The sequence below is a fragment of the Lathyrus oleraceus genome, chromosome 1 (genome assembly GCF_024323335.1).
Source record: "Lathyrus oleraceus cultivar Zhongwan6 chromosome 1, CAAS_Psat_ZW6_1.0, whole genome shotgun sequence".
Lineage (NCBI taxonomy): Eukaryota > Viridiplantae > Streptophyta > Magnoliopsida > Fabales > Fabaceae > Lathyrus > Lathyrus oleraceus.
This window is the reverse complement of record NC_066579.1, coordinates 103,639,981-103,712,069: the sequence shown is the minus strand read 5'-3', so window position 1 is coordinate 103,712,069 and position 72,089 is coordinate 103,639,981. Positions and strand designations below refer to the sequence as shown.

Genomic DNA, 72,089 nt, shown 5'->3' with positions numbered 1-72,089 from the left:
GAAACAGAACAACATTGTGGATATAACAAATTTTAATACAATTTAAAAAATTTAAAATTAAAAAATAAAAAGGTTTCAATCTTGCCTCTGAAACTGTTCAGTGTCAATGAACTTCAAACTCAGCTGCAAAAAACAAAACAAAAAAATAATCATAAAATTAAAAAAAATAATAATAAAAAAAATGAAATTGAATCAACATTGTAACATGGTGAAGACTTAATTTCTAGTAATTAAATTCAACACACACGCACAAAAACAAAAAATTGAAAAAAAATTGAAAAAAAAAATGAATTGATGAAAAAATTACAGAATCAATGAAGATGTTGCCGTGGACGTTGTCATGAACGTGTTTGTCTCGAGAGGAAACGACGTCGTAACGCGGTGGAATTGAAACGGCGTCGTTGCAATACGCGCCCATTTCTGTTGCTTCTGAAAATGCTATCAGAGAGAACTGAATGTACACTCAATCCAGATTCTGTTTCTTCTTCTTTGTGTAGTAATAATATTAATTAAAAAAATTCTCTTATTATAAGCTCGGAATTTAAAAATATAATTTTAGCGGTATTTTTTGTTTTTCATTTTTTTTTGGTATATACTATTTCATTTAGAATTTAGAAAATGCTAACAAATATAGCATAAACTAATAATGATAAAATAAACAATAAGTTAAATTATAAGTAGATACTTTTTACATGAATTTTATACAGTATCAATATATTTTTATGTTTATAAAAAAATTAATTATTTGTTTTTCTTGAATTTTTTTATTGAATTAATTTTTAGCTTTTGATTAAGAAAAAGGATCTTGTGAAAGAGAGAAGACCTAAAATTTAAGAAACTTTTTGGAATAACCAAAAGAATAGTTATCTTATTTTAAATTTAGATCTATATCAAAAAAAATTGAAATGATTGACTTTTTTTTAGTAAACCACAAGTATATTAAATAAAAATGAAATAGTTTCGTTAATTAATCTCATTTGATAGTTGTATACGGACATCATATGCAGAACACGAATTCGAATCCGCGATTTCTCATTTGTTTATATTTAAAGGATAAATTCCAATCATTAAGCTATTTGACAAAAAAAAAAGGAAAGAGATTACAAAATATTTATGGGCAAAAACCTGACTTAGTCACACCACATCAAAAAGTAGTAAATAATACAAATAGATTACAACTACAACCTTACTGGTCTAAAAGAAAGAAGTAAAAACACACAACACAAGCATTATGCAACGTGTTGAGAAGCAAGTGTCCGTTATAAGTCTCACATTGTTTAGAAAATTGAAAGTTAAGCATTTTATAAGTGAGAGGACATATACACTTATCACCTTAAGGTTTTTGATGAATATATGGTGTCTCTCTCATTTGTTTGGGTGAATCTTTGACCTTTAGGTGAACTTTTGACCCGATATGAATGTTTCTCCCTCATGATAACTCATCAGTGATATCAAAGTCGTGGTTCAAGTAAGGGATCGAGTCCTTGTGTTGAAAGTCTTTCTAACATGGTGGTCAGGCGGCGTGTCTCGTTGTAGTGCCTATACGAGTAAGGGTGTCTCTCAATGGTGGTATAAGTGTGTGGATGAAAGACCTTTTGCTTGAGAGGGAGCATAGTGAATGGACTCACACTTGAGGGAAAGATTGTTGGGAAACAGGTGTGAGTTGTGTTGAGAAACAAGTGTGAGTTCTAAGTTCCACCTTGCTTGGAAAAATGGAGGCTAAGCACTTTATAAGTAAGAGGACCCATACACATATCACCTTAAGGTTTTTGATGAATATGTAGTGTCTCTCTCACTTGTTTGGGTGAGTCTTTGACCTTTAGGTGAGTGTTTCACTCAATGTGTATGCTTCCTGTAACACCCCAATTAAAATAAGATAATTATTTAATTTAAATTAATATTTTATTTATTAATTTAATTGAATAATTGGAAGTTTGGATTATTATCATTATTTTGGAATAATAATTATTGGGTTATTATTTTATTGGAATAAAATAAGTTGGAATAACAAAAGTCCCATTTGTGGTAAAAAGGGTTTTCACGTGAAAAGGAACAGAGAAGCGGCTGAAAGTGGAAAAAGGCAAAGAGGCAGAGCAAGAGAAGAGGAAAAGCTTGAAGCTAACGGAAGTGCCGGATTAACTCAGGTAAGGGGGGTTTATCATCGAATAACGGGTATTATGGGATGATATGTACTGGGTAGTGAGAAACTATTGTTTTACCTCTGATTTGATTGATGCATGCTGAAATTGGTAGAATATTGGATGAACGGAATTGGGATTAAAATTGATGAAATTCGTAGGAATTAGAGGTAGAAACGTTAGAAAATTTTGGAATCGAAAGTGTATCATTCGTGTTAGATGAGATGAATGAATTATGTGTGAAATTTGGACTATGGAAGGTTGGATTGGGTAGATCTCGTAGCAGAGAAAGCCATTGCAGATCTGAGAGTTCTGGTCTCTGGTCATACGCGTATGGCACTAGGCAATACGCGTATGAGATGGCTGGTACGCGTATGGCACTAGGCAATACGCGTATGGATGAGGAAGATGATGTTTTGAACGTGTTTTGGTCTCTGTTGGTACGCGTATGGGAATGTGATACGCGTAGCATACGCGTATGGGCGTGGGCATTACGCGTATGGATTTGGTCAGGCGTGGGCAATACGCGTATGGGCATAGGCAATACGCGTATGGGCAGAATTGTGTATTTTCTGTGCTGTTGTTGTGCAGTTTTGGTTGTTTAGACTGAGTGTTGTAATTCAGCTGATGTATGACATATTAGGGATCATTTCCCGTGGCTTTGAGTAGTATAGGTATTAGTAGAGTGTACTAATACTGTGGTTGTTGTTTGGCATGATCTGATATGCTTATGTGATAAAATATTGAGGATGTCTGATGATATGCATATTGTTGTGAATGTATATATTATGCATGGCATAGCCTTTGGGGCTGTAGCTAATTCTCATGGTGAGGAATTAGTGAGTGAATCATTGTGGATTTGTTGTTGATGTTTGCATGCTAGATGATTAGTGTGCATAGTCTAGCCTTCGGGGCTGTAGCTAATTCCCATGGTGAGGAATTGGTGAGTGAGTCATTAGATCTCAAATGAGTGGGACTAGTGAGCTTAGTAGCCGTATCTGAAGTTGATCGGTGAGCTTGAACTGTATGTTCAAGGATAGTCGGTACCGCATGTGTGGAGTCTCATTTCATAATGAATGTATGGCATATAATATGAATGGATGTATTCCAGTATTATATGTGTGTTATGTGTTGTGTTGTTGATGTTGAGTATGGTTGAGATTATACATATGCTATATGTTACTGTTGAATATGATGTTGGAACGGATATTGCCGTTGCTGAGTGCGTAGTCTGATTAGGGTGAATTGATGTGTTAATTACTTAGCATTACATGTTGTTCTATAATGCTTATTATATTGATTGAGGAACTCACCCTTACATCTATTTTTTCAGGTAACGAGCAATGAGTTGAGTAGAAGCTAGTGCTATGGAGTCTAGTGTCGTCCTTAGTGGGTCATGCTCTGGTAGATGTAACATCGGGAGGGGATGTTTGAATATGTTTTAATACAGTTGTTGATCAACTTTACATGCAATGTAGTACATGCTTTGAATGTCGATGTTTTGTATCCGCTGCGAATTATGCAAAAGAGTCTTATTTTGATTAAATAAATGAGCATGACAGGATATTTTGATAAATGTTGTGAAATGATTGTGTGACACCCTTCGGGGCATAATTACTCTGATTGATATATTATTATTTTAATTAAATATTTTGGGGTATTTAGAAGGGTGTTACATTAGTGGTATCAGAGCATAGTCGGTCGAGTCGAGTCGTAATTATTCTGTTTTCCCTGTACGGGATAGGTGTTGTGTAACCCTATCAGTACTTATTGTTTTAGTTTGTTTGGGTTTTCAGAATAAAGATGGCTGGAAGAGGTAGAGATGATGCTGCAATTGCTGAGGCTCTGGGTATGCTAGCTGGAGTACTTGGAGGAAATCCGAATGTTGTGGGAATGGGAGCTGCTCGTCAACTGAGTGAGTTCCAGAAGAACAATCCTCCAATGTTTAAGGGAGCATACGATCCAGATGGCGCTCAGAAGTGGTTGAAGGAGATCGAGAGAATCTTCCGAGTAACTGAGTGTGCCGATAACCAGAAGGTCAGGTTCGGTACGCATATGCTGGCAGAAGAAGCTGATGATTGGTGGGTTGCTACCCGCACTGAGTTGGAAGCTGCTGGGAATGCTGAGATCACTTGGGCTGTGTTCAGAGAGAGATTTCTGAGGAAGTACTTTCCAGAGGATGTCAGAGGAAAGAAAGAAATAGAATTCTTGGAATTGAAGCAGGGTAACCGGTCTGTTACTGAGTATGCTGCTAAGTTCACAGAGCTGTCCAAGTATTATACTCCCTATAGTGAGGCTACTGGGGAATTTTCTAAGTGTGTGAAGTTTGAGAACGGGTTGCGTCCCGAGATCAAACAGGCTATTGGATATCAGCGGATCAGGGTGTTTTCTGATTTGGTTGACTGTTGCAGGATTTTCGAACAGGATTCCAAGGCTAGAGCAGAGAGCTATCAGCAAAGGGTTGATAGGAAGGGTAAGAATCAGATTGATCGTGGAAAACCGTATGCAGCTGGCAAAGGTTTCCAGAGACAGAGTGGGATGAAGAGGCCTAGTGGGGGAGACTCTAGTGCCCCTGTTAAGTGTTATAGATGTGGTCGGGCTGGACATCGTGTCCATGAGTGTACCAGTGCTGAGATGAAGTGTTTCAAGTGTGGAAAAGGTGGTCATTTGGCTGCAGAGTGTCGGTTGAAGACTGTGACTTGTTTCAACTGTGGAGAGTTGGGTCATATCAGTCCACAGTGTCCTAAGCCGAAGAAAGAGAATCAGTCAGGAGGCAAGGTCTTTGCTTTATCGGGTTCCGAGACTTCTGCAGATGATCGTTTGATCCGAGGTACGTGTTATATTAATGGCTTTCCTCTTGTAGCTATTATTGACACAGGTGCTACTCATTCTTTTATATCTTTGGATTGTGCGGTGAAACTTAAGTTAGAGATATCTGAGATGTATGGTAGTATGGTGATTGATACTCCTGCAAAGGGTTCAGTGACTACTACTTCAGTTTGTTTGAATTGTCCTTTGAGTATTTTTGGTAGAGATTTTGGGATAGACCTTGTGTGTCTTCCACTAGTGCAGATTGACGTTATCTTGGGTATGAACTGGTTGGTGTTTAACCGAGTTTCTATCAACTGTTTTGATAAGACTGTGATCTTTCCTGAGATTGAGGAAGGAAAGAGTTTGTTTCTATCAGCAAGGCAGGTGAATGAGGCAGTGGCAGATGGGGCAGAGTTGTTTATGCTGTTAGCGACTTTGGAGGCTAAAGATAAACTGGCGATTTGTGATCTAGCCGTGGTGTGTGATTTTCCTGATGTGTTTCCAGAAGAAGTGAATGAATTACCGCCAGAGCGTGAAGTTGAGTTCTCGATTGATTTGGTACCTGGTACTAGACCGATATCGATGGCTCCGTACCGTATGTCTGCTGTTGAGTTAGCTGAATTGAAGAGTCAGCTGGAAGATCTGTTGGATAAGAAGTTTATTCGTCCGAGTGTGTCACCGTGGGGTGCACCAGTGTTATTGGTTAAGAAGAAAGAAGGTACTATAAGGTTGTGTGTGGACTACAGGCAACTGAATAAAGTGACGATCAAGAATCGGTATCCTTTGCCGAGGATTGATGATTTGATGGATCAGTTGGTTGGTGCGAGTGTGTTCAGCAAAATAGATTTGAGGTCGGGATATCATCAGATACGTGTGAAAGCTGAGGATATTCAGAAGACTGCTTTCAGAACGAGGTATGGACATTATGAGTATTCTGTAATGCCTTTTGGTGTGACTAATGCGCCTGGAGTATTTATGGAGTATATGAATAGGATTTTCCATCCGTACCTAGATAAGTTTGTTGTGGTGTTTATTGATGACATTTTGGTGTATTCGAAATCTGAAGAAGAGCATGCTGAGCAATTGAGAGTGGTTTTAGGAGTTCTACGAGAAAAGAAGTTATTTGCTAAACTATCCAAGTGTGAATTTTGGTTAGAAGAGGTTAGTTTTCTTGGTCATGTGATTTCAAGAGGTGGTGTTGCGGTTGATCCTTCTAAGATAGAAGCGGTGTCTAAGTGGGAAGCTCCGAAGTCTGTTGATGAGATTCGAAGTTTTCTTGGTTTGGCTGGTTATTATAGGAAGTTCATTGAGGGATTTTCTAAGTTGGCGTTACCGTTGACGATGTTGACTAGAAAGGGGCAAGCATTTGTTTGGGACTCAAAATGTGAAGAAGGTTTCCAAGAGTTAAAGAGAAGGTTAACTACTGCTCCTATTTTGATATTACCGAGTCCGTCAGAACTATTTGAGGTTTTCTGTGATGCTTCATTGTTGGGTTTGGGTGGTGTGTTGATGCAGAATAAGCAGGTTATAGCTTATGCTTCGAGACAGCTAAGAGTTCATGAGAGGAACTATCCGACACACGATTTAGAGTTGGCAGCTGTGGTATTTGTTCTGAAGTTATGGAGGCATTACTTGTATGGATCAAGATTTGAGGTTTTCAGTGACCATAAGAGTTTAAAGTATTTATTTTATCAGAAAGAGCTGAATATGAGACAGAGGAGATGGTTAGAATTTCTAAAGGATTATGACTTTGGTTTGAATTACCATCCGGGTAAAGCAAATGTAGTGGCTGATGCATTGAGTCGGAAATCATTGCATATGTCTATGTTAATGGTTAAAGAATTGGATTTGATTGAGCAGTTTAGAGACTTGAGTTTGGTGTGTGAGAGTACTCACAATAGTGTTAAATTGGGTATGCTGAAGTTAACAAGTGGTATTCTGGATGAGATCAGAGAGGGTCAGAAATCCGATATGCTTTTGGTTGATAAGTTGACTTTAGTGAATCAAGGTCAAGGTGGTGAATTCAGAGTTGACGAGAATGGCATTTTGAAATTTGGTAATCGGGTGTGTATTCCGGATGTTACCGAACTTAAGAAGAGTATTCTAGAAGAAGGACATCGTAGTGGTTTGAGTATTCATCCTGGAGCTACGAAGATGTATCATGATTTGAAAAAGTTATTTTGGTGGCCGGGAATGAAGAAAGAAATTGCGAGTTTTGTTTATTCCTGTTTGACTTGTCAGAAGTCAAAGATTGAGCATCAGAAGCCGTCTGGGCTAATGCAACCGTTGGCTATTCCAGAGTGGAAGTGGGATAGTATTAGTATGGATTTTGTTTCTGGTTTGCCGAGGACAAATAAGAATTTTGAAGCTATTTGGGTGATAGTTGACAGATTGACGAAGTCGGCTCATTTCATTCCGATCAGAATGGATTATCCGTTAGAGAGATTAGCCGAGTTGTATATTGAGAAGATTGTAAGTTTGCATGGTATTCCGTCCAGTATTGTTTCGGACAGAGATCCTAGATTTACATCGAAATTTTGGGAAGGTTTGCAGAGAGCTTTGGGAACTAAGCTGAGATTGAGTTCTGCATATCATCCGCAGACTGATGGTCAGACTGAGAGGACGATTCAGTCATTAGAAGATCTTTTGAGAGCTTGTGTTTTGGAAAAGGGAGGTGCTTGGGATTGTTATTTGCCTTTGATTGAGTTTACCTACAACAATAGTTTTCATTCGAGCATTGGTATGGCACCGTTTGAAGCTTTGTATGGTAGGAGATGTCGGACACCTTTATGTTGGTATGAGTCCGGTGAGAGTGTTGTGGTTGGACCGGAGATTGTTCAACAAACTACGGAAAGGATTAAGATGATTCAGGAGAAGATGAGAATTGCTCAGAGTCGTCAGAAGAGTTATCATGATAAGAGGAGGAAGTCACTTGAGTTCCAAGAGGGAGATCATGTGTTTCTTCGTGTTACTCCGATAACTGGTGTTGGTCGAGCTTTGAAGTCAAGGAAGTTGACACCTCGATTTATTGGTCCTTATCAGATTTTGGAGAGGATAGGAGAGGTAGCCTATCGTGTCGCTTTACCGCCGTCACTTGCAAATTTGCATGAGGTTTTTCATGTGTCTCAGTTGAGGAGGTACATTCATGATCCGTCGCATGTAGTCCAAATAGATGATGTACAGGTGAGAGATAACCTGACTGTGGAAACATCACCTATGAGGATTGAGGATCGAGAATTGAAGCAGTTGCGGGGTAAAGAGATTGCCTTGGTGAAGGTAGCTTGGGGAGGACCAGCAGGTGGCAATGTGACTTGGGAACTTGAGAGCCAGATGAAGGAGTCTTATCCTGAGTTGTTCGCTTAAGGTATGTTTTCGAGGACGAAAACTCTTTTAGTGGGGGAGAGTTGTAACACCCCAATTAAAATAAGATAATTATTTAATTTAAATTAATATTTTATTTATTAATTTAATTGAATAATTGGAAGTTTGGATTATTATCATTATTTTGGAATAATAATTATTGGGTTATTATTTTATTGGAATAAAATAAGTTGGAATAACAAAAGTCCCATTTGTGGTAAAAAGGGTTTTCACGTGAAAAGGAACAGAGAAGCGGCTGAAAGTGGAAAAAGGCAAAGAGGCAGAGCAAGAGAAGAGGAAAGCTTGAAGCTAACGGAAGTGCCGGATTAACTCAGGTAAGGGGGGTTTATCATCGAATAACGGGTATTATGGGATGATATGTACTGGGTAGTGAGAAACTATTGTTTTACCTCTGATTTGATTGATGCATGCTGAAATTGGTAGAATATTGGATGAACGGAATTGGGATTAAAATTGATGAAATTCGTAGGAATTAGAGGTAGAAACGTTAGAAAATTTTGGAATCGAAAGTGTATCATTCGTGTTAGATGAGATGAATGAATTATGTGTGAAATTTGGACTATGGAAGGTTGGATTGGGTAGATCTCGTAGCAGAGAAAGCCATTGCAGATCTGAGAGTTCTGGTCTCTGGTCATACGCGTATGGCACTAGGCAATACGCGTATGAGATGGCTGGTACGCGTATGGCACTAGGCAATACGCGTATGGATGAGGAAGATGATGTTTTGAACGTGTTTTGGTCTCTGTTGGTACGCGTATGGGAATGTGATACGCGTAGCATACGCGTATGGGCGTGGGCATTACGCGTATGGATTTGGTCAGGCGTGGGCAATACGCGTATGGGCATAGGCAATACGCGTATGGGCAGAATTGTGTATTTTCTGTGCTGTTGTTGTGCAGTTTTGGTTGTTTAGACTGAGTGTTGTAATTCAGCTGATGTATGACATATTAGGGATCATTTCCCGTGGCTTTGAGTAGTATAGGTATTAGTAGAGTGTACTAATACTGTGGTTGTTGTTTGGCATGATCTGATATGCTTATGTGATAAAATATTGAGGATGTCTGATGATATGCATATTGTTGTGAATGTATATATTATGCATGGCATAGCCTTTGGGGCTGTAGCTAATTCTCATGGTGAGGAATTAGTGAGTGAATCATTGTGGATTTGTTGTTGATGTTTGCATGCTAGATGATTAGTGTGCATAGTCTAGCCTTCGGGGCTGTAGCTAATTCCCATGGTGAGGAATTGGTGAGTGAGTCATTAGATCTCAAATGAGTGGGACTAGTGAGCTTAGTAGCCGTATCTGAAGTTGATCGGTGAGCTTGAACTGTATGTTCAAGGATAGTCGGTACCGCATGTGTGGAGTCTCATTTCATAATGAATGTATGGCATATAATATGAATGGATGTATTCCAGTATTATATGTGTGTTATGTGTTGTGTTGTTGATGTTGAGTATGGTTGAGATTATACATATGCTATATGTTACTGTTGAATATGATGTTGGAACGGATATTGCCGTTGCTGAGTGCGTAGTCTGATTAGGGTGAATTGATGTGTTAATTACTTAGCATTACATGTTGTTCTATAATGCTTATTATATTGATTGAGGAACTCACCCTTACATCTATTTTTTCAGGTAACGAGCAATGAGTTGAGTAGAAGCTAGTGCTATGGAGTCTAGTGTCGTCCTTAGTGGGTCATGCTCTGGTAGATGTAACATCGGGAGGGGATGTTTGAATATGTTTTAATACAGTTGTTGATCAACTTTACATGCAATGTAGTACATGCTTTGAATGTCGATGTTTTGTATCCGCTGCGAATTATGCAAAAGAGTCTTATTTTGATTAAATAAATGAGCATGACAGGATATTTTGATAAATGTTGTGAAATGATTGTGTGACACCCTTCGGGGCATAATTACTCTGATTGATATATTATTATTTTAATTAAATATTTTGGGGTATTTAGAAGGGTGTTACACTTCCCCCTCATGCTGACCCATCAATGGTATCAGAGTCGTGATTCAAGTAAGGGACGGGCTTCTGGTGTCGAAAGTCTTCCTGACATGATGGTCAAGAAGCGTGTTCCGTTGAAGTGCCCATATAAGGGTGTCTCTCAACTGTGGTACAAGCATGTGAATGAAAGAGCTTCCTCTTAAGGGGAGTATAGTGGATGGACTCACACTTGAGAGGAAGATTATTGAGAAACAAGTGTGAGTTCTAAGTCCCACATTGCTTAGAAAAATGGAGGTTTAACACTTTATAAGTGAGAAAACTCATACACCTATCACCTTAAGGTTTTGAGTGAATATGTGGTGTCTCTTTCAGTTGTTTGGGTGAGTCTTTGACCTTTAGGTGAGTGTTTGATCCAATGTGAATGCTTCCTCCTCATGATGACCTATCACAGCGAACCTGTGTACACTAACCAAACCAGATAGAAAAAAATGTGTTATCTTGTTCTTCACAACTTTAATCAATGGCGAATGAACGATCTCCAAAACGAATTGATTCACCTACCAACAACTCCCTGCGAAAAATCACAACAAGCATAAAAACTCTTTCAAGCCACACAAATCTAGGTCGTAGTGAGACACTCGCGCATCACGTGCACAATCCAGCAACCCCATGAATGGGTGTGAAACCAAATTGCAAAAAAGAGTGATACATAAAATAACTAGCACCAAACTCGAATTTTAAAGACGGAAAATAAACCCAAGTGCCAACACGATAACAAATTTATTAACCAACAACTTGCTGACAAATTTCAGCAAGCACTAACGACCATTTTTTGTCAAATGGGCCGAGACACCGAAACCGAAAATGAAGAAGAAAATATCAACCCATCTTAGTTAGGTGTATGGACAACTAGGAAAAGACAACGCGAATCGAAAGAACGAATCAGTGAATAAAATAACAGTTGATTCATACACTACAAAACTAGATATGAAACAAAGGAAATATTATACCATATCCAACCCATAAACACTAGCTTCCTCCATGTATGTTCAAAAATTATTGTTGGCGTTAGATGAAAAACGACAACCAAACCCAAAAGTCACTTAAACCAATCGCCAACGAAAAGTAGCAGAAAAAACAGAGGCGGAACCCCAATGTTGGATTGGACCTTGCCAAAGAGAATATTGACACAAAACACTGATACGAAAACATCAAATAACCAAATGCCGACAGTCGGTGACAGAACCACACAGAAATCATGAAGATCCCGACGAGGTGAGCAGGTGGTGCAGAGAGTCTTAACGATCTTGTCACTCCACCACTATGAAAATCACATCTTGAAGGCTGTTTTTTTGGGTTAGAGGGGAGAGGGGACGAAGCTGTATTTTTTAGATAAAGGGCAGAGATTTTAGTTATGAAACTAAACGAAACTAAGATGATTAAAACAAACATACATTTTTATTTTATTTGCACTTTTTAAAAGCTATTTTAAATATTCTCATTTCTCTTAACTAACTAAATATGTAGTTGTATATAATTTATTTCTGACTCTTAGCTAATAAATGTTACTTTTTAGTTTCTTAAAAATAATTTGATCCTTCGTATTAAATTTTGAGGGAAAAAACATTAAATTTTGTATATGTGACCATCTATGTGTGATCATACATGTCTTTTGTTTTTTGTTTTAAATTATTATTATTTAAAAAATAGTAAAACAATTCAGAATATAAGAACAAAGATTTTTAAAAAATAGTTTATTATTTTCTTTCTCCTCTTTGGTTTATTTATTTATCATAAATTTCAACTCAAATTCAAAATACCTCTTTTAGTTTATATTAATTCACAATTGTTCATTCACTTTCTCTTATTTCTCAATTATTTCTCTTCAATCCAGTAATCCATATCGTTTCAACTATTTGTGAGATTTTTTCTTTTTTGTGAAATAAAAGTCAAACCTCACCACTAACACCTAGCGAATTTTTTAGTGTCCTACCCTAGTATTGGACAAGAAATACCAAATAACCATTCATTTCAAAATAAATACCAAACTATCACACTTTAAAAAAAATTGTTATTGGATTACAGCAATCGCACATTGAAAGGGCAGCAGTGTGCAAAAAATCTGGGAGCCGCACATTGAATGGGCGGCCGTGTACAAGTAAAAAAAAGGTTCACGTCCATTGAATGGGCAACAGTGTTTTAACATGTTTTCTTTAATTAAATTATAATTAAAGTAAATTTTAATTATAAATAATATTGAATTAATATTTTTTATTAATGTTAATTGATTATAATTATTTATATTTAATAAAGTGTTAAAATGATTAAAATAAAAATAATTGTTATAATTAAAATATATTTAATTAATAAATAAAATAACAATAAAAACAAATAAATAATAATGGAAAGAAATATTTATTTATTTATGTAATTAAAAAGAAGTACATTAAACACATATCTAGCCTTGATTTTGACCCGATAGATGAAAGTGTTGGTGGATTCCACATGCAGAAGCATGTCCAATTCGGGTTGACCTTCTACAATTTTCATCAACATTTTTTGGATGAGTATAAGGTCTTGCGTCATTCCTAGGATTCATAAATTCAACGACCATATCATCAGTAAACTCGTCATTCGTCGCCGCATTGTCATAACTTAATCTTGTCCTTGTTATTCCAATTCGGTAGGTTGGTATGTGGCATTGTATTATTCATGTATAAGGTGTAAGTTTATTGGTCTTGGGATGAATTAAGGGTGAAGGTTTGTAAGTGGTAAAAATGCATTTGTGGTTGGGGTGGTTGGTGTAACACCCTTCTAAAATACCCCAAATATATAATTAAAATAACACATATCAATCAGAGTAAATATGCAATCAAGGGTGTCACGCCACATTTCACACCATAATAACTGTCATGCTCTTTCATTAACTCAAAACATAAAACATTTGCACAATACGCAGCGGATAGAGATCAAATCGATCATTCAAAACATGCAACATACTACATGTAAACTGGTTCAACAATCATCAACAACAATATTAAAAATGTTCCCTCCCGATGTTACATCTATCAGAGCATGACCCACTTAGGAGACTACACTAGACTCCAAGCATTAGCTTCCATTCAACTCATTTGTTCGTTACCTGAAAAATAGTTGTAAGGGTGAGTTCCTCAATCGATATAATAAGCATTATAAATCATCATGTAATGCTACGTAAATTCACACATTTCATCACCCTAATCGTAACCTACATCCAGTAACGGCACATCAACTCACACATCATACTTAATATCAACACAATTCCACTCCTCAATTAAATTAAATATCCATACAACAAGCCAACAAAATGCAACTCTAATGAGACTCGACTCGTCATGCATGTGGTACCATTCGGAGTAAAACTCCCAACTTAAAATCATTGCCATTTTATTGGGCATCAAGGCATAAGCCTTCAACTTTCAACTTAAAATTTGCCAATCCAGGCCAACGTGGTGTGAGCAAAGCTCCGACTTAATGCATATGAATGTACATGGCATACACGACTTTAAACTGTCGACAACATAATAATAATAGCAATACAACAATGTTTTCAACAACATCAACTTATAATCACTTTGGCTCACCAAGCCTACAACTCAGTATTTTCAACAACTTTCCGTACACGGAACAACTCAGCAACATACTTGTATCAACACTTCATAACATAAATCCAACAAAATTACTCATCACAATTAACTATAGTAGGCCAATCACCAATTAGGTTCACAACATTAAAATATCAATTTTTCAAATTTCCAACAGTGTTAACCGGTTAACGCCCTGGGTTAACCGGTTAACGCAGGACAAAACACACTTTCTGGCAAAACGCAACAGTGTTAACCGGTTAACGCCCTGGGTTAACCGGTTAACGCAGGCAAAACAGCACATTTCCACAAAATATAACAGTGTTAACCGGTTAACGCCCTGGGTTAACCGGTTAACGCAGACAAAACAGCAGTTCCTGCGCTAACACAAGGCAGAATGCAGAGTTCTTCGCATTTTCCGCCGTTGGAGGACTTCCGGACCTCCGATTCAATTTCCGTAAAAGCTATACGTTCGGGGGAACACGACTCACACAATTACGGACTCAATTACAGCTTTAATACAACTTATTCATCACAATATTTCAGCATTCAACATCCCAATTAGGGTCACTTCAACGGTTTATCACTACCCATGACATGTTAATCTATAATACCCATTAAACGACGATAAACCCCCCTTACCTGAGATAATCCGGCAATCTCTAAGCTTCAAGTTTTTCCGTTCTTCAACCTTTGCTCTCTAGCTCTTCCTCTTTGCCCTTTCTCCACTTTCCACTTTTCAGCCGCTTCTCTGTTTCACGTGAAAACTCTTTACCAAAAAATGAAAACCCTTTTCTCTTATTCCAACTTATATATTTTCCACTAATTATTATTCCAAATAATAATAATAATAATAATCCAATAATTCAATTTATTTAATTAAATTAATAAATATATTATTAACTTAATTTAAATAATTCTCTTATTTTATTCGGGGTGTTACAACTCTCCCCCACTAAAAGAGTTTTCGTCCTCGAAAACATACCTCAAGCAAATAACTCTGGATAAGACTCTTTCATCTGACTCTCCAGTTCCCAAGTCACATTGCCACCTGCTGGTCCTCCCCAAGCTACTTTCACTAAGGCAATCTCTTTACCCCGCAATTGCTTCAACTCTCGATCCTCAATCCTCATAGGCGATATTTCAACAGTCAGGTTATCTCTCACCTGTACATCATCTACTTGGATCACATGCGACGGATCATGAATGTACCTCCTCAACTGAGACACATGAAAAACCTCATGCAAATTCGCAAGTGACGGCGGTAAAGCGATACGATAGGCTACCTCTCCTATCCTCTCCAAAATCTGATAAGGACCAATAAATCGAGGTGTCAACTTCTTTGACTTCAAAGCTCGACCAACCCCAGTTATCGGAGTAACACGAAGAAACATGTGATCTCCCTCTCGGAACTCAAGTGATTTCCTCCTCTTGTCATGATAACTCTTCTGACGACTCTGAGCAATTCTCATCTTCTCCTGAATCATCTTAATCTTTTCCGTAGTTTGTTGAACAATTTCCGGTCCAACCACAACACTCTCACCGGACTCATACCAACATAAAGGTGTCCGACATCTCCTACCATACAAAGCTTCAAACGGTGCCATACCAATACTCGAATGAAAACTATTGTTGTAGGTAAACTCAATCAAAGGTAAATAACAATCCCAAGCACCTCCCTTTTCCAAAACACAAGCCCTCAACAGATCCTCTAGTGACTGAATCGTCCTTTCAGTCTGACCATCAGTCTGCGGGTGATATGCAGAGCTCAATCTCAGTTTAGTTCCCAAAGCCTTCTGCAAACCTTCCCAGAATTTCGATGTAAATCTAGGATCTCTGTCCGAAACAATACTCGACGGAATACCATGCAAACTTACAATCTTCTCAATATACAACTCGGCTAATCTCTCTAACGGATAATCCATTCTGATCGGAATGAAATGAGCCGATTTTGTCAATCTGTCAACAATCACCCAAATAGCTTCAAAATTCTTACTTGTCCTCGGTAAACCAGAAACAAAATCCATACTGATACTATCCCACTTCCACTCTAGAATAGCCAACGGTTGCATTAGCCCAGACGGCTTCTGATGCTCAATCTTTGACTTCTGACAAGTCAAACAAGAATAAACAAAACTCGCAATTTCTCTTTTCATTCCCGGCCACCAAAATAACTTTTTCAAATCATGATACATCTTCGTAGCTCCCGGATGAATACTCATCCCACTACGATGCCCTTCTTCAAGAATACTCTTCTTAAGTTCGGTAACATTCGGAATGCACACCCGACTACCAAATCTCACAACACCATTCTCATCAACTCTGAATTCGTCACCTTGACCTTGATTCACTAGAGTCAACTTATCAACCAAAAGCACATCGGATTTCTGACCCTCTCTGATCTCATCCAGAATACCACTTGTTAACTTCAACATTCCCAATTTAACACTATTGTGAGTACTCTCACACACCAAACTCAAGTCTCTAAACTGCTCAATTAAATCCAATTCCTTAACCATTAGCATAGACATATGTAATGATTTCCGACTCAATGCATCAGCCACTACGTTTGCTTTACCCGGATGGTAATTCAAACCAAAGTCATAATCCTTCAGAAACTCTAACCATCTTCTCTGTCTCATATTCAGCTCTTTCTGATCAAACAAATACTTTAAACTTTTATGGTCACTGAAAACCTCAAATCTTGACCCGTACAAGTAATGCCTCCACAACTTCAGAACAAACACCACAGCCGCCAACTCTAAATCGTGCGTCGGGTAGTTCCTCTCATGAACCCTCAGCTGTCTTGAAGCATAAGCTATAACCTGCTTATTCTGCATCAACACGCCACCCAAACCCAACAATGAAGCATCACAGTAAACTTCAAATGATTCCGACGAACTTGGTAATATCATAATAGGAGCAGTAGTTAACCTTCTCTTTAACTCTTGGAAACCTCCTTCACATTTTGAGTCCCAAACAAACGCTTGCCCCTTCCTAGTCAACATCGTCAATGGTAACGCCAACTTAGAAAATCCCTCAATGAACTTCCTATAATAACCAGCCAAACCAAGGAAACTTCGAATCTCAGCAACAGACTTCGGAGCTTCCCACTTAGATACCGCTTCTATCTTAGAAGGATCAACAGCAACACCACCTCTTGAAATCACATGACCCAGAAAACTTACCTCTCCTAACCAAAATTCACACTTGGACAATTTAGCAAATAACTTCTTTTCTCGTAGAACTCCCAAAACCACTCTCAAATGTTCAGCATGCTCTTCTTCAGATTTCGAATACACCAAAATATCATCAATAAACACCACAACAAACTTGTCTAGGTACGGATGGAAAATCCTATTCATGTACTCCATAAATACTCCAGGCGCATTAGTCACACCAAACGGCATTACAGAATACTCATAATGTCCATACCTTGTTCTGAAAGCAGTCTTCTGAATATCCTCGGTTTTCACACGGATCTGATGATACCCAGATCTCAAATCTATTTTGCTGAACACACTTGCACCAACCAACTGATCCATCAAATCATCAATCCTCGGCAAAGGATACCGATTCTTGATCGTCACTTTATTCAGTTGCCTGTAGTCCACACACAACCTCATAGTACCTTCTTTCTTCTTAACCAATAGCACTGGTGCACCCCACGGTGACACACTCGGACGAATAAATTTCTTATCCAACAGATCTTCCAACTGACTCTTCAATTCAATTAACTCAACAGCAGACATACGGTACGGAGCCATCGATATCGGCCTAGTACCAGGTACCAAATCAATCGAGAACTCCACTTCGCGCTCTGGCGGTAATTCATTCACCTCTTCCGGAAACACATCAGGAAAATCACACACCACGGCTAGATCGCCAATCACCAGTTTATCTTTAGCCTCCAAAGTCGCTAACAGCATAAACAACTCTGCCCCATCAGCTACTTCCTCATTCACTTGCCTTGCTGATAGAAACAAACTCTTTCCCTCCTCAATCTCAGGAAAGACCACCGTCTTATCAAAACAGTTGATAGAAACTCGGTTAAACACCAACCAGTTCATACCCAGAATAACATCAATCTGCACTAGTGGAAGACACACGAGGTCCATCCCAAAGTCTCTACCAAAAATACTCAAAGGACAATTTAAACAAACCGAAGTAGTAGTCACTGAACCCTTCGCAGGAGTATCAATTACCATACTACCAAACATCTCAGATATCTCTAACTTAAGTTTCACAGCACAATCCAAAGATATAAAGGAATGAGTCGCACCTGTGTCAATAATAGCTACAAGAGGAAAGTCATTAATATAACACGTACCTCGGATAAGTCTGTCCTCACTGGAGGTTTGAGTTCCGGTCAATGCGAACACCTTCCCCGTCTGAGATTTCTTTGGCTTCTGACACTGACTTCCAATATGCCCTTCTTCGCCACAATTAAAACAAATCATTTCCTTGTGCTTGCAATCAGCTATTGCATGACCAGTCTTACCACAACGAAAACATCTCTTTACTTCAGCAGTGCATACATTACTCTTATGACCAGCCTGACCACATTTGAAGCAAACTATACCAGCAGGAGCACCTCCCCTACTGGTCCTCTGAGCCGGAGCAGCTCCTTGTTTCCCTCTTCCCACTGGAGCATCATACGGCTTTCCACGGTTTTGATGTTGCTTGCCCCTGCGGTCACTGACAATCTTGTAATGAGCATTATTGTCTTCTTCAAATATCCTGCAGCTATCAACCAATTCAGTAAAAATGCGTATCTTCTGATACCCAACAGCCTTCTTAATTTCAGAGCGCAGTCCATTTTCAAACTTGATGCACTTTGAAAATTCAGCACCAGCACCAGTGTAATGAGGATAAAATTTGGACAGCTCCACAAATTTCGCAGCATAATCAGTGACAGACATGTTTCCTTGCTTCAGCTCAAGGAACTCAATTTCCTTCTTACCACGGACATCTTCCGGATAATACTTTCTCATGAATTCCCTACGGAATACATCCCAAGTAATGACTTCACCTGCCACGGTCAACCTCTCGTGAGTCTCTAGCCACCAGTCATCAGCTTCGACTGCTAGCATGTGAGTACCATACCGAACCTTCTGAGCTGGAGTGCAATCCATAACACGGAAGATTCTCTCAATCTCTTTCAACCATCCCAAGGCTGCATCTGGATCATGCTTCCCTTTAAACACCGGCGGATTCTCTCTCTGAAAAGTCGCCAAGCTACGTGATCCAGCATCACCACCAGCATTTGGCAAGTTCTGCACAGCTTGTGCCATCGCTTGCATTGCGGCAGCCATTGCAGCGTCATTCCTTCCAGCCATTTCAACTTATCAATACAACACAACTTAAAAGTTAGATTAGTAACAATACACAATTGTTAGACAGTAACGACACGACAACTGGCCGGACAGACCGACCTGCTCTGATACCACTAATGTAACACCCTTCTAAAATACCCCAAATATATAATTAAAATAACACATATCAATCAGAGTAAATATGCAATCAAGGGTGTCACACCACATTTCACACCATAATAACTGTCATGCTCTTTCATTAACTCAAAACATAAAACATTTGCACAATACGCAGCGGATAGAGATCAAATCGATCATTCAAAACATGCAACATACTACATGTAAACTGGTTCAACAATCATCAACAACAATATTAAAAATGTTCCCTCCCGATGTTACATCTATCAGAGCATGACCCACTTAGGAGACTACACTAGACTCCAAGCATTAGCTTCCATTCAACTCATTTGTTCGTTACCTGAAAAATAGTTGTAAGGGTGAGTTCCTCAATCGATATAATAAGCATTATAAATCATCATGTAATGCTAAGTAAATTCACACATTTCATCACCCTAATCGTAACCTACATCCAGTAACGGCACATCAACTCACACATCATACTTAATATCAACACAATTCCACTCCTCAATTAAATTAAATATCCATACAACAAGCCAACAAAATGCAACTCTAATGAGACTCGACTCGTCATGCATGTGGTACCATTCGGAGTAAAACTCCCAACTTAAAATCATTGCCATTTTATTAGGCATCAAGGCATAAGCCTTCAACTTTCAACTTAAAATTTGCCAATCCAGGCCAACGTGGTGTGAGCAAAGCTCCGACTTAATGCATATGAATGTACATGGCATACACGACTTTAAACTGTCGACAACATAATAATAATAGCAATACAACAATGTTTTCAACAACATCAACTTATAATCACTTTGGCTCACCAAGCCTACAACTCAGTATTTTCAACAACTTTCCGTACACGGAACAACTCAGCAACATACTTGTATCAACACTTCATAACATAAATCCAACAAAATTACTCATCACAATTAACTATAGTAGGCCAATCACCAATTAGGTTCACAACATTAAAATATCAATTTTTCAAATTTCCAACAGTGTTAACCGGTTAACGCCCTGGGTTAACCGGTTAACGCAGGACAAAACACACTTTCTGGCAAAACGCAACAATGTTAACCAGTTAACGCCCTGGGTTAACCGGTTAACGCAGGCAAAATAGCACATTTCCACAAAATATAACAGTGTTAACCGGTTAACGCCCTGGGTTAATCGGTTAACGCAGACAAAACAGCAGTTCCTGCGCTAACACAAGGCAGAATGCAGAGTTCTTCGCATTTTCCGCCGTTGGAGGACTTCCGGACCTCCGATTCAATTTCCGTAAAAAGCTATACGTTCGGGGGAACACGACTCACACAATTACGGACTCAATTACAGCTTTAATACAACTTATTCATCACAATATTTCAGCATTCAACATCCCAATTAGGGTCACTTCAACGGTTTATCACTACCCATGACATGTTAATCTATAATACCCATTAAACGACGATAAACCCCCCTTACCTGAGATAATCCGGCAATCTCTAAGCTTCAAGCTTTTCCGTTCTTCAACCTTTGCTCTCTAGCTCTTCCTCTTTGCCCTTTCTCCACTTTCCACTTTTCAGCCGCTTCTCTGTTTCACGTGAAAACTCTTTACCAAAAAATGAAAACCCTTTTCTCTTATTCCAACTTATATATTTTCCACTAATTATTATTCCAAATAATAATAATAATAATCCAATAATTCAATTTATTTAATTAAATTAATAAATATATTATTAACTTAATTTAAATAATTCTCTTATTTTATTCGGGGTGTTACAGTTGGTAGTTGGGTTCTTGTGGGGTAGGCCGTGAGAATGAGTATTGGTTATAGTGGATAGTGGATGGTGTTTGTTGTTGGGTGAATGATGTTGAGGGGGTAAAATTTGGGTTTTCTTATTGGGTGTTTTAGGGGTTGGGTTAAATGATGGATATGGTTGATGATAGTGTTGGCTTGGGGTATAAGGTTGTTGTGTTGGGTTGAAAAGTTGTTAGGTGTTACATATTGGTTGTTGGGTGTTAAATGTTGGTTCTTGGGTGTAAGTGTTGCTTGATGGTCTGGTATGTTGGAAGTTTGAAGATGTGGGTTGGTTACGAGGGTCAAATATGTATCTATTTTGTGATAGATACATAGTGGACTAGATCTATATCAATCCATATATTCCTTATTGGGTTTACATTTAGTTGACATGATACCTCCTTGTAAGACAGTGTTGCGATGATTTTGACATTATTGACGCTCTTGTCTATAATGGTCTTTCTAATTTAGAAATTTCTATTGGTCTGACGTCTGACTTTTGTCGTACTCCTCCATGCACCTAGGTGGACCCGAAATGTCTTGTTGAATCCTAAATTGGAATTTAACCCTATTTGAATGATGCATTTTAACATAAATGAAACCGATTAAAACCGTTATTGAACTCCACATGTCACTTTCAGTTGGATCTTCATCTACAAGTCCAATGTAGGACCTCCATAGAAACTGTAACGTATTATTAAAAATAATTAGTTAAAATAATTATAAATGAACTTTTTAAATGTTAATAGTATAAGTCTTGAAGATAATACATCATCTTCCTCAAAATGATCAAAGAACGTCCAAATATCTAGGAGGACAATGATGAGGGATTTTTCGTAATTCATCTCATATGTGGACCACCTAAAAAAGAAATAGTTATTAAAAAATACCTAGAAAAAACATATCTAAAAACATAAAGTAAAAATAATTTTTTATACGTACTTGGTCGCATGTGGAAACTGGAATGGATTGGGATTTATTGGTGACCGTTTTGCCATTCTGGACCAACCCCAAGCTTGAAGTAAGACTCCACATCCAGCAAAATTATGCACATTTTTTGGTGCATCTACACAAATTTATGTATAGATGCGATAAAGTAGCAGCGCCCCAACTATATCTTCATATTTTATTAATATATGCTAATAATGGTAAAAACTGAAGATGTATAGTTTTACCATTAGTATAAGGAAACAATAAGCATGGAAAAACCAATAAAATATACATTATAGTTTCCAAAGTTTCACCTCCTCAGGGGAATTCTCGTATAATGTCAAAGCATTGTAATGGTCCATTAGCCATTTAATTTTAATGTTTTTCCCTTTTCTATCATTGTCCTCCAAAGGCACCCCCGATAGTTCTAGAACCATATCGTATGCCATATTTGTGCGTCCAACTACTGTTAAACCATTTACAAGCACGCCTAACAACATCTGTACAATCTTCATAGTGACTATGCATTCACCGGTTGGAAGATAAAATGTATGTGCTTTTGGTCTCCATCTTTCGCATAAGGCGAGAATAAATTTTCTATCAATTTCGTATGAAGTTATGTTGATAATATGACCTAAGTCCGCTTGTATCAAATATGGATGGATCATCTCGTCGATCTCGAGAAGGCATATTGCTCCTCAACCCGACTTATGTTTGATTTAGACAGACATGCATCGATTGAAAGTGCATACAATACTCCAGATAATGGTTGGTATAATCTGCCATATGTGCATGTCTATTGTATCAGACACATTGTGCAAAATTTCATGAGAGAAATCAAGGACAGAAACCTCCTAAAAAAAGTTATTAACATGGGTAAGTATTTATCTATTTGCTAACATTATATCTTAGACAATTATATATTATAACATTAACTCATTTTTTTAACATATAGGGTACGCTTTAAACCAACCAACATTTCAACATTATCAGAATGAAATTGACATGGCTAATGGTGATGCTTTAAGGGGTAGATAATATTCAAGTAGAAAAATGGACGAGGGCATTTGACGGGGGTCGACGTTGGGGTCACATGACAACGATCCTCGTTGAGTCAATGAATTCAATCCTTAAAGGTACATGTAATCTCCCAATTACAACATTGGTAAGTGTAACATATTATAGATTAGGATCACTATTTGCTGAAAGGGGTTCAAAGTGGAATGCAGTTTTGAAATTTTGGCAAATATTTACTGACAATTGTATTAATGTGATGAAAGAAGAAACAGCAAAATCCAACATGCATCAGGTAAGAATCTTTTACTACAATCAAAACACTTTTAGTATGAAGGAGACAATGGATCATGGTGAGAGGAAGCCTGTGAGACATTACAAGGTCAACCTAATAAATGGTTGGTGTGATTGCGGAAATTTTTAGGCATACCGTGTCCCTTGTTCACATGTTATCGATGTGTGTTCTATGGTGCGTCACGACGCCTATTCTCTTTTGTTCGACGTTTGCAAGGTTGCAAACCTATTTAGGGTTTATAACACAAGCTTTCCAGTGCTACCATACGATGAATATTTGCCCATTTATGAAAGAGATCAAAATTTCCATAATCCACTAATGCAAAGGAACAAGAAAAGTCGCCCAATGAGCACACATATTATAATAGAATTGGACATGGTTGATAAGTTGGAGAGAAAATGTTTCATGTGTCGTCTTTCTGGTCACAACTGAACTCGGTGTCTCAATGTTGGAATTAGTAATAATTAATTTTTTATTTTGTTATAAAGTATCATTTTCATATTACCATCCAGTTTCTCAATTATTTGAGGCATTACTTATTAACTAACAAATATAAATAACAATAAACCAGATATCACAAAATGAACAACAGGAGATCTAAATAAACAACACATACAACAGATATCAAAACAGATAAAAATACCTAATCACAATATTTAAACACAACATTTCTAACTGCTTACAACAATCAAACTAATATCATTTGGTCCAAACATCATTTCTCTCACATCCTTATCATTTTTAACTCACACCCACCCACACAGGGCATTGTGTTTCTCAATACTTCTAATTATTTTGCATTTGGGTATGTCTCCGTCTAACTAACGAATCAACTCCCTCTGTAGTTGCTCGAAATTGCAAATGTTTCAGAAGAGCATCTCCAACGAAGGCTTATCTCTCGAATAAATCACATTCCCTTTGCGGCGACGAACCATGTTAGCAATGTTACAAGATAATGAGAATAAATGTGGAAAAATGGATAACATCACACCTCAATTTATATTAGATCTGACACGTGGATCCACCAAAACAATTGATTGACTCATTATACATAGATCAAAGCATATGCCAATTGCAAAGATAGAGTTGTACTAAAATAATAAAATAATCAAAGCATTTGTCCATTGTAGTGATGTAGTTGTACTTAAATAATAATATAATCAAAATATTTGTCCATTACATTGATGAAGTTGTACTTAAATAATAAAATAATCAAAGCATCCACCAATTGTAATGACGGAGTTGTACTTAAATAATAAAATAGTTATATACATATAACTCAATTTAAATCATTTGAAAATAATTTATAATAACTAAAATCTAATTAACATATTTTATTACTAATTAAAATCTAAAAAATAATTAAATTAAATTAATTATGTAGATAAAAATAAATTTAAATTTTTTATTATATCTACAAAACCAATTAATATATATTCATTATTTATTTTATATATATTAATTAATATATATTTATTATTAATATTTATTTATTTATTATTAATATTAAATTAAAAAAATTAAAAAAAAACATGTAACATAGTGTCATCCATTCAATGGGCGATTGCATTGTTATTTTAAGAGAGATAGCTCATTCATTGGACGACAACTCTATAATGATAATAACTTTGTTTAAAATGATGGCATATTGGTATATATGTTTGAAGGGTTTTTCTAACCTATGCAACATTGCATAGGATAGGGGGCAATTAATACACCACTTTCTTTAATATAAACTATCATATTAATTATTCTTTTTTTGAAAAGTGATTTTTTTATTATCTCTCTCCCACCCAAATTAATAGTCCACCGTAAAGTAATTTTTATTTTACTCTCTCCCCATATTAACATTGTATTTATTGTATATGTGAAAAACTAAGAATCTAAAAAGTCATTTTCTAAATAAAATCAATTGTAGTTAAGCTCTTTTACTTTCTTTATTTTTATCACATTTCTTTTTCTCCTTCGGTATTGAAAAACTTTGTCAAAGATATTGCAAGTGGACAAGGCTCATCCATTTGCACCGGTATAGGCGATGCACCACAGTAAGTTATTATACTTTCTTTCAATGGTACTCACTTATATAAAGGCATGCACACAAGCTTATAATAACCATGATGCATTCACGCACACCACTAATCCACTTTTTAAAATTTCAATAATAATATTCTGTATGGTAGCTAGACAAAGATTGATAATATTATATCATTTTATCTTTTTACCAATTCATTAATAATATGAAATTTATTTATGTAGATTGAGGGTCACATATTCGATTGATTTGAACAATCTTCCAAACAATGAAACATGTGATAATTTAGCATATGAAGTAATTGATTTGAGTAATGTTGACCAGGAAGCACTTACTATTGAGAGTTGTTTTGAACCTTTTATTGGGCAATGTTTTCTAAGTGAGAAAAAAGCTTTTGGATTTTATGAGAATTATGCCAAAATGAGCGGGTTCTCGATCTGGAAAGGTCGGTTTATTAAAAAAAATGGGATGATACATAAGAGAGTTTTTTTTTTTGTCACCGTGAAGGATTTCCAGAAAAGAAAATTTATGATCCATCTAAAGAACATAGAAATAGACAATCTTCAAGATGTGAATGCAAAGCGGGCATGACAATCAAATTGAAGAAATCCTTTGATATTTTTCCAAAAGAATGGCAGGTTATTGAACTTATATCCAACCACAATCATGATTTACTACCTTTAGATCAAGTGTGCTTCCTTGCATCTTACCGCAACATATCCAAGGAAGATGAAAAGCAAATTTTGTTATTAAAAGAAGTTGATCTTTCAGTCAAGAAAATAATGTGTGTTATTGAGCTTGAGAAAAATGTAAAGCATGGAGATCTTCCATTTCTTCGGAAATATATTCGTAATTTCTTCAATAAGATTCACCAAGATAAGTTGGATGGTGATGCTAATGATCTTTTACAATTTTGTAAGTGTGCCAAGGATGAAAACTCTTGCTTCCAATTTGCATTCACTGTTGATAAAGAAGAGAAACTAGAGAATATATTTTGGTCTCCACCTCATTGCTTTGAATTGTACCAAAAGTATGGAGATGTTGTTGCATTTGATACTACTTACAAGGTGAATTCTTACAATATACCTTTTGGCATTTTGTTGGTATCGATAATCCTAGAAGGACGATATTGTTTGGTTGTGCACTCATTCGAAATGAAATAGTGTCTACATTTAAATGGTTAATGAATGTTAGTTCATATACATCTCTTTTTTTATTAACTTTGATAGACCATTACCTTCATCTCTTTTTTATTTGTATTCTTGTATATTTGATTTTTTTTCCAGACTTTTCTTACTCTCGTAAAGAAGCCTCCAAAGACAATCATCATTGATCAAGATCCATGGATGACTCAAGCAATTGCTTTTGAAATGTCATCCACAAAACATGCCTTTTGTATATAGCACATTACTGCTAAATTTAGTGGTTGGTTTACTTCAATTCTTCGAAATCGATATTCATCATGGTGTGCTGATTTTTATAAGCTTGACAATATTGATGATTTTGAAGAAGAATGGTTTATAATTGTTTCCAAGTACAATCTAGAAGCAAACAAGCATATAAAAGGCTTGTATGAAGTTAAGCAATATTGGGTACCGGCTTATCTTCGTGGATATTTCTTTGGGGGTATGATAACAACGGGAAGATCAGAGAGTATAAATGGGTTTGTGAAACGCTTTACTTCATCTCGTTCATGTGCTTTTACTTTACGTGCTTTTGAACTATTTCAATGTTATCATTTGTTTACATATGAGTCAAATTCTATTTCAGTATCTGATAAAGATATACAAGAGTTCAGATTTTGAGTGACTGTGATTCAGACTCTGAACGGGAGGTTTAGACTTTGATTAATTTCAATAATAATTTAACCAAGTATTTCTAAGTAAGACTCTAAATTAAGTGTTCAGAATCTATTTGAAAGTCATCAGAAGCCGAAACCCTTAAAGCTTAAAAGAAGAAAAAGTAAACACAATTCAAACCCCTTTCTTGTTTTTTTCTAACCTACACATGCTTCTTCATCTTCTTGTTCCTGTAGGAAACAAGTTTCACTTACTAATGCATCACTGCCTCCATCCTCCTGCAGGTGACAGGTTTCACTTATTCAGGCACCAAAGGTATGCGAGTCACCGGTGGTAGGAGAGGCACCAGTGCCACCTTAGGTATCGAAGGTAACTCATTCTGATGAGGCTTTTGAGCCAATGTTACCTCTGACTGATGACGCTGCTGAGCCAGTGCTACCTCTAGCTAATGTGGATGATGAACCTGTGTCACCTCGAGAATTTGGAGGATGTCATGTAGAGTTGTCACTGCTTCCTTTGTACCCAAACTATATTGCCAGATATATTTGGGACGGAAACGTAAATTTAGATGGATTCGTTCTTTTTAAATTACGTTTATTATTATATTACAAGTTTGTGACATTGATTTATTTTTTTAGATTACTGTGATCCACTTAAGTTTATTAACCATGGGTGAAAGATTATTGGCTTGCCTCAGTCGAATGATGAGTGGTTTCAAGCTGCTTTGTTCCTATCTGGGATGAAGGACTTTTGCATGTCCAATTATGTTACGATTAACCACGGGATGCTCAATGCATTCATGGAGAGATGACACACCGAGACCTTGTCATTTATCTCCTGTTTGGTGAGATGTCTATCACACTCGACGATGTGTCACATTTGTTGCATCTTTCGATCATGGGGAAACTTCTAGATCATGAAAGGATTAGAAGAGACGAGGCACTCGAGATGATGGTAAACTATCTGGGAGTTGACCTAGAGGATGCCATGAGGGAGTACGAAAAAACCAGAAGGGTTGATGCTAGGTTTGAATTCCTGAAAAAGGTATATACATATGAGATCCTTAGAGTTGAGGAGGTTAGAGGCATTGAAGAGCATGTGGAGCTCCATAAAGCATATGCTATAAGAGAATACCTACTATATTTGGTCGGCACTGCGATTTTTATGGACAAGAGTGCCACTTATACAGATTCTATCTACCTACGGTACTTCGAGCAGATCCATGAGTACACTTGAGGGGCGCTTGTGTTGGTCTACTTGTACTTGAAGTTATCAGAGGGTTGTATATGGAAGACAAAGTAAGTCACATGCAACATCATACTATCGATTAATACTTCTGTGTCATTTTTATTACATTTTTGCAATTACCTTACCGATGATTCGAGTGTTCCAACACTTTTCAGGCTTGGATCCTCCAACACTTCCTGTGCATCTCTGGCTGGTCATGTGTATCGACTTATACTGAGGATATGCCACATGCTTCTACATTTTCCTCGCTCATAGGGAACCAGGTGATAGAGTCGTTCAAAGTGTAACTTAATCACTTGGTTGCCAAGGATATGCACTTTAACATCTATGTTCACCACTGTTAGGCACGACCATTTGACGATATAGTGATATACTCGGGATAATTGGCTTGCGGCTAACGTCTCACATTTCATCATCTTCCTGAGCGCGTCATGTAGCAGTTCAACTACACTCAGACTATTCACAAACATCATGTGTTCTCCGCTCCTCCTGCTATGACACGTAGAGAGATGGATGCCATGTTTGATGATTATCTTAGTCATTTGGTACTGAAGGTGACACTAATTACTATAGCTGAGAGCGGATGGAGCTATGTCAATAGGTAAATTAGGTGGTTCTTCAGGATGTGACATTCATATATAGTGCATACTAATCTAGGATACCCACTGGGTACCAACTCATCACGAGATACTAGAGGAGGAGTAAATACAATTAGATCATGCTTATGATGTCTTGCCTAGATTTTGTTGCATCATGGAGATTGTGTAGTCAGGCATTGACAAATGTATCTTTCCTGATGGGCATAAGGTGAGGCAGGTCCTAGATCCCATTATGACAAAGGCACAAGAGGCACTAATGTACCAGAGAGAGTGTTAGAGGATGGGGGATAGAGGAGGCCAAGGAGCCTGAGGAGCTGCAGTCCCGTATACGCAATAGTATATTGTAGTTATACTTTAAATGCATTATGGATTGTATTTTATTTTCACTTCATTCTACTTTGTAATGTATTTTGACATATCCGGAACAATAAACATGTAAAATGCCTTTCCGAGTGGGATTTATTATGTATGATTTAAAATATTTCAGAGATGCATCTTCGGACCAGATAACATTTTGATTTAAGACAAAGTGCCTTCGGAGATACATCTCCGAAATTTGAGGGGCATTTTCGATTTTCTATATGGTGTTTTTCCACCCCATAAGGTGCGATAAGAAATTCCCAAAAATGTTCATGTATTAGGGGGTCTAATAAAATGGGGCTAAGTATGGGGCCTTATCATTGATGCTTTATCATATAGGTATTTTTTTATATCTCTACCCAAGATCAAAACCATATTCTTTAATTAAAGCAAGTGTTTGAAAATCCATTTTACCCGCTCAATATATGTTATAAAAATCGGTAGCAAACACTCTTATTGCTGCAAAGGGAATATCTTTCACCCGTCTTAGAAATTTCAGAGGATCACCCATTTCCAAGCTTGTAAATTTTATAAATTACGAAAAACTTATATTCATATTTTTTCAAAGTGCAGATCAATCCTAATAATTAATCTCATTTTAGGGAAGAAAAGGGTAATAAAATTATAACATTTGAACCCTACCGTGTTAGAAACATGTCGCGCCATGAAAATACCTAAGCTTATTGCATGCAACATAGTCGCCACCAAACTTTATTTATTCCAGAAGGAAAGGGAAAATATTGATAAAACCCAGTGGAAGAGGAACAGGGTAAGGAAGTCGATAATTCGAGGGGAAAGTATTAACACCCCTCACATCAGTTGTACTTAACGAGAACCATTTTGATTGTTCTTTGCGCGAATGAGTGTTATTATCTAAAGGTTAATTGCAAATTATTAAAGGGAAAAAATAAGTTTATTAATTAATGTGCTCGCCAATGATTCAAGTCCTCGTGCCTACGTATTCTCATAGTGCAATGAGAAAATCAAAGCTCCAAAGTTCATGTTAATAAATACGGATGTGTTGGATGTTTGTAGGGAACACTTATAATCGTATCCTAGAAGTGTGTAGATGTTATATGATTTGATCCTTGTTTGGATGCTCTAAGATTTTAGTCTGACTGCTAAGGAATGAATTATAAAAGTTATTTTATGAAAAGAAAGGAAAATTATTTTGAAAAAGGCTTGCGTGATAAAAGAAAAAGAAAGATTTGATTGAATAGAAAAAGAAAGAGACCTTTCTTGAAAAGAAGTTTGAATTAATTGGGAAAAGTGTTGTTTGAGGTGTGGTGAAAGTATTGTTTGAACCAAGATTATTATATTTGAATCCATAAGGTAGGTGTATACGAACCAAAGAGTGTGGCGTTAACCAGTAAATGTTGTGATCAATGCAGGATTGTAGGGTTTTTCCTAGATCCAGGGATCAAGACTTACAAAAAGGTTTTACCTAAGCATAAAGCTTACAGGACAGAAATGGGGTTGCCTAAGCATAAAACCTATAGGGAATGAATGATCTACCTGAGAACAGATCTCATAGAGTATGCATGAGTTGTAGAGCATGGAGCTACACAGGGAAAATTAAAGGTCATGCTCAAGCCCGAAGCTCGTAGGGGAATGCATGAAGGTTGTTAGAGCACGAAGCTCTACATGGCAATGCATGAAGGTTGCTAGAGCGCGAAGCTCTACAGGGTAATCTATGAAAGAATTTGGTTCAGATATGAGTGTTTAACCATGAGATGATTACCCAAAGAAGGTATGGATTCCAAAAAAGATCATCTTTGGTCCAAAGAGACAAGTATTGTTGATAAAAATTGTTGCAGTGTGATTTGTGGGGAAGAAAACTTGAAAGTCATTTGATTTGAATTAAACTAAAGTTTATGAACGAAGGCGAATACTTTGAATAATTGGGGCTTAAGCCCCGTACCCAAAGATACTCAGAACAAGGATAAGAATAATCCCTCTTATTCTTCTTCGTTGCTTAAGGCTCGTGGCGCACAACTTGCATCATGACTGACAAATGTTGAAGAATAATCTTTTTATTGTGCTTGAATGATGAAGCAATGATCCAGTCTTGATGTCCAGAGTCTCCAAGGTCTTGCATGATGTCTTGAGCTTGAGTTTGACTTGAGTATGAAGTCTTGAGTCTGAGTTTATCTTGAGAGATCCGATGTAATGCCAATGCAGAAGACTAATCCTATCAAGTGATCAAGAAGCTCATGATCACTTGGCTGGATATGGGAAATAGACAAATGTGGAGTGATTAATTGATTAAAATTGACTTTGATCAATCAATCACTAAGGGATATGATCAAGATATGGATTACAAGCACATTGATTTGTGATCAAGGACTAGAATCCTAAAGAAACTAAAATGTTATCATGCATATTAATTTCTAAAGAAATAACTAGCTAATTAAAATATAAATATAATATTATCATGTTTATCAATTTCTAAAAAAAACAATTGAAAATTATCCTAAAACTAATCCTACTTAAATTCTAATTAAAACATAAGTGCATTACTATTTTTATTTAATTTTCAAAGTATTTTTCCTTCTTAAGCAAAATAAAAATGTGTAAAAAAAGCATCAAAATGTGTATTGACTAAAAATAAGAAAACTAATGTGTATTAAAACAAATTAAAAGAGATAGAGATAAACTAAAAAACAAAAAAAACAAAAAAAACAAAACAAAACAAAGGGGTGCATGGACCTGCAGGGGCATATGGTCAAGCAAAATGGTGCAGGGCCTAACATCAGAAGTCCCATAGTGGCTTTGGTTGAGTTCAGAACAAACAGGGTATGAATGAGTAATCAGGAATGTGTGGGAAATACGACCTTTGGGCTTTAGGGCGCTTGAATCCCAATGTGAATGAGGACAGGGCGAGAGATTCAGACTCACCCTCATTCATTTTCACAATTCATCACCTGAACTCTCTCTCCCTCTTGAAACGTCTCCACCACCGGAAATCTCTCCGCCGCGCCGGAGGCGGCAGAGCATTCCAGATAAACCTCAAACAACCACCATCTCAACCCTTTCCACCTCATCTCTTCTATTCTAGCATCAATTTCCTCTGAAACGCAATGAAATATCTAAACCAAACCAAAACCTTGAAGAACCCTAGACCCTAAGAAAGTGAAATTAAATCGAAACGGAGGGGAATCAAACCACACAACCTTGAGGCTTTGATTCCCTTTAATGTCCTCTACATATTGGTAACCAGTTCGATATGAAAGAAGAAGAAATGGAGGGAGCTACCAACCTGTAAGGTCGAGGTTCACCTTGGGGAGCTTTGAAGATGAGGATGCTAATGAAGATAGAACACCATATAGGTAAGCAGTTCGAACTTTTCCCTCCTTGCTATTCTTCTTCTTTCTTCTTCTTCTACCACTTTAGTCTGTAGGTGAAATCTTCATGTCTTTGATGATGAGTGCATGAGTGATGGGAGTAGGATAGAGGAGTGGCTAATGCTTAATTTGCAGCAAGCTTTAAGGATAAGCTTGATCAATAATGGAGTATTTTGGAGCTCTTGGTGAGTTGAGAGGGAGAGAGATCGAGTTGCATAATGATCAAAGTTTTCAGAATGAGAATGGTTGCATGAGAACAAGGAGGGAATGGTAGTTATATAGATGAGTGATCATAACTGTTTTGGGCAAAGATTTAGGGCAGAGTTTGTTATGGTTAAGGCACTGTTAAAGGTAGTTCATTCAAATGGTAAATTGGTTAGGGGACTTAACAATGTTAGTGAACTATTAATGATAGTTAGATTGAATTGGAAGTTAGTCGTTATAGATTATGGTGAATTAGAATGAACTACTAACAATTTGTGATTGTTTATGGGGTTGAAAAGTGAAGTTAGTTATGAATATGGAATTCAATTAGTTGTAGTTAGTTGAGAAACTGTTATGAATTCATTGTTGCTTAAATCTTGCAGTGAGTTTTTTTAATAGAATGAGTTGGTTAGTTAGTTTGTTTGAATTGTAGATTAGTTAACTAATGATTCTATTAGCATAGTGAGGATGGTATTGATGTTTGTTAATGAACTGAGCTAGTTAACTTTGATGTGAAGAAGAATTAGGTAGGAAAAAAAGTCACTAACCTGTCAGTTATTGAAGTACTTTTATGTTAGCATTGAATTTGAATTAGTGAAATTAGGTCTGAAGTTAGTCTATTAGTGATTGTTAATGCTAAGTTGTTAGAGAAACACTTAGATTATTTATTGATGTTGATGAAATGTTATATAGTTAGTTGAATATTAGTGGCAGAAATTAGTTAATCGGTTTTGAATTTCAATGATCTTAATCTGGCTTCCTATGTTCTGCAACAGTTCTGCTTCAATTCCTTCTACAGGCTGCCCTATGTCACTTGCCACTTTATCAGATTTGAAGAGGACTAATCTTTCCAAACTTCTGCACTTGATACATTTGTCAACTTTCCCTTGTTCTCATACCCTGGTAATGAACTGGTTATGTCAGTATTGTTAATCGTTAGTTGTGTTGAATCAGGGCATGTAGCTGATTGTTAGACTTCATGTAAATTGATGATGTTAATTACTGAATGGTATTAGTATAGATAATGTTTTGGTTGTGTTGTAGTTATTGATTTTGAATTGAAAACAAATTAGATAGTAAGCTAGATTGAGCTACTAATGTTAGTTGAACCATAACAGTGAGTGGTATGAGTTTTAGGAAATTAGTGAGGGAATTTAGTATACTGTTATGGTTAATTGAAAAATGTCAATTTCAAATAGTAGTTAGTTAAATAAAAATAGTTAGAATTAGGATTAGTTATTAGGTGCAATTATTTCATTGAAGTGTAGTTAGTATGGAATTGATGTGTTAGTTTTGTGTAGTTAATGAATGTGACACAATGCTCGAGTTATCAATTGGAATGTTGTGGAAAAAGTTTGGCTTGAATTGGTGTAGTCATGTTGAATTTTGATTTGTTTGTTGCAGGGTCATTATGCATATGAGATGATTTGGGCATGGGATGGCATGACATACAAGGTTCATGAAGATTTAATCATGGCAACAAAATTGGCATAGCATGGCACCATGAAGATATTTGGAATGCTCTTTGAAGATATGGGAAGCACAAAAAAAAGAATGCCTTGAAGATGAAGAAAAAGTGGGATTAGGTTTTAGAATAGTTAGTTGACTTTGGTCAACTGTTTGACCAAAAAGTCAACAGTTGACTAAAAATCAACTCTAGGTCAAAATGTGTAAAATCTTGTGTAGATTCTGTTTTTGACTCTTGCGTAGTGTATATTTGATGGTTTGTAATGCAAATTGATCCTTGAATGGCAATGTAACTTGTTCTTCAAGAAAACACTTTTCCCTCCAAATTGGCATTTGAATATTTGAATTTGAATTGAACTTTGATCTTTGAATGAAACTTGATCTTGTACAAATTATGAACTGTAATGCCCAGCCTTGAATCCAAACCAAACAATTAATGGACTAGTGTATTGAAAAAGCCCATAAAGAGATTAATCAGTCAAAGTCAATCTTTCATGGTTGACCAATTGAAACTTGCAATCCATAATCAATTCCAATGTCATGATGCAATCCACATGATCCACAAGTGTCAAAGATAAAAGATTAGGGTTCCACAACTTTGAGTCCAAGAGAAGTGGTCATCACTAGTCAATGTAGGATGCACTTGTTTCTGGTCACCTTTATCATGATTCACAACAACAGTAGAATGCATTTGTTCCTTTTCTCTATAGACTACCTTTGTTTTCATAGGATCAATTCTTCTACCCATATCCCTTTCCTGAAGTTGGGGTTTCCTTTTGCAGCTTACATCAGAGTGACATAAAGCTGTGTTGAAATGGCACAATTCTGGAACTTTCTAATAATCTATACCAACGAAGAAAGTGAACCCAACTCTTTCCACCAAATTTCTCTCTCTCCATTCTTTCAATAATTCCATGTCCACTAACACACAGACACAATGTCCTAAAGACCTCTCTAGAGGTGGTCTATTAGATGTCGAGTCAATGCAAATGGGGGTTCCTAGGATGTTAGCAATGACAAAAATTATTTTAGGACGCTAATACTCTTGAGAGAGACCATGAATTTAAATACAGATCTGAGTCGAAGTGTGTTAACATTGTTAGGAACAAAATCCCTCATCCAATGGAACAACTTCAAAAAACCCGGGCTCAGGTTCCAAGAGGGCATGGAACGAACACGCCTAACATCCTCAAGATTTGAGAAAGCAGCAACAGGGACCGGGCTAGATGCCGGCATATGAGCAAAAGTTGGAGCGGGAATATCTGGCATGAAACCCGGAGGCATACCCCAAGGAAACCCGGCTGGCATGGCATTGAGCACAAAATGAGCACTGGCGGCAGGCACAGTCGGAGCTACAATATCTGAAATGACTGTCCTTTGGACAGGAGTTGCAGGAGGCTGAGCAGGTTGATTCTGGGCAGCAAGGAGTTGCTCCATCAAAGCGCCAAGTCTGGCGACCTCTTCCTTCAATTCACGGTTCTCTTGTTCCAACTGATCCATTACTCTGGAAGAATTGGCTCTTGTATAGTACCGGTGAGTCAGCTTGTCTTCAAAATAAATGAAGAGCACAAAGTTAGGCCATAGACAAGAAGACCAAGAACGACACCTGCTTATGCAAAATGATGCATGAGATGTTTGTGCATATGCTTTGTTTTTATTTTCAAGGAACTTTTAGGGCATTTATTTGCAAATTTTTGATCATTTAAAGCAATTTAATTTCATATGGAAAATATCTCATTCAATATATTCGAAGACAAAGAAGTACAGCATTTTCGATCATATTACAAAGAGAAAAGGAAAATAACATCCTATGGATCCCTAGAAGCTCGGGATGCTGGAAGACGAGAAACACACAGCTTCTTGATCTCTCTCTCATAGGCTGCTTCCATATCTTCTTTCTCTTTTGCAAGTCGATCATACTTCCTCTTCCAGAATTTGGAAGACTGAGGAAGCAGAGAAGTCCAAGTATCGTTTGGATCGTCGATCACCCGATGCTCAAGAAACTCAATCAGAGCGTCCTTCTCCTTGATTTGATGAAGTAATTCCTCTCTTTCACGGATCCAAGCACGTGAAAGATCTTCTTCTCTCAACTCCTCTACACGTTGGTTAGGGAGGGTTGAAGGCCCAGCCACATCCAATGGTGTAGGTCTCGGATGATCATATGGCATAAGGTACACAACAACTCTCTGTCTGACCCAGGAGGTATAAGGTTCCAAAGCAATGCAGTTCTTCGGACCTAGCTCATTCCTACTCTTCTTGCAGATCTTGCGCCAAGCGCGGACAAATCTGGCTTTCAGGCCTTGGGGATCTTTACCCTCCTGAAAGAATACACCTTCTAACAGAATGTTATGAGGTTTATCCTTTAGGGAGAACCCAAGTTGACAACGTGCTAGTATAGGATTGTAGCTGATCCCACCACATGTACCAAGAAGAGGCACATTAGGGAATTCACCACAGTAGTCAATAATCTGCATAGTATCATACACGCGATCATACCAAGAGATATCATCATTAGTGAGAGACATAAGTCTCTGAGACCACCGTAGACAACTCTTGTTCTTCTTGAAAGCAAGTGTCTGCGGCAAGTGTGAAATAAACCACTTGTACAGCAAAGGCAGACAGCACACAATAACTCCTCCACCCTTTGCATTCCTCAGATGCAAAGAGAAATAGGCATCACCCAACAGAGTCGGAACGGGATTAAGAACTGAAAAGATCCTAATGGCGTTCACATCCACAAATTTGTCGATGTTGGGGAATAAAACCAATCCATAGATGAGCAGCACAAATAAAGCCTCAAAGGCATCCTCACTCATGGACTTCCCATAAACGGTAGCTTGAGCGACGAGGAAATCGGAAGGAAGACCCTGAATTCCACCTTTGGTAGTCAAATTAGCCTTAATCAAAGCTTCATCTATGTGCAACAAGTCTGCGATCTCTCGAGCAGTCGGAATACTCTCTAAGCCACTAAACGGCACCTGATCCAGAATCGGAATCCCAATAAGATGAGAATACTCCTCCAAAGTCGGCAGTAACTGGAAGTCCGGAAAAGAGAAGCAATGATACAGAGGATCATAAAACTGAGCCAGAGTACTCATCAAACCCTCATCAACCTGAGTAGTCAATAGAGGCAGAAGCTTCCCATAACGAGCTTTGAAACCCAAGGGATCTAATACATAAGATGTCAGATTCCTTAACTCTTTCACATCAGGCTGTCTAAAGCTGTACTTCTTTGTATGCCTTTTTGGTCTTTCCATGTCTGAAAATTTTGCAAATAAACCCTTTAAGTTCCTTGAAAATTTTCTTTTTTCTGATGACATGAAGTGCAGATGAATGCATGAATGCATGAATGCAATAATCACATTCAAGGATCAAGCAAGTCACACCAGACAAAGGTCATGGGAAAGCGCATTGTATCCCTAATATCAATCATCCATTTTGGTGGATTTAGGTTTTCACCTTATCAACACCCAAGTTCCATTGATATTAGCGGTACATGAACCGACTCAATCATCCTTAATATCAACCATCCATTTTGGCGGATTATGGTTTACACCTTATCGACGCCCAAGTTCCATTGATATTAAGGATGTCCGAACGACTCAACCACGAATCACGGGTTTGCTGAGAGTCACGAGCATGGAGTCCTGGTTAAGAACCACCCAAAGGGAGTGTACTAGGGTTTAAACCTGCCAGACATGTTCTACCAGAGGTTCCCATAATCATCGTCCCATCTTTCGAATATTATCGGAGGAACGAATACTCGTATTCCAAAAATATTCTCAAGAGAGACTCTTATGAGTGTAGTATCGCGTAACAATCGCATCAGATCTGACATCTGAACGACTTCCGCACTACGTCCTAAAAATAGGCCAAGATGGGCTTGGTAAACTGCGGTCCTTGGCTTCTAAGGCACATGATTGAAAGAATAATGCCTAACCACAAATAACTTGTGTGACATTATTAATCCAACATGACCTCCACCAAGTGAATGGACTCGCAAGTCAACTGGCTAAGGAATACTCCACACCAGTCAACAAGACTACGCCATTCTCCTATCCTAGAGTGCACTCGAGTTCGGGTGTAGAACTCATCTCACAGAGATCACCAAAGCAAACAACAATTGTATATCAAGCAATTCAAACATTACAATCAATACAGTTATCCCAAATTGTACAAAAATATGTCAAATAACACATAAACAAATATCATACAACAAGGGTGAAAGGTAGGCAAAACCACCAAGGAAGGCTTTGTTCATCCCCAGCAGAGTCGCCACTTTTCTGTAGCGGTGTATTCGTCGCTATATGATTTATTGATTAAACCATAAGCAAAGCATACAAAGAAATCGAGTCGCCACCGCACTTTTATTTATCCAAAGGACTGGCTAAAAAGCGAACAAAAGCCTAAGAAGTTTTACACATAGAAAACTAATAAAAAGATCAGAGAATCTGGGTAAGGGGTAAATTACGCAATGGGAAGGTGTTAGGCACCCAAAACGTCCTAGGTACTCCTAGGGAGCCCTTTTCACACTTGTTGAATAAAAAATTTATTTGTTTATGACATATCGTGCAAACATGATTGGGAAGATGAGAAAAGAATATACAATTTATTATTTTTTTGTGTTTGAACGGATGAACCCGTTGCCTACGTACCTTTCCATACAAAGGTAAAGGATCAAAATGCCGTAGTTCGGATAAAAGATTTCCAAAAATTAGTGAATTCGTTTTAAAACAAGAGCACTAAGGCTTTTCATTACCAATGGGAGAAAACTCAACCTGAATCAACAATCTACCATGCGAGGACGACTTCAACATACTAGTGAGGGGTTAACCCTATAATAAGTATGGAAGACTTACAATCAACTCACTAAGGATAAGGTAAGATTTACATCAACCACTATGGTAATTGAAACATATGGCTAATGTATGAAAACATATTAACAATGGACAAAGCCACAAAACAATTGAATGGGTGAAGTTAATTGATTATGAGTATTCATAAAAGGATGGTCAAAGTATGATTTAGGTTCAATTCAGAAAGAAGTGTTATCAAAAGTGAAGTTTGAAAAGTCAAGGACTTAAGGTCCAGGTTTCTAATTTGAAAAGAGATGAGAATGTTTGCACAACATGTATTTACAAGTTTTAAAATCAACAAGTGAAAAGGGGTTTTGAAACAAAAAGGATGTGGATGAAGGAGTGTAAAACTTCCTAGAAGTTCACCTCTTGAAATCATATAAAGATGATTCAAGTGTGTCCTTCGGAATAAGGCAACAAAGCAAGTAAGCAAATAACAGCACGGTGATACCGGATGCCATCAATGGACTTATACCAATCTCACAAACAAAAGCGGATACCGGATACCAATCAATGGATTTATACCAATCTCCTAAAACAAAACAATGATACCGGATGCCAATAAATGGACTTATTCCAATCTCACAAAGCAAAAGCGGATGCCGGATACCAATAAATGGATTTACACCAATCTCCTAAAACAAAACAAGGATATCATATGCCAACAAATGGACTTATTCCAATCTCCTAAGGCAAACAGAATATGGATGTCAGATGCCAATAAATGGACTTATTCCAATCTCCACAGGATGATCATAGGAATACAAATGCCAACAACATGGACTTACAATTGCATCCTCACATACAACATACAAACAGAAGCAATGGACATAAGTGGCCAACTGAAATGGTCTTACACTCTATCCCTTCCAAATCATAGGAACAATGGCCAATGAATGGACTTACAGTTGTCCTCAATGGGCAAACAAAGATGGATCACAAAGATATGAAGTGATGATCATGCACTAATGAGCAACTAATGATGATAAATGCACAAAGGCAAACAAGCAAACATGTACAGATGAATCAAGCAATTAATCAAACAAAGTCATTTAGCACACACTATAACCAAGCAATTAGGCTCAAGCAAGGGTTAGACTTTAAAGTCAACTGGAATGGGGTGAATGGTGCTCTTAACCTTAACATTGAGAGTTAAGGTGAAGCAGATGAAAGGATATGAGGGGTGTGCCTCATGGCTCTTATCCCTGGTCAGGGAGAGCATTGAATATCAGAAGGTGTGGGAGTTCAGAAAGTTGGAATTCTCTCCACGAGTTAATGACTCTATAGATCTTGGGTTAAGATCCACAATCTACAACATGTAATGTGAGCAAAGGGAAGATGTAACACCCCGATTAAAATAAGAGAATTATTTAATTGAGTTAATATTATTTTATTAATTTAATTAAATAAAGTTGAATTATTGGATTATTATTATTATTAATTGGAATAATAATTATTTGGAAAATATATAAGTTGGAAATAAGAGAAAGAGTCTCATTTTGGAACAGAAGGGTTTTACGTGAAAAAGCAGAGAAGCATCGTGAAAGAGGAAAAGGGCAAGAGAAGGAGCAAGAGCAAAGGTTGAAGAACGGAAAAGCTTGAAGCTCTAAGAATTGCCGGATTATCTCAGGTAAGGGGGGTTTATCGTCGTTTAATGGGTATTATCGATTAACATGTAATGGGTAGTGATAAGCCGTCGATTGACCCTAATTGGGATTTAGAATGCTGAGAAATTATGTTGAATGAGTTGTATTAAAGCTGAAATTGAATTTGTGTTTGAGTGTATTGTGAATTTCTGAGCGTACAGCTTTTTACGGAAGTTGAATCGGAGGTCCGGAAGTCCTCCAACGGCGGAAAATGCGGAAACTCTGCATTCTGCCTTGTGTTAGCGCAGGAACTGCTGTTTCGCCTGCGTTAACCGGTTAACCCAGGGTGTTAACCGGTTAACACTGTTATAAATTGTGAAAATGTTGAGTTTTGCCTGCGTTAACCGTTAACCTATAGCGTTAACCGGTTAACACTGTTGCGTTTTGCCTGGAAGTGTAAATTTTCCTGCGTTAACCGGTTAACCTATAGCGTTAACCGGTTAACACTGTTGCAGTATGTAAAAATGGTTGATTTTTATGATGTAAGTGTAGTTGGTGATTGGCCTATTGTATCCAATTGTGATAAATAAATTCGTGGAGTCTATGTTGTGAAATGTTGATGCAAATATGTTGATAAGTTGTTTTTGTGGAAAATATTAAGTTGTAGGCTGATGAGCCAAAGTTGAATATAAGTTGTTTTGTTGAAAATGCTGAGTTGTAGGCTGATGAGCCAAAGTTGATTTTTAAGTTGTTGTTGCTGAAGAAGCTGTTATGTTGTCGTTGTTATTATGTTGTTGAACTTTCAAGTCGTACATGCCATATACATTCATATGCATTAAGTCGGGGCTTTTGCTCACACCACGTTGGCCTGGATTGGCAAAATTATGGGGCTTTTGCTCACACCACGTTGGCCTGGATTGGCAAAATTTTTAAGTTGAAAGTTGAAGGCTTATGCCTTGATGCCCACTAAACTGGCAATGATTTTAAGTTGGGAGTTTTACTCCAAATGGTACCACATGCATGAAGAGTCGAGTCTCATTTGAGTTGCAATTACGTTGTGTTTGAATATGATGTTGAGTTGAATATGCTGCTACCGAATGCATGATATGATGTGGGTGATTAACGTGTAAAGTTACTTAACATAACATGATGATTTATAATATTTGTTATATCGATTGAGGAACTCACCCTTACAGTTATATTTTTCAGGTAACGAGCAGTGAGTTGAGTAGAAGCTAGTGCTTGAAGTCTAGAGTGGTTTTAGTGGGTCATGCTCTGATAGATGTAACATCGGGACGGGATGTTTTATTTGTTGAATAAATGTTAATTTTAAGATATTACAGATGTTGAATGTTTCTATCCGCTGCGAATTTGTAAAGAAGTGTTTATGTTGAATTAAATAATGAGCATGACTGATTTTTACGGTGAATTATGTGAAGTATTATGTGACACCCTTGGTGCATGATTACTCTGATATTGATTTATATGCTGTTGTTTTAATTAAATATTTGGGGTATTTAGAAGGGTGTTACATTAGTGGTATCAGAGCAGGTCGGTCTGTCCGGCCAGTTGTCGTGTCGTTACTGTCTAACAATTGTGTAATTGTTATTAATCTAACGTTAAGTTGTGTTGTATTGATAAGTTGAAATGGCTGGAAGGAATGACGCTGCAATGGCTGCCGCAATGCAAGCAATGGCACAAGCGGTGCAGAACTTGCCAAATGCTGGTGGTGATGCTGGGTCACGTAGCTTGGCGACTTTTCAGAGAGAGAATCCGCCGGTGTTTAAAGGGAAGCATGATCCAGATGCAGCCTTGGGATGGTTGAAAGAGATTGAGAGAATCTTCCGTGTTATGGATTGCACTCCAGCTCAGAAGGTTCGGTATGGTACTCACATGCTAGCAGTCGAAGCTGATGACTGGTGGCTAGAGACTCACGAGAGGTTGACCGTGGCAGGTGAAGTCATTACTTGGGATGTATTCCGTAGGGAATTTCTGAGGAAGTATTATCCGGAAGATGTCCGTGGTAAGAAGGAAATTGAATTCCTTGAGCTGAAGCAAGGAAACATGTCTGTCACTGATTATGCTGCGAAATTTGTGGAGTTGTCCAAATTTTATCCTCATTACACTGGTGGTGGTGCTGAATTTTCAAAGTGCATCAAGTTTGAGAACGAATTGCGCTCTGAAATTAAGAAGGCTATTGGGTATCAGAAGATACGCATTTTCACTGAATTGGTTGATAGCTGCAGGATATTTGAAGAGGACAATAATGCTCATTACAAGATTGTCAGTGATCGCAGAGGCAAGCAACATCAAAACCGTGGCAAGCCGTATGATGTTCCAGCTGGAAAGGGGAAGCAAAGAGCTGCTCCGGCTCAGAGAGCTAGTGGGGGAGGTGCTCCTGCTGGTATAGTTTGCTTCAAATGTGGTCAAGCTGGTCATAAGAGTAATGTATGCACTGCTGAAGTAAAGAGGTGTTTTCGCTGTGGTAAGATTGGTCATGCAGTAGCTGATTGCAAGCACAAAGAAGTGATTTGTTTTAATTGTGGCGAAGAAGGGCATATTGGAAGCCAGTGTCAGAAGCCGAAGAAAGGGAATCAGTCAGGAGGCAAGGTCTTTGCTTTATCGGGTTCTGAGACTTCTGCAGATGATCGTTTGATCCGAGGTACGTATTATATTAATGGCTTTCCTCTTGTAGCTATTATTGACACAGGTGCGACTCATTCCTTTATATCTTTGGATTGTGCTGTGAAACTTAAGTTAGAGATATCTGAGATGTTTGGTAGTATGGTAATTGATACTCCTGCGAAGGGTTCAGTGACTACTACTTCGGTTTGTTTAAATTGTCCTTTGAGCATTTTTGGTAGAGACTTTGGGATGGACCTAGTGTGTCTTCCACTAGTGCAGATTGATGTTATTCTGGGTATGAACTGGTTGGTGTTTAACCGAGTTTCTATCAATTGTTTTGATAAGACTGTGATCTTTCCTGAGATTGAGGAGGGAAAGAGTTTGTTTTTATCAGCGAGACAAGTGGATGAGGAAGTAGCTGATGGGGCAGAGTTGTTTATGCTGTTAGCGACTTTGGAGGCTAAAGATAAACTGATGATTTGCGATCTAGCTGTGGTGTGTGATTTTCCTGATGTGTTTCCGGAAGAAGTGAATGAATTGCCGCCAGAGCGTGAAGTGGAGTTCTCTATTGACTTGGTACCTGGTACTAGGCCGATATCGATGGCTCCGTACCGTATGTCTGCTGTTGAGTTAACTGAATTGAAGAGTCAGTTGGGAGATCTATTGGATAAGAAATTTATTCGTCCGAGTGTGTCACCGTGGGGTGCACCAGTGCTATTGGTTAAGAAGAAAGAAGGTACTATGAGGTTGTGTGTGGACTACAGGCAACTGAATAAAGTGACGATCAAGAATCGGTATCCTTTGCCGAGGATTGATGATTTGATGGATCAGTTGGTTGGTGCAAGTGTGTTCAGTAAAATAGATTTGAGATCTGGGTATCATCAGATCCGTGTGAAAACAGAGGATATTCAGAAGACTGCTTTCAGAACAAGGTATGGACATTATGAGTATTCTGTAATGCCTTTTGGTGTGACTAATGCACCTGGAGTATTTATGGAGTATATGAATAGGATTTTTCATCCGTACCTAGACAAGTTTGTTGTGGTGTTTATTGATGACATTTTGGTGTATTCGAAATCTGAAGAAGAGCATGCTGAGCATTTGAAAGTGGTTTTAGAAGTCCTACGAGAAAAGAAGTTATTTGCTAAATTGTCCAAGTGCGAATTTTGGCTAGGAGAGGTAAGTTTTCTTGGTCATGTGATTTCAAGAGGTGGTGTGACTGTTGATCCTTCTAAGATAGAAGCGGTATCTAAGTGGGAAGCTCCGAAGTCTGTTGCTGAGATTCGAAGTTTTCTTGGTTTGGCTGGTTATTATAGGAAGTTCATTGAGGGATTTTCTAAGTTGGCGTTACCGTTGACGATGTTGACTAGAAAGGGGCAAGCGTTTGTTTGGGACTCAAAATGTGAAGAAGGTTTCCAAGAGCTAAAGAGAAGGTTGACTACTGCTCCTATTCTGATATTACCGAGTTCGTCGGAATCATTTGAAGTTTATTGCGATGCTTCATTGTTGGGTTTGGGTGGCGTGTTGATGCAGAATAAGCAGGTTATAGCTTATGCTTCAAGACAGCTGAGGGTTCATGAGAGGAACTATCCGACGCACGATTTAGAGTTGGCAGCTGTGGTGTTTGTTCTGAAGTTATGGAGACATTACTTGTACGGGTCAAGATTTGAGGTTTTCAGTGACCATAAAAGTTTAAAGTATTTGTTTGATCAGAAAGAGCTGAATATGAGGCAGAGAAGATGGTTAGAGTTTCTGAAGGATTATGACTTTGGTTTGAATTACCATCCGGGTAAAGCAAACGTAGTGGCTGATGCATTGAGTCGGAAATCATTACATATGTCTATGTTAATGGTTAAGGAATTGGATTTGATTGAGCAGTTTAGAGACTTGAGTTTGGTGTGTGAGAGTACTCACAATAGTGTTAAATTGGGAATGTTGAAGTTGACAAGTGGTATTCTGGATGAGATCAGAGAGGGTCAGAAATCTGATATGCTTTTGGTCGATAAGTTGACTCTAGTGAATCAAGGTCAAGGTGGCGAATTCAGAGTTGATGAGAATGGTGTTTTGAAATTTGGTAATCGGGTGTGCATTCCGAATGTTACCGAACTTAAGAAGAGTATTCTTGAGGAAGGACATCGTAGTGGTCTGAGTATTCATCCTGGAGCTACGAAGATGTATCATGATTTGAAGAAGTTATTTTGGTGGCCGGGAATGAAAAGAGAAATCGCGAGCTTTGTTTATTCTTGTTTGACTTGTCAGAAGTCAAAGATTGAGCATCAGAAGCCGTCTGGGCTAATGCAACCGCTGGCTATTCCAGAGTGGAAGTGGGATAGTATCAGTATGGATTTTGTTTCTGGTTTACCGAGGACAATTAAGAATTTTGAAGCCATTTGGGTGATTGTTGACAGGTTGACAAAGTCGGCTCATTTCATTCCGATTAGAATGGATTATCCGTTAGAGAAATTGGCTGAGTTGTATATTGAGAAGATTGTAAGTTTGCATGGTATTCCGTCTAATATTGTTTCGGACAGAGATCCTAGATTTACATCGAAGTTCTGGGAAGGTTTGCAGAGAGCTTTGGGAACTAAGCTGAGATTGAGTTCTGCATATCATCCGCAGACTGACGGTCAGACTGAGAGGACGATTCAGTCACTAGAGGATCTTTTGAGAGCTTGTGTTTTGGAGAAGGGAGGTGCTTGGGATTGTTATTTACCTTTGATTGAGTTTACCTACAACAATAGTTTTCATTCGAGCATTGGTATGGCGCCGTTTGAAGCTTTGTATGGTAGGAGATGTCGGACACCGTTATGTTGGTGTGAGTCCGGTGAGAGTGCTGTGGTCGGACCGGAAATTGTTCAACAGACTACGGAAAAGATTAAGATGATTCAGGAGAAGATGAGAATTGCTCAGAGTCGTCAGAAGAGTTATCATGATAAGAGGAGGAAGTCACTTGAGTTTCAAGAGGGAGATCATGTGTTTCTTCGTGTTACTCCGATAACAGGTGTTGGTCGGGCTTTGAAGTCGAAGAAGTTGACACCTCGATTTATTGGTCCTTATCAGATTTTAGAGAGGATAGGAGAGGTAGCCTATCGTATCGCTTTACCGCCGTCACTTGCGAATTTGCATGAGGTTTTTCATGTGTCTCAGTTGAGGAGGTACATTCATGATCCGTCGCATGTAGTCCAAGTAGATGATGTACAGGTGAGAAATAACCTGACTGTTGAAACATCACCTATGAGGATCGAGGATCGAGAGTTGAAGCGGTTGCGGGGTAAAGAGATTGCCTTGGTGAAGGTAGCTTGGGGAGGACCAGCAGGTGGCAATGTAACTTGGGAACCGGAGAGTCAGATGAAGGAGTCTTTTCCGGAGTTATTTGCCTGAGGTATGTTTTCGAGGACGAAAACTCTTTTAGTGGGGGAGAGTTGTAACACCCCGATTAAAATAAGAGAATTATTTAATTGAGTTAATATTATTTTATTAATTTAATTAAATAAAGTTGAATTATTGGATTATTATTATTATTAATTGGAATAATAATTATTTGGAAAATATATAAGTTGGAAATAAGAGAAAGAGTCTCATTTTGGAACAGAAGGGTTTTACGTGAAAAAGCAGAGAAGCATCGTGAAAGAGGAAAAGGGCAAGAGAAGGAGCAAGAGCAAAGGTTGAAGAACGGAAAAGCTTGAAGCTCTAAGAATTGCCGGATTATCTCAGGTAAGGGGGGTTTATCGTCGTTTAATGGGTATTATCGATTAACATGTAATGGGTAGTGATAAGCCGTCGATTGACCCTAATTGGGATTTAGAATGCTGAGAAATTATGTTGAATGAGTTGTATTAAAGCTGAAATTGAATTTGTGTTTGAGTGTATTGTGAATTTCTGAGCGTACAGCTTTTTACGGAAGTTGAATCGGAGGTCCGGAAGTCCTCCAACGGCGGAAAATGCGGAAACTCTGCATTCTGCCTTGTGTTAGCGCAGGAACTGCTGTTTCGCCTGCGTTAACCGGTTAACCCAGGGTGTTAACCGGTTAACACTGTTATAAATTGTGAAAATGTTGAGTTTTGCCTGCGTTAACCGGTTAACCTATAGCGTTAACCGGTTAACACTGTTGCGTTTTGCCTGGAAGTGTAAATTTTCCTGCGTTAACCGGTTAACCTATAGCGTTAACCGGTTAACACTGTTGCAGTATGTAAAAATGGTTGATTTTTATGATGTAAGTGTAGTTGGTGATTGGCCTATTGTATCCAATTGTGATAAATAAATTCGTGGAGTCTATGTTGTGAAATGTTGATGCAAATATGTTGATAAGTTGTTTTTGTGGAAAATATTAAGTTGTAGGCTGATGAGCCAAAGTTGAATATAAGTTGTTTTGTTGAAAATGCTGAGTTGTAGGCTGATGAGCCAAAGTTGATTTTTAAGTTGTTGTTGCTGAAGAAGCTGTTATGTTGTCGTTGTTATTATGTTGTTGAACTTTCAAGTCGTACATGCCATATACATTCATATGCATTAAGTCGGGGCTTTTGCTCACACCACGTTGGCCTGGATTGGCAAAATTATGGGGCTTTTGCTCACACCACGTTGGCCTGGATTGGCAAAATTTTTAAGTTGAAAGTTGAAGGCTTATGCCTTGATGCCCACTAAACTGGCAATGATTTTAAGTTGGGAGTTTTACTCCAAATGGTACCACATGCATGAAGAGTCGAGTCTCATTTGAGTTGCAATTACGTTGTGTTTGAATATGATGTTGAGTTGAATATGCTGCTACCGAATGCATGATATGATGTGGGTGATTAACGTGTAAAGTTACTTAACATAACATGATGATTTATAATATTTGTTATATCGATTGAGGAACTCACCCTTACAGTTATATTTTTCAGGTAACGAGCAGTGAGTTGAGTAGAAGCTAGTGCTTGAAGTCTAGAGTGGTTTTAGTGGGTCATGCTCTGATAGATGTAACATCGGGACGGGATGTTTTATTTGTTGAATAAATGTTAATTTTAAGATATTACAGATGTTGAATGTTTCTATCCGCTGCGAATTTGTAAAGAAGTGTTTATGTTGAATTAAATAATGAGCATGACTGATTTTTACGGTGAATTATGTGAAGTATTATGTGACACCCTTGGTGCATGATTACTCTGATATTGATTTATATGCTGTTGTTTTAATTAAATATTTGGGGTATTTAGAAGGGTGTTACAGAAGACACACAGAATAGTAGGAGATGGACTACACATCTCTCCTATCTACCAATTGCCTTATCAAAAGGACTTTTCCTGCTTGGGGACAAAGATAAACAATCACAAACATTGCCTCTTAAGGAGGACTTCAGACAGGTGCCTGGCTAAGTAACAAGCCAGGTCTTCCAGACTACATGAAGAAGAAGATGTTATACCTCAATGCTAATGCTATCAAGCAAAGCAAAAGCAAGTTCACAATGAACTATAGCAACTAAGGTACCTGAAAACAATCCAATTCAATCAGTATTCAATTCAAAAGAAAGTCAACAGACAATAGACAGTCAACTGTACACAAACAATGCATTAAGCAAGGCATAAGCCCAATTCAAAGGAGCTCAAAGCATCCTACAAAACAAACCAAGTTAGTCCATGACAATCAAATAAACCAAACTCAATCAATTTGAATTAATCTCCTTAAAGCAATTGCTTCTTCAACCTGAAAATCAAACTCAAACATGAGAAGTAGACCACTAGGACAAGGCCTAGGGTCAAAGGAGGAGAAATAAACCAAAACAGGACATGAAAGTTTACCAAAATCAAGATTAATCAAATAAGAACAAAGTCCAATTGGTCTCATATCAAAACTATGCACCAAATCCATTTCATAAGCAAAACATGTCAAACAAGCAAGTTGGGATCACATTGGAGCAAACAGAATGAACCACTTCAAATCAAATCAAACATGGCTCAATAAATTCCAAGAAAAATCATGCCTAAACAGAATACATTGAAGGATCAACACACCAAAAATCATGGCATTTGGCTAAGTATAAGCATGTCAATTAAAATCAACAAGTCATGGTATGCAAAAACAAGCTCAAACAAGACCTCAAATGGTACATCAAGTTCATGCAAGCATAAAACAGAAATGACATAAGATAAATGATCCAAACCAAAACCAAAATGAACTTCAACATGTTAAGAATCAATGTACAAAATTTTAAGTCCATATGATAATGCATGAGAATTTCACAAATCATGGAAGTTGAACACTTAACAAAAGTCCAAATATGACAAGCCAGAAGAGAAAATCTCAAACAAATTGGAAATGTATCAAACAATTCTACAAAAAATCATGCTCAAACTAGACATCCAGAAGCAACAACATGCAAAAATTCAGATTATTTCAAGTTCATATGGCATGGTAAATAAAATCAGAAAATTGGAAAAGAAATGGTGTGACACACATTGTCACACCTCCAATGATCATATCATATCTCACAATCCAGAAATGCAAAAATAGAAAACTATATACCAAAAGATCAGTCAAGATGTCTAGATTATGCATGTAAAATTTCAGCTCCATTGGATCAAGCATCATGATTTCATAAAAGAAATGGTAAGCAATGTGCAAGAAATGATATATGAGAATAAACCCTAGGCAATTTTCAAATCCAACCGTGCACAAATCTTGAAAAAATATCCATAAAAAAGTAGACATGATGATGAACATTTCACAAAAAATTTCAGGTGATTTGGATTATTATTTTAGGAGTTATGATTTTTTCAATGTGAAGAAGAAAATAAAAATGGTGAAAGGAAGCATGTAAACATGAAAAGCAAAAAGAGAAAAAAAATGCAAATGGCAACATGTGAGAAGCTGGCGCCAGGATTCGAACCGCGCTTGCATTTGAAATTGGCGCTCACTTAATGAAACGCACCGTTTCATTAAGTGAGGTGGCAAGCTGCAATTGGTGCATGGCACACAAACACGAAACACATGCAGAAACAAGGCCAAGCGGATCAAAGTGATTCTGGAAATTGGAAACCCTAAGCTTCAACGCGTGTTCATCATGTTCATCATCATCATGAACTTTTTGTCACAGAAATTCATAAAAATTATACCAATCGAATCATCATTCAACACACAGCACTAATCCAACATCAATTTCATTTAATTCTAACTACATGAAAAGAATCGAGCAGAACAAATTCTAACATCCAAGTTTCAAATCATGATAACTTCCTCAATATTGCATGAAATCACTAGATCTAAAGTTCATTATAACCAGCAACAAAGGACCTATAAGATGCATATCATAATTGCAAGAATTAGAGTGATCGAATTCTAACCTCTATGGAGATGCAGAGTTGAAATCGTGTGAATCTGGCCTGGAAATGTTGAAACAGGCGCTCTATGTTGCTTGGATGAATGAATGGAAGCAAGATCTCAGCTCAAAAAATGCTTGATCCTTCTTGAAATCTCAATTTCCATGGAAATGCACAAGGTTCAACAGTTGCGATTCTTCAAGAATTTTCCAAGATTTGGCTTCAATTCACTTCAATAATCCCTGCAGATAATGATTAGCACAAGAAACAAGCAAAAGAAATGCTGAAATTCGATGAACAAAGTTGAGAAAATTTGAGAGAATTTGAGATGAAAAGTTTTGGATCTGAAATTATGAAGTTGTTGTTACTGAATTCTGTTAGGATTAGCACTTTATACCACCTGTTAATGAAGCTTCTTAATCATGATTAGCAACAATGCAATGGATTAAGTGAAATGAGCATGTTTTGCAATTTGGCCAAAATGCCCTCATGTAATGCCATGCAATGGAACAGTGCGAATTTGGCTTGAAACAAGTTGCAAATTCTGTTTTGAGGCAATGGCAATTGGTTTGGAGTGAAAATAATGCCCATTTTTCAAAATCACCTTTTCCCACCAAAATTCAAAATGAAGTCAAGTGAAAAATGCCATTTTTTTATGATGAGAATTTGTGAAATATGATGCATGATTATGATAGTAGGGATCAAGAGAAAATTGCTCAAAAAAGAATCACATGAATTGGCCTTTTGATGCAAAAGTTATGCCTTGTTGAAGTTCAAAATTCCTTGCCAATGATTTGATCATAACTTGCCAACCACAAATGAGAAATGGATATTCTTGGACTTTTTTGGAAAGGTGAGAGCAAGATCTTCAACTTTCATGTTGGACAAAATTTGATTTGAAGCTTGCTTGGTGATGTAAAGTTGAGGAGAAGACCTTTCCATTTTTGGTAGTTTGAAATTACAGGTCACTTACTATTTTTGGAAACTTTTTGTCTGACCTCAAATTCTCCAATGATGATGTTTGACATGTTATATGAGGCTTGTATGGACATGAATGAGGTCTCTCAAACCATCTCCCACCTTCAAATCCCTGATTTTATGCACAGTTGACCACAATTGACTTTGCTAGGGTTTTGGTTGACTGACCAATGCTTTGATGAATTTCAAACCTCTACCACTTGAGACCTTGATTCAAAATGATGTCATGGTTCATATGAACTCTCAATGAATGATTATGGTGCCCAAATTCTTCAGAATGGCCACCATCCATTGCTCAATGGCTGCCTGTGACTGGCTTGACCTAGGCATGGCAACAGGGCGGGTCGGGGACGGTTTTTACCTCTCCCAAACCCAAACCCGAACCCCCAAACAATCCCCGTTCCCCGCCCCAAACCCAAACGGGGATGGGGAATCAAAACCCAAACCCGTCCCAAACGGGTTCGGGTTGGGTTCGGGTATCCCCGCCCCGCCACCATTAATTTAATAAAATCAATTTTTTAATAGAAATATTTATTTTTCCGAAATAAAATTACATTACAAATAATAAAATAAAATAATCTAAAAAAATTCCATACATACATTTCAAATATTTTAAATAATAAATTTAAATTAAAATATCAAAACATTGACCACATATTTAATATTTTAAATGATCAAAAATAAATAATAACGTACATAGTAAAATAAACGGGGCGGGTTCGGGGATGGGTTCGGGGTGGGTACTAGTGTCCCCATTACCCGACCCGTCCCCATATTTTAAAGTCGGGGAAAACCCAAACCCAAACCCAAACCCAGTCAAAGCGGGTTTTCCCCGTCAACTTCGGGGCGGGTTCGGGTTGGTACCCGCGGGTACGGGTTATATTGCCATGCCTTGACCTGATGGTTGCTTCATCTGCAAGTAACAAGGTTAGATGACAATATTTGTGTACTTTTGGTTAGTAAACAAATGAAAAGCAATGATATACAAATGCAAACATGCTTGGTGATCAAGAACCACTCTCAAAAGACAACCCACCCACAAGAAAGAAGGCAAGGTGCACAATGATCCTTGAGGCAATGATATGATATGATATGATGCCATGAGGGATCTTAGGGACAAAATTGGGGTCTTACAGATGCCCCTATTTAAGGTCATTCTAGCCGGAGAAATGAAGTTTAGAAATCTTCATCTCGACGCGGTAGAATGGGCTTAAATAACCGTAATGAGACAAATTTTGGTCCCTAAGTGACCTCATGATGCAGATGTATGCATGTAAAAGACACAAACTCTGTGGGGACATGGTTCACACAGAAGAAAAGACGATCCATCGGAGTAATACACTCACCAGGAACAGAGACTCTAACAGGACTCTTGCGGGGATAAGAAAAAGAAAAAGAAATGCGTGAGCAGGACACGACTCTGATTTAGGGGAAAACAGAAATCAAACTGGAGACTTTACTAGGGGTGAAGGACTCACACTGGGGAAGAGAAGATTTCCAAAGGAGAACACATCCATTGGAAAGACAACAAGCTGACTCAAACTATCCACAAAGGATAACTTCGGATAAAAAATCCGGACTCGGACCAAGAAAAGATTCACAAAGAACCTCCCTGCCGGGGAAAATTGCATATATTGGGGAAAACGCCAATACAACAAACGGGGGTAAAAATCACCACAAGAAAACTCCACTGGAGAGGCGTCTAACAAAGAGACTCTCCTGGGGAAAAGCAACAAGGCAATGAGATGTTACCGGTATAAAGACAACAAACTCAGGAAGAATTAATATCTAAGACCGGTATAAGGGTGAAAGATATCAATCAACCAAACATCTGAGAAAGACCTAAAAAAGGTACATCAACTCAGAAACATCTGACTCCACAGGGGACCAAGGTCATAATAGGGAGCAGAAAGGAAGGAACACCAGGGATACCGAGGTATATAATAGGTGACCGACCGAAGCGTGAATTGGTTTTTACTGCCAAAACACTCATCATCCGAAAGGAGGGCTTGAAAAAGCAAATCGACTTACAGGATGGACATTCGAATCCACAACGGGAAAACGAATCTTACTCAACTGGGGACACAAACCCGAAGAGTGCATGAGATATAATATCCATTACCGTCAGAACGTGGATAGAATACTCGCATGAGACGTATTATCTATTACCGTCAGAACGTAGATAATATACTCGCATGGTAAGACACCAAGGATACCAGTTACTGGGTATATAATAGGTGATCTACCGAAAACGTGGATTGGTTTTTACTGCCAAAACACTCATCATCCAAAACACAAACTGGTTAAAGGATGGAATATTCGATTCTACAAAGAATACGAATCTTACTCAACTGGGGGGAAGATCAACAAAGGAGTCCAACCGAAGAGTGAACAGAGATATATTATTCATTACCGTCAGAACGTGAATAATACACTCGAAAGGAAGAGACACCAGAGATACCGGTTAGGGCATATAATAGGTGGTCAACCAAAAGAGAGACAATCGATACCAAGCATACGGGTAAACGAAAGACAACTCAAAGGGATACATTGCAAGCATCCGGCAATTATCCGAAACAACAAATATTCGATTTCGCAAAAGGGAAATAACGAATCTTACTCGACTGGGGAAACACAAAAGGCTTCGACTGAAGAGTGCATGAGATATATTATCCATTACCGTCAGAACATGGATAACACACTCGCATGGAAGATTATCCACAACCGGTTATTGGGTTAATAAAGGATAAATCAACCGAAACAAGAAAGGCATCGGGATACCAAACTAGGTATATAAAGATGACCAATCAAAGGAAGCAACAATCATTACCAGGCAAACGGGTAAATGAAAGAAGACTCACTGGGGATACATTGATACAAAATCAATGATCCGGGGATGCATTGCATAAACAACAATTATCCACAAGGACAAGCTGGGGATATATTGATAAACAATCAATAATCCGGGGAACAAATCACTAGCAAACGGTGAAAAGACCCACTGACGACTTCAAAGGATAACATTGCAAACATACGGCAATGATCCAGAAGACAACTTGCTGGGGATACAATTGCTAGCATACGACAATTGTCCACAAGCAAAGGGAGGAATATCAACATCAACTATTGAATGAAGATAACCACAAAGAGTAACCATCATCGGTTAGGATGAACAACAAGGTTAACTCTGCGAAGGGGAGAAATTAGGGTTTACAACTACCGAATACGGGGTAGAATACCAAAACTCTGGCTGAGGATAAAATTGCTAGCAACCGGCAATCATCCACCTGTACCACAAGGTACAAACTCCGCTGGGAATAAAACCACAACGAAACCAAATTCCGCCAATAACCAGAACGAACCACAAAGGTTACCTCTGCTAGGGGAAAAGAGATAGGACTTACGACTATCGAATACGGGGTAGTGGCCATCAAACTCTGATGGGGGATAAACACGAATTAGGGTTTACATCTATCGAATACGGGGCAGAAAACCAACAACTCCACGTGGGAAATGAAAGAATCACAAATCCGCACGGGAACAAAACAGGGTTTATAACAAATCACAAACTGCTGGAGAGCAGGAAAATAAGATTTACGACTACCGACAATCAGGTAGAAAACCGAATCAACTCTTGCTAAGGAATAAAAGGTATATAACCACCAATTCCGCCAAGCAGAAGGAACATAGGACTTACAACTACCGGTTACTGGGTAGAGGCCTAAAAAAGATTCCGCTGGGGATAAAAAGAATTATTGCCGGTTACTGGGCAAATTATTCATTTATTCCGCAGGGAAGCACGAGAAACAGTTGACAAAAATAGCCAGTTCGGGATCGATCCGAAAAGACAGACTGAATCAAAACACGTCCTAATGAGGATATAACTCAATAGGAACATCCATCCCAATATATGTTGGGAGGAAACGGAAGAAACCGTCATCCACGAGGGTATATCTCAGTGGGGAACTGCAGAAGGGAATACAGACGCTTTCTGCTTATGAGGCTGACTCTACATGGAGAGATTTTAACACCCGACATCTGCTTGGGAAGATCTATTAGAGAGATCTATATCACCCACAGCAGGAGACAACAAACAAAAGATATATGGCAAAAATGCAACATGAATATCTGAATGTTTATGATTATGCATGAATATGCGTGATTTATGTTTGATGAATGCTGACAAAACAAACATATCTAACACAAACAGGCCCAGGAATCAAACGCTCGGTACTATACTTCCAGGGGGAAAACCAACTGAAAAGCCAATCTGCGGAGATCCACACGCTAAAAAGCAAAGATCTGCGGGGAGGCAAAAGATCAGAGATATCACCAAATCTCTGAGTGATGGATCAACCATCAACCCAACTGGCACAGAAAGTCACAACAGGCAAGAACTGCCACAAAGACAAATCTGTTGGGGAAACGGGAGAAATTCCAGGATATCTGCAGGGGAATCTTCAGTATCAACTGAGAACTGCACAAAGTGAGAATTGCCATGAAAGCAACTCCACATAACTCCGTTGGGGAATAACCCACTGAGGGAGAACAGATCATCCATGTAGAATCTTCTGCACAAGCAACTCTACCTGGGGAGAACACAAACAGCCATTCCATCGGGAATACACCCACTGAAGGAAAAACAGATCACACAAGTAGATTCTGCAACAAGCCACTCTACTAAGGATCAAAAGCGATCAGGAAATCAACCCAAACTCTGGATGTTAGACCACCAACCCAACCTACTGGGGAAGCTGAGGTCAACAAGCATAAACTGCCCCCAAAAGCAACTCTGTCAAGTATACCAGCTCTGGCGGAGACTCCGAGGGAATTATCACAGATGCAATCCTGACTCTGACGGGGATTCTGGTTTTGTTGGAGATACCAACTCTTTTGGGGATTTTGCACAAATACAATCCACCAAACCACGAATCTACTGGGGAAATCCACCGAGGGACCCACTGAGGATATGGAAGAGAGCTGGGGATCAACCACCAAATGCCGACTCTTCTGAAGAGAACATCCACAACTGCTGAGGAGGAACACAATCACTGCCCTGCTGAAGACTAAGCGCTCTGATGGGGAGATAACAACTCCGCTGGCGACTTGGCCGGGAAAGGGAGTACTGATGGAACAAACGAAGTCTTCCACAAGAGCCCTACTCTGGGGATATATCACAGATCCCACTAGCGACTATGTGGAGGAAAGATAGCAACAAACCTGCATGCGACAATGCTGGAGAAAGCGGTAAAGTACCGGGATATCAATCCACCAACCATTGAATCTTCAAAAAGAAAGTCATCATGCTGAGGAGAGAAACAACAACTCCACTAGCGACTGCACTGGGGAGAGACTACTGCTGGAGAAGAAAACGAAGTCTTCAACAACATCTCTGCCTGGGGAACAACCCACCACAACAACTCTGCTTGGGGAACAACCCCAACAACACAGCAGGAGAAAGAGGATACAACCAATGCCAGGAATATGAACCAATGTCTTACCTGTTGGAAATCATGCCACCCTTGGGAGAGCACTGAGAAAATCTTGAGTATCCTTTCATCATCGTGAATGTTCACTTTGTTTAAAACAACCATTTTGGAAAAAAAAAATATTTTTTTAAAACAATGACATTTTATCAATTAAAACATGCAAAACATTTGTTGAATTGAAACAAACACGAGTGCAAATAATTGGATAAAAAGCTCAAATTGATTTGATGGAATGGTAGCCTGCAAATGGCAAGACTCCATAGATCTGTACAGATTTGAAATCAGTGATATATATTGGAAGAGGGCTACATTGAACATAATGATCCTTTCTCTACCAATTTGAATCTCGATGTATGCGAAGCTTCAGTCGACGACAAATCGAGAACCTCTGACGAACAGACAGTTGCGGAACAGAAAGTCTTGTCAGGACGCAGTTACTTGCCAAATCCCTAATTTTTGCCTAGATTGCCCCAGGGTGAGGTACTCAATCTAGCGGGATGCAAATATTCTTTTTTCAAGTCTCTAACTTTTGCCTGGATTACCCTTTCGGGTTCTCCACCGAGACGCTCATTTTTGCCTAAGTCGCCCTTTCGGGTTTTCAACTTAGCGAGCTATTCTGTTTTTCATTTGCATATACTTTTTTTTAGGCAAAGTATTTCTTGACTGCATCTGAATTCACAGGGCGAGTGAAATCCTCCCCATCCATTGTTGTAAGCATCAAAGCTCCGCCTGAAAAGGCTCTCTTAACAACATATGGACCCTCGTAGTTTGGAGTCTACATGCCCCTGGAATCGGGCACGAAAGACAAGACTTTCTTAAGCAAGAGGTCTCCTTCTCGGAACACACGAGGCTTGACCTTCTTATCGAACGCTTTCTTCATCCTCTGCTGATATAACTGACCATGACACATGGCAGTCAATCGCTTATCTTCAATCAAATTCAGTTGGTCATAACGACTCTGAATCCATTCAGCATCAGTCAACTTGGCTTCCATCAAGACTCTCATTGATGGGATCTCCACCTCTACTGGGAGAACAACCTCCATGCCATAAACAAGAGAAAAAGGGGTTGCCCCTGTTGAAGTGCGGACAAATGTACGATAACCATGCAAAGCGAATGGCAGCATCTCATGCCAATCTTTGTACGTAACTGTCATCTTCTGGATAATCTTCTTGATATTCTTATTAGCAGCTTCAACAGCCCCATTCATCTTAGGTCTGTAGGGAGAGGAATTATGGTGTGCAATCTTGAATTCAGCGCACAACTCATCCATCATTCTATTATTCAGATTAGATCCATTATCAGTGATGATCTTATCTGGCACACCATAACGGCAAATCAGCTGATTCTTGATAAACTTCACAACCACCTGTCTGGTCACATTCGCATACAAAGCGGCCTTAACCCATTTGGTGAAGTAATCAATTGCTACGAGAATAAACCTGTGTCCGTTGGACGCTTTCGGTTCAATCATGCCGATCATGTCGATTCCCCACATAGAGAAAGGCCATGGTGATGAAATCACATTCAGAAGTGTCAGAGGAATATGAATCTTATCCGCATAAATCTGACACTTGTGGCATTTCTTCACATATTTGCAGCAGTCAGACTCCATTGTCAGCCAATAGTAGCCTGCTCTCAGCATCTTTCTAGCCATGGCATGTCCATCGGAATGAGTACCAAATGAACCCTCATGGACCTCAGTCATCAACAGGTTTGCTTCGTGTCTATCCACGCATCTGAGCAAAACCATGTCAAAATTTCTCTTATACAGCACTTCACCACTGAGGTAGAAACTGCCCGACAACCTTCTCAAAGTTTTCCTATCTTTCACAGATGCCCCAGGCGGGTAGACCTGGTTCTGGAGGAAATTCTTGATATCAAAATACCAAGGCTTTTCATCTTTCACTTCTTCAACTGCAAACACGTGAGCTGGTCTATCCAAGCGCATCACGACAATGTTGGGAACTTCATTCCAATACTTGACTACAATCATCGAAGCAAGCGTAGCAAGAGCATCTGCCATCCGATTATCCTCTCGAGGAATATGATGAAAGTCAACCTCTGTAAAGAACGTTGAAATCCTTCTTGCATAATCTCTGTACGGAATGAGACCTGGCTGATTCGTCTCCCATTCACCCTTAATCTGATTAACAACTAGGGCAGAATCACCATATACGTCAAGATGCTTGATTCTCAAATCAATACACTCTTCAAGTCCCATAATACAGGCTTCGTACTCAGCCATATTATTCGTGCATTTGAAAGTTAGCCTTGCTGTAAGAGGAATATGCGTGCCATGAGGAGTAATGATTACTGCCCCAATTCCATTTCCGTACTGATTTACAGCGCCATCAAACACCATCGTCCATCTGGAACCAGGTTCCGGACCTTCATCAAGTGTAGGCTCATCACAATCTTTCATTTTCAAATACAGAATCTCCTCATCAGGGAAGTCATACTGAACAGACTGATGATCTTCAATCGGCTGGTGCGCTAAATAGTCAGCCAAGATACTACCTTTGATAGCTTTCTGAGCTCGATACTCGATATCATACTCAGACAACAGCATCTGCCAACGAGCAATCCTCCCAGTTAAAGCAGGCTTCTCGAAGATATACTTAATTGGATCCATTCTGGATATCAACTAAGTTGTATGATTTATCATGTACTGGCGCAAACGCTTAGCAGCCCAAGCCAAAGTACAACACGTCTTCTCAAGCATAGAGTATCGAGACTCACAATCAGTAAACTTCTTACTGAGGTAGTAGATAGCAGATTCTTTCTTCCCTGATTCATCTTGTTGACCGAGTACACAACCCATCGAGTCCTCAAGAACAGTCAGATACATAATCAGAGGTCTTCCTTCCACAGGAGGAGACAAGATCGGAGGTTCAGACATATATTCCTTGATACTGTCGAAAGCTTTCTGGCAATCCTCGGTCCAATCATGAGACTGATCTTTCCGAAGGAGCTTGAATATCGGCGCACATGTGGCAGTCATGTGGGATATAAATCTGGAAATATAGTTCAAGCGGCCAAGAAAACCTCGGACTTGCTTCTCAGTTTTGGGTGCAGGCATCTCTTGTATTGCTTTGACCTTTGCAGGATCAACTTCAATACCTCTTTCGTTGACCACAAAACCCAATAACTTGCCGGAACGGACTCCAAATGTACATTTGTTCGGATTCAGACGAAGCCTAAACTTCCTCAAACGCTGAAAAAGCTTCAACAAATGCTCAACATGTTCAACTTCCGTTCGGGACTTAGCAATCATATCATCAACATAGACCTCTATCTCCTTGTGCATCATATCATGAAACAAGGTAGTCATAGCTCGTTGATACGTGGCTCCGGCGTTCTTCAAACCGAAGGGCATCACTCGATAACAGAATGTTCCCCAAGGTGTGATGAATGTTGTCTTCTCCATATCTTCGGGTGCCATCTTGATTTGATTATATCCGGAAAATCCGTCCATAAAGGAAAAGACTTTGAATTTAGCTGTATTGTCTACCAACATGTCAATGTGTGGTAGAGGAAAATCATCTTTCGGACTAGCCTTATTCAAATCTCTATAATCAACGCACATACGGACTTTTCCGTCCTTCTTAGGCACAGGCACAATATTGGCCACCCATTGAGGATATGTAGAAGTCACCAGAAACCCCGCATCAATTTGCTTCTGAACTTCCTCTTTGATCTTTACTGCCATATCTGGATGAGTTCTTCTGAGCTTCTGCTTCACAAGCACGCACTCAGGCTTCAAAGGCAGGAAATGTTGCACAATATATGTATCTAGACCCGGCATGTCTTCATATGACCAAGCAAAGATATCGGAATATTCTCGTAGCAACTCAATCAATCTCTTCTTGACAGACTCTTCAAGAAGTGCCCCAATCTTCACCATACGAACACAATCCTCAGACCCCAAGTTGACTGTTTCCAAATCTTCAAGGTGCGGCTGAATGGTCTTCTTCTCGTGCTCAAGGAGACGGGTGATCTCATCAGGAATTCCTTCAACATCATCTTCCTCTGCCTCGAATACAGGGAATTCAAAATTGGGAGATGGCGTTGGATCATTATGTTCAATGGGTTTTAGAATCAACCTGCATAATGATTTTGGTTAATGAAAACTTTAGAATTTAAACAAACAAATCATTATGCAGATGAAAAATGTTTGCTTTTATTCTTATTTTTATGGGTTTTTTGTGATCACTGATTTCATGCAAAAGCAAAAAGTGAAAACAAATGGAAAAACAAATGTTTAATATGAATTTATTGAATGAAAATATCATTGTATTAAATGTTTTCCAACAATGTCATCACTTCTCCTTTTGGCATGGGAGAAGGGTTTTTAAACAAAGTGAACAATTACTCTGATTTATGGATGACTGTAGGAACATCTACAGCGACCCAATTGTGGCAGACACCACCAGGTATGATGAAATTGTTCACGTCCTCTGCATCCTCTTCCAAGATAGCAGCAGCTTCTTCCTCAGGTTGATCATCATGGATGAATCCTCCACTCTTGAACAGACCTTGCTCATTAAATGCCCCAGAACAGTAACCAATGCCAGCCCGGGATCTATTGTCTTCAAGCTCAATCATTTTCCCTAAACCAGCAACTGCACCACATTCAATGGCCAGTTTTGCATCACGGTAGGAAGCAAATGAATGAGACTTTTTCTCAATTGGTTCATCAATAGATAAAGCTTGGAACGGAGTTCCAACTTCATCCTCAGTGTCAATATACGAGAAAGAAGACAAGTGGCTAACCAGGAGAGCCTTTTCTCCCCCTACCACAACCAGTTTCTTGTTCTTCACAAATTTCAGCTTCTGGTGTAGGGCGGATGTCACGGCGCCAGCCTCGTGAATCCATGGTCTGCCAAGGAGACAGCTATAAGATGGGTGGATATCCATCACGTGGAAGGTAACCTGGAAATCACTTGGTCCAATCTTGATTGGGAGATCAACTTCCCCAATCACGGTCTTACGCGACCCATCAAAAGCTTTCACAACAACACCACTCTGCCTCATAGGAGAACCTTGATATGACAATCGAGAGAGTGTGGATTTTGGCAATACATTCAAAGAAGATCCAGTGTCCACCAGCATGTTGGACATGGCATCAGATTTGCAATTCATAGAGATGTGTAAAGCCATGTTGTGGTCTCTTCCCTCCTCAGGGAGATCAGCGTCACAGAAACTCAACGTGTTGCAAGCAGTGATGTTTGCAACTATACCATCAAACTGTTCTACAGTGACGTCATGATCAACATATGCCAGATCCAAAACTTTCTGCAGAGCCTCCCTATGGGGTTCTGAATTCAGCAGCAGCGATAAAACGGAGATTTTGGATGGCATTTGTAGAAGCTGGTCTACAACATTGTACTCACTCTTTTTGATGAGCCTCAGCATCTCATCACATTCTTCATTCACAATGCCACTCGGGCCAACAGAAGAATCAGGAGTCTTTTGTACAGAGGAGGGTTTGGCAACAGGTACCGGATTCTGAACATTAACAGCCGTCCCCACCGGACGCTCAACAGTATCAGAAGCAACAGCCCTAGCCTGAGGCTTAGGCGCAGAAAATACACGACCACTCCGGGTCAACCCACTAACATCAGCAATATTGGTGACAGAGGTAGAAGGCAACGACACTTCTCTCCCATCTTCAACAGCAACGGGGTTATATCTGAACGACACAGCTCGGTCAGAAGAATAAGGCACAGGGCCTGCAGGCTTAATTGCTAGAGACGGAGAGACCTTCGGCTTGCTGCTATCATAACGAATAACAACAGGCTCGGGTAATTTGAACACCGGTGAAATAACATTCACCTCCGGTTCATCTTCATCAAAATTGCGATTCTGAAGGATCTCAATGGTACCCTCATCCAGTAACTCTTGAAGTTCTCTGCGTACCTGGTTACAACCCAAATGATTAACCGAACAAATGCGGCACTTGTCGTGGTCATGCTCCATGTAGCTGTACTGACACAGCAACCGATGTAATTCGACCAGCGACTGTCTAATATGACTGACATATTTGACTTTGTACTTCCCAGGACACCCCTGGACCATATTCACAGACTTCCCATGCGCGGGCAATGGGTTCTTCGTAACATTCGGGCTTGAGTCTTCAAAACTCAGAATACCGCATCTCATAAGGTCTTGAACCTTAGTCTTCAGTGGGTAGCAGTTTTCAATGTTATGACCCGGAGCACCGGAATGATAAACACAGTGTTGGTCTGGTTTATACCACCATTGAGGATTTGCAGGAATAGCAGGAGGATCCCTGGGAGAAACCAACTTCCTTTCCAACAAGGAAGGGTAAAGCTCTGCATATGACATAGGAATTGGATCGAAACTGATCTTTTTCCTATCATAACTCAAGTTAGCTTGGTTGGTGGTACTGCCACGAGGCTGGTAAGCCTGTTGCTGTGGACGCTGCTGTTGCTGATATTGCGGTTGCTGTTGATGCTGATGCTGCTGAGGCTGCTGATACTGAGCATTATCCCTGAAAACAGGTGCTATATGAGCCACCTGGTGCTGATTACTTGCACGGCGTGCAGGCTTCCTCTGAACAGAGGGTCTTCTGGATTTAGTATGGGATTGCATATCATGTGCCTCCCCATCCTTCTTCTTAAACGCCCCATATCATTTAGAAGAAGAGCTCTCATCTTTAGCCAATCGTCCTTCACGGACTCCTTCCTCCAATCGCATCCCCATGTTCACCATCTCGGTGAAATCAGAGGGAGCACTTGCTACCATCCGCTCATAATAAAAAGAACTAAGAGTCTTCAGAAAGATCTTAGTCATCTCTTTCTCTTCCAGCGGTGGAGTAATCTGAGCAGCCAACTCTCGCCACCTCTGGGCGTACTCCTTGAATGTCTCTTTATCCTTCTGAGACATGGCCCTGAGCTGATCACGGTCAGGCGCCATATCAACATTATATTTATACTGCTTGACGAAGGCTTCACCAAGATCATTGAAGGATCGGATGTTTGCGCTATCAAGGCTCATATACCAGCAAAGAGCCGCACCAGACAAACTATCCTGGAAATAATGAATCAGCAGCTGATCATTATCTGTTTGCGTAGACATCTTTCTGGCGTACATGACCAGATGAGCAAGAGGGCAGGTGTTCCCCTTATATTTTTCAAAGTCAGGCACTTTGAATTTGATCGGAATTTTAACAACGGGAACAAGGCAAAGTTCAGCAGCAGACTTGTCAAACAGATCTTTCCCTCGGAGGGTCTTCAATTCCTTTCGCAACTCGAGGAATTGGTCATTCATAGCCTCCATCTTCTCATTAACATCTGGGCCCTCAGACGGCTCAGAATGATAGATGGTGTCGTCTACCCGAGGAATGGTATGCACGACAGGAGGAGCAGCAACAGGGATCGGGCTAGATGCCGGCATATGAGCAAAAGTTGGAGCGGGAATATCTGGCATGAAACCCGGAGGCATACCCCAAGGAAACCCGGCTGGCATGGCATTGGGCACAAAATGAGCACTGGCGGCAGACACAGTCGGAGCTACAATCTCTGAAATGACCGTCCTTTGGACAAGAGTTGCAAGAGGCTGAGCAGGTTGATTCTGGGCAGCAAGGAGTTGCTCCATCAAAGCGCCAAGTCTGGCGACCTCTTCCTTCAATTCACGGTTCTCTTGTTCCAACTGATCCATTACTCTGGAAGAATTGGCTCTTGTATAGTACCGGTGAGTCAGCTTGTCTTCAAAATAAATGAAGAGCACAGAGTTAGGCCATAGACAAGAAGACCAAGAACGACACCTGCTTATGCAAAATGATGCATGAGATGTTTGTGCATATGCTTTGTTTTTATTTTCAAGGAACTTTTAGGGCATCTATTTGCAAATTTTTGATCATTTAAAGCAATTTAATTTCATATGGAAAATATCTCATTCAATATATTCGGAGACAAAGAAGTACAACATTTTCGATCATATTACAAAGAGAAAAGGAAAATAACATCCTATGGATCCCTAGAAGCTCGGGATGCTGGAAGACGAGAAACACACAGCTTCTTGATCTCTCTCTCATAGGCTGCTTCCATATCTTCTTTCTCTTTTGCAAGTCGATCATACTTCCTCTTCCAGAATTTGGAAGACTGAGGAAGCAGAGAAGTCCAAGTATCATTTGGATCATCGATCACCCGATGCTCAAGAAACTCAATCAGAGCGTCCTTCTCCTTGATTTGCTGAAGCAATTCCTCTCTTTCACGGATCCAAGCACGTGAAAGGTCTTCTTCTCTCAACTCCTCTACACGTTGGTTAGGGAGGGTTGAAGGCCCAGCCACATCCAATGGTGTAGGTCTCGGATGATCATATGGCATAAGGTACACAGCAACTCTCTGTCTGACCCAGGAGGTATAAGGTTCCAAAGCAATGCAGTTCTTCGGACCTAGCTCATTCCTGCTCTTCTTGCAGATCTTGCGCCAAGCGCGGACAAATCTGGCTTTCAGGCCTTGGGGATCTTTACCCTCCTGAAAGAATACACCTTCTAACAGAATGTTATGAGGTTTATCCTTTAGGAGGAACCCAAGCTGACGACGTGCTAGTATAGGATTGTAGCTGATCCCACCACATGTACCAAGAAGAGGCACATTAGGGAATTCACCACAGTAGTCAATAATCTGCACAGTATCATACACGCGATCATACCAAGAGATATCATCATTAGTGAGAGACATAAGTCTCTGAGACCACCGTAGACAACTCTTGTTCTCCTTGAAAGCAAGTGTCTGCGGCAAGTGTGAAATAAACCACTTGTACAGCAAAGGCAGACAGCACACAATAACTCCTCCACCCTTTGCATTCCTCAGATGCAAAGAGAAATAGGCATCACCCAACAGAGTCGGAACGGGATTAAGAACTGAAAAGATCCTAATGGCGTTCACATCCACAAATTTGTCGATGTTGGGGAATAAAACCAATCCATAGATGAGCAGCACAAATAAAGCCTCAAAGGCATCCTCACTCATGGACTTCCCATAAACGGTAGCTTGAGCGGCGAGGAAATCGGAAGGAAGACCCTGAATTCCACCTTTGGTAGTCAAATTAGCCTTAATCAAAGCTTCATCTATGTGCAACAAGTCTGCGATCTCTCGAGCAGTCGGAATACTCTCTAAGCCACTAAACGGCACCTGATCCAAAATCAGAATCCCAATAAGATGAGAATACTCCTCCAAAGTCGGCAGCAACTGGAAGTCCGGAAAAGAGAAGCAATGATACAGAGGATCATAAAACTGAGCCAGAGTACTCATCAAACCCTCATCAACCTGAGTAGTCAACAGAGGCAGAAGCTTCCCATAACGAGCTTTGAAACCCAAGGGATCTAATACATAAGATGTCAGATTCCTTAACTCTTTCACATCAGGCTGTCTAAAGCTGTACTTCTTTGTATGCCTTTTTGGTCTTTCCATGTCTGAAAATTTTGCAAATAAACCCTTTAAGTTCCTTGAAAATTTTCTTTTTTCTGATGACATGAAGTGCAGATGAATGCATGAATGCAATAATCACATTCAAGGATCAAGCAAGTCACACCAGACAAAGGTCATGAGAAAGCTCATTGTATCCCTAATATCAATCATCCATTTTGGTGGATTTAGGTTTTCACCTTATCAACACCCAAGTTCCATTGATATTAGCGGTACATGAACCGGATCAATCATCCTTAATATCAACCATCCATTTTGGCGGATTATGGTTTACACCTTATCGACGCCCAAGTTCCATTGACATTAAGGATGTCCGAACGACTCAACCACGAATCACGGGTTTGATGAGAGTCACGAGCATGGAGTCCTGGTTAAGAACCACCCAAAGGGAGTGTACTAGGGTTTAAACCTGCCAGACATGTTCTACCAGAGGTTCCCATAATCATCGTCCCATCTTTCGAATATTATCGGAGGAACGAATACTCGTATTCCAAAAATATTCTCAAGAGAGACTCTTATGAGTGTAGTATCGCGTAACAATCGCATCAGATCTGACATCTGAATGACTTCCGCACTACGTCCTAAAAATAGGCCAAGATGGGCTTGGTAAACTGCGGTCCTTGGCTTCTAAGGCACATGATTGAAAGAATAATGCCTAACCACAAATAACTTGTGTGACATTATTAATCCAACATGATCTCCACCAAGTGAATGGACTCGCAATTCAACTGGCTAAGGAATACTCTACACCAGTCAACAAGACTACGCCATTCTCCTATCCTATAGTGCACTCGAGTTCGGGTGTAGAACTCATCTCACAGAGATCACCAAAGCAAACAACAATTGTATATCAAGCAATTCAAACATTACAATCAATACAGTTATCCCAAATTGTACAAAAATATGTCAAATAACACATAAACAAATATCATACAACAAGGGTGAAAGGTAGGCAAAACCACCAAGGAAGGCTTTGTTCATCCCCAGCAGAGTCGCCACTTTTCTGTAGCGGTGTATTCGTCGCTATATGATTTATTGATTAAACCATAAGCAAAGCATACAAAGAAATCGAGTCGCCACCGCACTTTTATTTATCCAAAGGACTGGCTAAAAAGCGAACAAAAGCCTAATAAGTTTTACACATAGAAAACTAATAAAAAGATCAGAGAATCTGGGTAAGGGGTAAATTATGCAATGGGAAGGTGTTAAGCACCCAAAACGTCCTAGGTACTCCTAGGGAGCCCTTTTCACACTTGTTGAATGAAAAATTTATTTGTTTATGACATATCGTGCAAACATGATTGGGAAGATGAGAAAAGAATATACAATTTATTATTTTTTTGTGTTTGAACGGATGAACCCGTTGCCTACGTACCTTTCCATACAAAGGTAAAGGATCAAAACGCCGTAGTTCGGCTAAAAGATTTCCAAAAATTAGTGAATTCGTTTTAAAACAAGAGCACTAAGGCTTTTCATTACCAATGGGAGAAAACTCAACCTGAATCAACAATCCACCATGCGAGGACGACTTCAACATACTAGTGAGGGGTTAATCCTATAATAAGTATGGAAGACTTACAATCAACTCACTAAGGATAAGGTAAGATTTACATCAACCACTATGGTAATTGAAACCTATGGCTAATGTATGAAAACATATTAACAATGGACAAAGCCACAAAACAATTGAATGGGTGAAGTTAATTGATTATGAGTATTCACAAAAGGATGGTCAAAGTATGATTTAGGTTCAATTCAGAAAGAAGTGTTATCAAAAGTGAAGTTTGAAAAGTCAAGGACTTAAGGTCCAGGTTTCTAATTTGAAAAGAGATGAGAATGTTTGCACAACATGTATTTACAAGTTTTAAAATCAACAAGTGAAAAGGGGTTTTGAAACAAAAAGGATGTGGATGAAGGAGTGTAAAACTTCCTAGAAGTTCACCTCTTGAAATCATATAGAAGATGATTCAAGTGTGTCCTTCGGAATAAGGCAACAAAGCAAGTAAGCAAATAACAGCACGGTGATACCGGATGCCATCAATGGACTTATACCAATCTCACAAACAAAAGCGGATACCGGATACCAATCAATGGATTTATACCAATCTCCTAAAACAAAACAATGATACCGGATGCCAATAAATGGACTTATTCCAATCTCACAAAGCAAAAGCGGATGCCGGATACCAATAAATGGATTTACACCAATCTCCTAAAACAAAACAAGGATATCATATGCCAATAAATAGACTTATTCCAATCTCCTAAGGCAAACAGAATATGGATGTCAGATGCCAATAAATGGACTTATTCCAATCTCCACAGGATGATCATAGGAATACAAATGCCAACAACATGGACTTACAATTGCATCCTCACATACAACATACAAACAGAAGCAATGGACATAAGTGGCCAACTGAAATGGTCTTACACTCTATCCCTTCCAAATCATAGGAACAATGGCCAATGAATGGACTTACAGTTGTCCTCAATGGACAAACAAAGATGGATCACAAAGATATGAAGTGATGATCATGCACTAATGAGCAACTAATGATGATAAATGCACAAAGGCAAACAAGCAAACATGTACAGATGAATCAAGCAATTAATCAAACAAAGTCATTTAGCACACACTATAACCAAGCAATTAGGCTCAAGCAAGGGTTAGACTTTAAAGTCAACTGGAATGGGGTGAATGGTGCTCTTAACCTTAACATTGAGAGTTAAGGTGAAGCAGATGAAAGGATATGAGGGGTGTGCCTCATGGCTCTTATCCCTGGTCAGGGAGAGCATTGAATATCAGAAGGTGTGGGAGTTCAGAAAGTTGGAATTCTCTCCACGAGTTAATGACTCTATAGATCTTGGGTTAAGATCCACAATCTACAACATGTAATGTGAGCAAAGGGAAGACACACAGAATAGTAGGAGATGGACTACACATCTCTCCTATCTACCAATTGCCTTATCAAAAGGACTTTTCCTGCTTGGGGACAAAGATAAACAATCACAAACATTGCCTCTTAAGGAGGACTTCAGACAGGTGCCTGGCTAAGTAACAAGCCAGGTCTTCCAGACTACATGAAAAAGAAGATGTTATACCTCAATGCTAATGCTATCAAGCAAAGCAAAAGCAAGTTCACAATGAACTATAGCAACTAAGGTACCTGAAAACAATCCAATTCAATCAGTATTCAATTCAAAAGAAAGTCAACAGACAATAGACAGTCAACTGTACACAAACAATGCATTAAGCAAGGCATAAGCCCAATTCAAAGGAGCTCAAAGCATCCTACAAAACAAACCAAGTTAGTCCATGACAATCAAATAAACCAAACTCAATCAATTTGAATTAATCTCCTTAAAGCAATTGCTTCTTCAACCTGAAAATCAAACTCAAACATGAGAAGTAGACCACTAAGACAAGGCCTAGGGTCAAAGGAGGAGAAATAAACCAAAACAGGACATGAAAGTTTACCAAAATCAAGATTAATCAAATAAGAACAAAGTCCAATTGGTCTCATATCAAAACTATGCACCAAATCCATTTCATAAGCAAAACATGTCAAACAAGCAAGTTGGGATCACATTGGAGCAAACAGAATGAACCACTTCAAATCAAATCAAACATGGCTCAATAAATTCCAAGAAAAATCATGCCTAAACAGAATACATTGAAGGATCAACACACCAAAAATCATGGCATTTGGCTAAGTATAAGCATGTCAATTAAAATCAACAAGTCATGGTATGCAAAAACAAGCTCAAACAAGACCTCAAATGGTACATCAAGTTCATGCAAGCATAAAACAGAAATGACATAAGATAAATGATCCAAACCAAAACCAAAATGAACTTCAACATGTTAAGAATCAATGTACAAAATTTCAAGTCCATATGATAATGCATGAGAATTTCACAAATCATGGAAGTTGAACACTTAACAAAAGTCCAAATATGACAAGCCAGAAGAGAAAATCTCAAACAAATTGGAAATGTATCAAACAATTCTACAAAAAATCATGCTCAAACTAGACATCCAGAAGCAACAACATGCAAAAATTCAGATTATTTCAAGTTCATATGGCATGGTAAATAAAATCAGAAAATTGGACAAGAAATGGTGTGACACACATTGTCACACCTCCAATGATCATATCATATCTCACAATCCAGAAATGCAAAAATAGCAAACTATATACCAAAAGATCAGTCAAGATGTCTAGATTATGCATGTAAAATTTCAGCTCCATTGGATCAAGTATCATGATTTCATAAAAGAAATGGTAAGCAATGTGCAAGAAATGACATGTGAGAATAAACCCTAGGCAATTTTCAAATCCAACCGTGCACAAATCTTGAAAAAATATCCATAAAAAAGTAGACATGATGATGAACATTTCACAAAAAATTTCAGGTGATTTGGATTATTATTTTAGGAGTTATGATTTTTTCAATATGAAGAAGAAAATAAAAATGGTGAAAGGAAGCATGTAAACATGAAAAGCAAAAAGAGAAAAAAAATGCAAATGGCAACATGTGAGAAGCTGGCGCCATGATTCGAACCGCGCTTGCATTTGAAATTGGCGCTCACTTAATGAAACGCACCGTTTCATTAAGTGAGGTGGCAAGCTGCAATTGGTGCATGGCACACAAACACGAAACACATGCAGAAACAAGGCCAAGCGGATCAAAGTGATTCTGGAAATTGGAAACCCTAAGCTTCAACGCGTGTTCATCATGTTCATCATCATCATGAACTTTTTGTCACAGAAATTCATAAAAATTATACCAATCGAATCATCATTCAACACACAACACTAATCCAACATCAATTTCATTTAATTCTAACTACATGAAAAGAATCGAGCAGAACAAATTCTAACATCCAAGTTTCAAATCATGATAACTTCCTCAATATTGCATGAAATCACTAGATCTAAAGTTCATTATAACCAGCAACAAAGGACCTATAAGATACATATCATAATTGCAAGAATTAGAGTGATCGAATTCTAACCTCTATGGAGATGCAGAGTTGAAATCGTGTGAATCTGGCTTGGAAATGTTGAATCAGGTGCTCTATGTTGCTTGGATGAATGAATGGAAGCAAGATCTCAGCTCAAAAAATGCTTGATCCTTCTTGAAATCTCAATTGCCATGGAAATGCACAAGGTTCAACAGCTGCGATTCTTCAAGAATTTTCCAAGATTTGGCTTCAATTCACTTCAATAATCCCTGCAGATAATGATTAGCACAAGAAACAAGCAAAAGAAATGTTGAAATTCGATGAACAAAGTTGAGAAAATTTGAGAGAATTTGAGATGAAAAGTTTTGGATATGAAATTATGAAGTTGTTGTTAC

General features: G+C 38.7%; 2 protein-coding genes and 1 long non-coding RNA gene across 3 annotated transcripts in view; 2 read left to right on the top strand and 1 right to left on the bottom strand.

Annotated features, from left to right (window-relative positions):
• Positions 1-508, bottom strand: part of LOC127119783 (uncharacterized) — a 4,640-nt gene extending 4,132 nt beyond the window's left edge. The window contains exons 1-2 of the mRNA XM_051050106.1: positions 308-508; positions 86-123 (exon numbers count right to left, since the gene is read on the bottom strand). Of these exons, the coding sequence (XP_050906063.1) occupies positions 86-123; positions 308-418 (149 nt within the window). The 5' untranslated portion in view covers positions 419-508. The remainder of the gene's footprint in view (positions 1-85; positions 124-307) is intronic.
• A 22,440-nt stretch (positions 509-22,948) lies between these two features.
• LOC127094016 (putative protein FAR1-RELATED SEQUENCE 10) lies at positions 22,949-27,222 on the top strand. The gene is made up of 7 exons (XM_051032895.1): positions 22,949-22,952; positions 23,032-23,106; positions 23,267-23,385; positions 25,742-25,862; positions 25,925-26,484; positions 26,704-26,718; positions 26,821-27,222. The coding sequence occupies exons 1-7, from the start codon at positions 22,949-22,951 to the stop codon at positions 27,220-27,222; spliced, it is 1,296 nt and encodes a 431-aa protein (XP_050888852.1).
• Positions 27,223-32,249: 5,027 nt separating this feature from the next.
• On the top strand, positions 32,250-34,814 carry LOC127119777 (uncharacterized). Its single transcript, XR_007802917.1, has 3 exons — positions 32,250-32,752; positions 33,748-33,874; positions 34,376-34,814. It is a non-coding gene; the product is annotated as an uncharacterized LOC127119777 (long non-coding RNA).
• Positions 34,815-72,089: the final 37,275 nt, after the last annotated feature.

Coding starts and splice junctions, on each gene's coding strand:
- LOC127094016 (XM_051032895.1), top strand. Junction 23,107..23,266: donor TAATGGTGATGCTTTAAGGG/GTAGATAATATT, acceptor ATTATAGATTAG/GATCACTATTTGCTGAAAGG. Junction 25,863..25,924: donor CGGGTTCTCGATCTGGAAAG/GTCGGTTTATTA, acceptor GTCACCGTGAAG/GATTTCCAGAAAAGAAAATT.